This window comes from Muscardinus avellanarius, assembly GCF_963383645.1.
Source record: "Muscardinus avellanarius genome assembly, chromosome: 10".
Lineage (NCBI taxonomy): Eukaryota > Metazoa > Chordata > Mammalia > Rodentia > Gliridae > Muscardinus > Muscardinus avellanarius.
In genome coordinates this window covers 49,402,167-49,474,255 of record NC_137796.1, presented here as the reverse complement: position 1 = coordinate 49,474,255, position 72,089 = coordinate 49,402,167, and the positions used below count along the sequence as shown (strand labels likewise).

Here is a 72,089-nt window from a genome sequence, read left to right as displayed (position 1 = left end):
TCCCGAATGCTGGGATTACAAACGTGTTCCAGCACACCTGGCTTTGTTTTCTTTTTTCTTTCTTTCTTTCTTTCTTTCTTTCTTTCTTTCTTTCTTTCTTTCCTTCCTTCCTTCTTCTGTCCTTCCTTCCTTCCTTTCTTCCTTTCTTATTTATTCATTCATTCATTTATTTATTTATTTATTTATTTATTTATTTAATTTGTACTGGGATTAAACCCAGGGGTATTCTACCTGGGAGCTATACCCCCAGCCCTATTTTTTTTTTTTTAACAGTACTGGGAATGGAACCCAGGGCATTCTACCTCTGAGCAACACTCCCAGTGCTATTTGTTTTATTTTAAAACAGGTTGTCATTGAGTTGCAGAGGACATAAGTAGCAGAGGCTTAGGTGAACCGAGATCACGTGTGCACCACCATGCTCGGCTTTGCATTCTTTATTTTATTTGTTTTTTTTTTTTGGTGGTACTGGGTGGGATTCCTGGAAGCCCTTCTACCTCCGGGCTACACTCCCAGACCTATTTTATATTTCTGAAACAGGGTCTCTTACGCCAGCGCGGCTGGCATCGAACCTGCGCGATCCTCCTGTCTCCGCCTCCCAAGTGCGGGGATTACAAGCGTGCGCCACCACGCCTGGCTGCATTCTTTATTTTTAACAGTGTGGGTCTCACTAAGTTGCAGGGGCCTCACTAAGTAGCTGAGGTGACTTCAAACCTGCCATCCTCCTGTCTCCGTCTCCCAAGTACTCGGATTACAAATGTGCGCCACCACTCTCTGCTTCCTCTGCACATTTTGGCTATTAGAGCTGTGTACAAAAGAAATGTCAATGCTCACCTTTTGTATTTAAATATTAAAAATGATCCCAACTGCAGTAAGATTGAGTTTTTATTAACAACCTAAAATGTTTTTAATTATGGAGAAATAATTTAGAAAGTGGTGTTGTGAAATGTGACTGATCTTTATAAACATGCCTATAGTACATTTTGCACTAAGAATATCCCATTGCTGGCCGGGCGTGGTGGCGCACGCTTGTAATCCCCGCACTTGGGAGGCAGAGACAGGAGGATCGCGAAGGTTTGAAGCCAGCCGCGCTGGCTTAAGAGACCCTGTTTCCAAATAAAAATGTAAAAATAGGTCTGGGAGTGGAGCCCGGAGGTAGAAGGGCTTCCAGGAACCCCATTACCACCAAAAATAAAATAAAATAAAATAAAATAAAATAAAATAAAATAAAATGCACAGGCCAAGCACATGCCTGTAATCCCAGTACTTAGAAGGCTCAAACAGAAGGATTGCAGGTTCAACGATAGCCTCAGCAAGTAGTAAGACTCTTGTCAATATAGCAAGATTGGAAAACAATAGGGTTAAAGATGTAGCTCAGAAATATATTGCCTCTGGGGCTCAGTCCCCAATATATAAAAAAATGCACAGGCCAGAAAACGCAGCAGGGCAAGTTGGCTGTGTAGTCACTTGGCATGGTTAAGTTTCAGCCTGGACGTGCACCTGGTAGTTAAGTGTGCAAGGCCTGGACTCACACAGCCTGACTTTGAATCTTGGCACCACCAGTGACCTCACATGTGTTACTTGACCTCACCACACTTCATTGTGCCTGCTTGCAAAATGTGATGCCAAGACCAGAACCTGTTTCATGGGACTCTTGAGAAGTTTTGTTTGTTTGTTTGGTACTGAAGATGGAATCCAGCAGCATGGTACGTCCAAGCTACACCCTCAGCCCTGTTTTTTTTTTTTTTTTTGGTGGTACTGGGGTTCCTGGAAGCCCTTCTGCCTCCGGGCTACACTCCCAGACCTATTTTATATTTTGGAAACAGGGTCTCTTAAGCCAGCATGGCTGGCTTCGAACCTGCGCGATCCTCCTGTCTCCGCCTCCCAAGCGCAGGGATTACAAGCGTGCACCACCACGCCCGGCTCTCAGCCCTGTTTTTTAAGTCTCTTTTTTGAAACAGGGTCTCACTGAGTTGCAAAAGGTCTCCCTAAGTGGCTGAGGCTGTCTGTGAACTGTGATCCCCTGGCCTCCTCCTTGGGATTACAAGCATGCGCCACTACACCTGGATCTTGAGAAGTATTGTGTAATAACATACACATGTGACATACAGGAGGGTTAAACAGATATCAGGGATTACTGTCTTATGGTTATAACAAGGGAACAAGACACATACATTCCTCTCCTGCACCACAGAACTTTTAAGACTTATATAAAACAGCCATTTCATAATGTTTAACTTGAAAATTTCATCATTATGGGGTGGGTCACACCGAGATGTTCACTGAGTTGCTGAGGCTGGCCTTGAACCTGCGATCCTCCTGTTTCAGTCTCTTCAGTGCTGGGATTAAAGTGTGCACCAGTGTTGTTTTTCTGATTATATTTCATCATCTTCAGTGTAAACACTTAGCTGGATGGCCCTGCAGAAAGAAGTGGCGGATTCAATTTGGTCCCCAGGCTGTGGCACACACACCCTGTCTGGGGGCTGTTCTCTGCTTCTGTGGACTCCAATATCCCCAGGGAATTCCTGTCTGGAGTTTCAGAACCAGGGATGATTCCATCTGGAGATGTCACCAAAGGAGCCTTCTAGGACATGAGTGTCGTCTGAGCAAGTGTCAGAAATCTGCTTCCATTCCCATTCTGAAGGTCACCATACGGCTGTCAGTGAATCGCTTCCCTTCTCTGAGCTCTGCTTTCTCCTCAGCAAAAAAGTGTACTTAGGAACTGAGGGCAGTGCTACATGACTGCAATCCCAGTATTTGGAAGGCTGAGACAGGTGGACCACAGGTTTGAGAACAGCCTTACCAATTTTGGGAGACCCTGTTTCAAAACCAAAATAAAACAAGGGCTGGAGATGTTTCTCAGAGGTATCTCCCTGAGGTTCTATATCCAGTACCAAAAACAAAATACAGAGGCACTTGAGGGAGTGGACATCCGGGAGCCTTTCAGCTCTGACCTGTTGTCTTAGCACACTTTCTACAGCACTAAGCCTGGCCTTCAGCACCATGGACAGCGACCATGCCATTCCCAGGATCTGCTGACCTGGGGAAGCCCAAGGTCATACAATTAGTCTTGATTCTTCCCCCTGTATGGTTGCCAAGAGGTTACCCAGGGCAGAGGCTCTGAGTTTTCTGTGTATGTGAGAACCCCTGGACTCTATATTCCTCTGGGGTTGACAAACGCTGCTCCCCTTCCTCCTCTCCCTCTCCTGAACTTTTACTGGAGTCCTCCTTCTGCATCCAGATGAAATGTTCAGTGGCACACTTTGATGTGTTGGTAGTAGAGTGGAGAACCCTCTGAACATGCCCAGTGGGGAGGACTTATCTCTCTATATACAAATACCCCTCTCTCTATATAGGCGTGTGTGTGTGTGTGTGTGTGTGTGTGTGTGTGTGTGTGTGTACCTCTTAAAAGTGTTTTATTTTTTATTTATTTATTTATTTATTTTTGGTGGTACTGGGGTTCCTGGAAGCCCTTCTACCTCTGGGCTACACTTCCAGACCTATTTTTATATTTTTATTTAGAAACAGGGTCTCCTAAACCAGCGCGCGCGGCTGGCTTCGAACCTGCGCGATCCTCCTGTCTCCGCCTCCCAAGCGCGGGGATTACAAGCGTGCGCCACCGCGCCCGGTTTAAAAGTGTTTTAAAAAGAGATGAAAAAGGTATACTATCCGGGCGTGGTGGCGCACGCTTGTAATCCCCGCGCTTGGGAGGCGGAGACAGGAGGATCGCGCAGGTTCAAAGCCAGCCGCGCGCTGGTTTAGGAGACCCTGTTTCCAAATAAAAATGTAAAAATAGGTCTGGGAGTGTAGCCCAGAGGTAGAAGGGCTTCCAGGAACCCTAGTACCACCAAAATAAATAAATAAATAAATAAAAAGCCGGGCATAGTGGCGCACGCTTGTAATCCCAGCATTCGGGAGGCTGAGACCGGAGGATCACGGTTCGAGGACAGCCTCAGCTACTTAGTGAGGTCCTCTGCAACTCAGTGAGACCCTGTTTCAAAATAAGAGAATAAAAAATAGGGCAGGGGGTGTAGCTCGGAGGTCAAATGCCCCTGGGTTCCATCCCCAGACCCGCCAAAAATAAAAAATAAAAATAAATAAATACTATTTCTAAAAAAAAAAAAAAAGAAAAAAAGAAAAAAGTATACTAATTGTAAACTATGGTGGAGTGTGGTGGCGCATGCTTGTAATTCTAGCATTCAGGAGGCGGAGACAGGAGGATCATGGATAACAGATAGCCCCAGCTATTTAGTGAGGCCCTTTGCAACTCAGTGAGACACTGTTTCAAAATAAAGACTAAAATATAGGGCTGGGAGTATAGCTTGGAGGTAGAATGCCCTTGGGTTCTATCCCCAGGGTGGGGGACAGGGGGAGGAATCTTCTAGAATCATGGTAACTTTCTAAATTCTTGACCAGGTAGGCAATTATACTGTGCTGTGGTATGGATATCATTTGTCTGCAAGGAATTCATGTGTTTGGAAACTGTTCACTAACCATGGTATTAAAACATGGTGAAACCTTTGTGAGTTGGGGCCTAGTGTAAAGTACATAGGTCAAGGGATGAGGGTATAGCTCACTGGCAGAGCATTTGCCTGGCATGTCCCAAGCCCTGGATTCAATTCCCAGTACTGTTAAAAAAACAAGTAATTAAGTCACTGGGGCAATCAACCTTGGAAAAAAGTTAATGCTAGTCAGGCATGGTGGTGCTTGCTTGTAATCCCAGTACTTTAGAGGCTGAGACAGGAGGATCATAGACTCACGGCCAGCCTTAGCAACTTGTAAGGCCCTCTGCAACTTAGTGAGACATGTTTCAAAATAAAGAATAAAATAGGGCTGGGAATATAGCTCGAAGGTAGAATGCCCCTGGGTTTCATTCCCAGTACCATACACGCAAAAAAAAAAAAAAAAAAAAAAAAAAAAAAAAAAAAATTAATCCTCATTGAATGAGTTTTCTTAAAAGCAAGCTGTTACAAAAACCCGAATCTCTCTGGTTTCCTGTCTTGCTGTGTGATCTCTCCCTCTCACACATCTTTTGCCAAGATGTCATTCACCATGTTGTGATACAGCAGAAGGACCGTCAGCAGAGCTAAGAAGATGCTGGCACCATGCTGCTTACAACACTCACATTTATATTGAAGGTATTTAGCTCACAATACTGTGAGCTAAATACCTTCAATATAATGAGCTACATAAACCTGTGTGTGTGTGTGTGTGTGTGTGTGTGTGTGTGTGTGTGTGTTATTCAGGGGCATTCTACCTCCCAGTAGCCCCCTTTTTATTTTATTATTTATTTATTTTTGTGTGTGGTACTAGAGATTGAACCCAGGGGCATTCTACTTCCAGGCCACATCCCTAGCCCTATTTTTATTCTTTTATTTTTGAAGCAGGGTCTCACCGAGTTGCAAAGATCCTCACGAACCTCCATCCTCCTGTCTCAGCCTCCGAAATTCTGGGATTACAAGTGGTGTGCCACCATGCCCAGCTCCCAGCCCTATCTTTTATTCTTTATTTTGAAATAAGGTTTCATGAAGTTGCAGAGGGCCTCACTAAGTAGCTGAAACTGGCCTCAAACCTCAGATCCCCTGTCTCAATGTCTCAAATACTGGAATTATAAGCATAAGCCACCACACTCAGCTAATAAATCTCTTTTCCCTTTGGCGCCCCCTGCCCCTGCCCCTGCCCCCAGTCCCCGTTATCGCCACCGAGTCCTCCAACCCCGGGCGCCCCTGACCCTGCCCACCATCGCCATCGCTGTCCCCGTTATCTGTCCCCACCCCGGGCGCCCCCTGACCCTGCCCACCTTCCCTGTCGCTGTCCCCGGTTTCCGCCCCCACCCAGGCGCCCCTGACCCTGCCCGCCGACCCCGCTGACCCCGGTGTCCGTCCCCACCCCCGGCGCCCCCTGACCATGCCTGCTGTTCCCGTTGCTGCCACTCGGGCCCAGCCCCACCCCGGGCGCCCCCTGACCCTGCCCACCGTCCCCGTAGCTGCCCCAGGTGTCCGCCCCCCGTACCCCCCTCCCCCAGCCCTTGCCCGCCACATCCCTGGGAAGCTTGTGCGGCGCTGCTGGGTGAAGCGCCCCCATTCCCAAGCGCGGCTGAGCTGGAGCTGGGGGCGCTGCGGTGTGGCGGGCTCGGGGAGGGTCCAAGCGGCCACCGGGGGCGGGATTCGGGCGGCTGCGCCCCCTTGCCCCGGGCCTGGCCGCTGACCCCCTGTCCGCCGGGTTGTTTAGGTCCCGGGGCGCCCGGACCCCGCCAGCTCCGCAGCCGCCCGCTCCGTCGCGCGGGGCTCGACTCTGCGGGGCCCCGTTGGGAACTTGGCTTCTCGGGGCTGCAGCTTTCCCGGAGCCCGGCCCCCCCCTGCGCCTCCTCCCCCGCACCGCCCTCACTCGGGACTCAGCGCCCATGGGTGACGGCCGCCCGCCCCGCCCTGCCCCGGGACAGTGTCCTCCAAGAAGAGAGGAGAGAGAAAGAAAAAGGAGAATGGAGGGAGGAAGAAAGAAAAAGGAGAGAGAGAGAGAGAGAGAGAGACAGGAGAGAGAGAGAGAGAGAGAGAGAGAGAGAGAGAGAGAGAGAGAGAGAGAGAGAAAGAAGAAGAAGAAGAAGAAGAAGAAGAAGAAGAAGAAGAAGAAGAAGAAGAAGAAGAAGAAGAAGTAGAGAAGGGAGAGAGAAGAGAGAGGAGAGAGAAGGGAGGAGCAGCGGCAGAGCTGCTTGGAGGCGGCGGCAGAGGCCCGAGAGGCCTGAGGCCTCAGCCATGGAGCCCCAGGGCTGCTGCAGCTGCTTTGTCTCCTCCTGCCGCTTCAGCCTCCTGGACTTATTATGCCCAAAGAGGCACAAGTACCCGGTGGGCTCCGGATTCGGAGACAGGCTGTGCAAGGCTGCCTCCCAAGGCAGAGCGGACGTGGTGCGGCGCCTCCTGGACGGCCAGCAGAACCCTGGATGACACAGAGGATTGGAGAAGGTGCCGGCCGAGGGTGGCGGCCGGACACAGCTGCCTGCCAGGCCAGGGGAGGCAGGGAGGCCGCCCCTGCGGGGACTCTGCTCCGTGGAGTCTGGCCCTGGGCCCTGGTGTGGGCTCCCTTTGGGTCAGAGTTCCCAGGAGCTTCTAACTTTGCTTTTTTCTCATCTGTAACTTCTACTCTAAACATGTAGGAAGGTTCCAGTCAAGTTTGATCGTTACTAACCCTTGTCAAGAGCTGATCTATTGATCTTGCACATATAAAATGTTCTCTGGCCTTCAAGCTTTTGTGTGTGCGCATGTGCAAGCACGCCCAGGTCACTTCTACCAACATTTAGCCTCCTCTGAAGGAAAGAGAACCTTTTTTTTATCTGTGCACAAGGGTTTTATAGTGCATATATTTGACTAAACATGCATACTTTTGTTGCAGGAGACTCAGTCTCCCCTTCTTCCATTTCCTCTGATTCCAGAGACTGGATTTCCAGAGACCAAAATCAGAGACAGGTTTCTTTCTTTATTTATGGGGAAATGGCTCAGTTGACAAATTCAGGGAACTGAGCCTCAAGCCAAGGGCTCACATGAATTTTTTTTTTTTTTTTGAGGGTCTGGGATAGAACCCAGGGGCATTCGACCTCTGAGCTACACCCCCTGCCTTATTTTTTATTCTTTATTTTAAAATAGGGTCTCTCTGAGTTGAAGAGGGCCTCACTAAGTAGCTGAGGCTGCCCTCGAACCGATATCCTAGGTCTCAGCCTCCCGAATGCTGGGATTACAAGTGTGGGCCACCACACCTGGCTCACAGGATTCTTATACCGTTGGTCTCTCACTTTGGAGAAGGGAGGAGTAAGTTTGAAATTTATTAGACCTAGCAAAGCTCTTCAGTTACATATCATCTCCCAGCTCTCTCAGGTCTTTTAACTGGCTCTCTCTTGTTTGCATTAGGGAGAGCTCCTGGCACCTGACTCTGGGTTGCCTAAGGAACAGTCCCTTATCTTTAGGATAAGTGTTCACTTGATGTGGGGAAACTAGGGAGAGCGTTATGGGAACTCTTATTCTTTCCCATCTTAGGTTTCAACTCCTGACGGTATGTCTAAGACTCTGACTGGGTGTCCTGTATCACTTTTACCATACGTAAATTTGCTACATATGAGCCAGCAGTGGTGGGCAGGCTTGTAATACCCTCCCTTGGGAGGCAGAGACAGGAGGATCATGCAGGTTCAAAGCCAGCCTTGCTGGCTTAAGAGACCCTGTTTCCAAATTTAAAAAGTATAAAAATAGGTCTGGGAATGTATCCCAGAGTTAGAAGGGTTTCCAGGAACCCAGTACCACCAAAACAAAATTGCTACATATGTACATAACTATACCTTAAGCATTTATTGTAGTTGTACCTTATGAAAAGAACAGGTTAAATATAAATTACTTTGTAAAAGTATTGCTTTACTTTATAAAATTTTCCTTAAAAATATCAAACTCCTCAACTGTAGCTATCTACTATTTTAGCCCATTTATTTGCCAAATGTGACCTGAATATTTATTATGTAGCAGACATAGTGGAATATCTCTCAGGACCTATTCATTCAGAGACTCATGTTACCCTGTCTAGTCTAGCAAGTTAACAGGTTTGAAACGGTGCCGCCTTTTCCTTGGCATTTGCGTGTGTAATTTCCACGCAAAATTGGTTGATCGCTTAAAGAAAGCAGTGCCCCGAGGGAGAGTGTTGTCTCTGGCTAAAGTACTCCCCCACTCTTAGATATTCTTTCATAACTATTAATGATTCTTTTAACTTTCCACACAAATTGCTCCGGTGATGTAAGATCAGGACTGTGAGAAAACTGAGTCCGTGGAAAATAAATTTTCTAGTAATTTTTCTAAGCCTCTAAATGCCCTTGGCTTTGTTCAAGATGTAATTCTAGTCAGAATTCAGATACTGTGGAAGCATTCCTGCTACAGCAACTACAAATGCAGAATTCCTCCCTATCTTTGACCTTCATTCTAATCATTACAATAAAGACGAGGGCTAGGAGGAATCTTGACCTTTGCACCTACTGATAGCACTGCCTGGAGACAGGGCGACACCACCTGGTTAAAATAGTTATGACAGAACAAAAGACATATAAAAACTTCATGTTGTTTTTTGGGCCCTGTCTACTAAAATATATTTTAAGTGTTTAATAGGGTGAAGCGTTCAGACAGCAGATAGTATTGCAGACAAAATCCAGCAGACATTCATTGAAATCCTCTAAATCATCATAAATGTACACGGATTTCCCTACGCCAACTACATGTATGAAAGCTGGAATCTCGGACTTCGTTCCCATTCAACTCAAAGGAGGTTGCTAGATAGAGAAGGACATTGGACTAAGCCCTAGGAGTAAAAGGTTCCTAAAGTGTTAAAGAAAACTCTTAAAAACTGAATTCTTCAAGTGATTTTGGGTGTGACTTTTGTTCCTCTGGAATTTGCCCACTAAAAGCCTCTGTAGCTGCAAGGCAAGGCCAAAGGGGCTGACTTAAAGCACAAGACCCACCTGCAGGGTCATGGGACTGATTAAAATCACAAAGACCTGTGATGTCACAGGCCTTACTTTTGTCTTGTTCAGGGTTGGTGATTTACATGTATCTCTCACTATTTTTGGGATGTTTACACTTTACTACTAGGGAATCACGGGGAAATAGGGAAGTACAAAAAATCTTGTGTCTAGAATAAAGTGGTCAATTGCACAAGAGGCATTTGTCCATGTCAATCAATTCAGATTTTTTTTTTTCCCGGAGAGGAATCTCCACTTTTAGCACCGTGAACAGGAACTTAAAGGAGTTTATTTCATAAAATGGAAAAAATTGCTGCGGATAAGTGGCTGCAGAACTACAACTGAAACCTTTGCCCACCTTTCTGAGAAGCCAGTCCCAAAGGGTCCTGACACCCTGGCAGAGTCCCTAGTGCCAAGCTGAGCTGGTCAGTAGCAAAACGGAAGTAGTAGTACTCAATTTCAATGGAAGCTTTTCCTCTCCCCATTTCAACAAAAGCATTTCTGAAGTTAGGAAATGATCACTTTTAACTGCCCTTATGAAGGTTTAGAGCAGCACTGGGTGTTGAAATGAAGTATGGGAAATTTCTCCTTTCTAGAAATCATAATATTGAAATTGTTCCAAAATGCTTGATTCTAGAAATTGAAATGTTGAATGAAATGAGCCATGCTTCTTCATTTGAATCTTGAGTTTTCTTTGGCTTAAAGGTTCCAGAAAATCAAGCAAAGGTTTTTTTGTTTTTAATTTTTATTATCCAAAGTAAATGTAAGAACTGAAATTTATTTAAATGCTAATCATATGCCGAGAACTGGCATACACTCTGTTGTGAATCTCAGTTTAACTTCATACAAGGTATCATGAAATGTGTGATGACCTTTTGTGTCATGTTGTGTTCTTTATATTGAAACAGGGTCTCACTAAGTTGTGGAGGATGTCACAAAGTAGCTGAGGTTGGCCGCAAACCTGTGATCCTCTTGTCTTGCTTCCCAAGTACTGGGATTACAGGCATGTACCACCATGTTTGTCTGACAGAGAGTACTTTTTGCAGAAAAAAATAAAATATTTGCTTTGAAGGCAGAGAATGTATGTGTCACTTGATAATGATGTTTATAATGATGTTCTTGAGATAGCATTCTCCAATTTCCTGAAAAGTGCTTTCACTTTCATAGGACTGATCTGCATCTCGCCAGTTCCCGTGGGCACAGGGAAGCGATGACCCTCCTCCTGGAGAGAAGATGTGATATTGATGTCCTGGACTTTGACTACCGCACTGCTCTTATTCTGGTAGATAGTAGCCAACAATTTCAGCGGAACGTGGACTGGACTTGCATGCTTAGAAGAAGAATGCACTCATCCCATGTAACTAGAAGTATGGGTAAAAGCTTTGGAATGTTTCTCTTGAATTCCTTGAGTTGACAATCTGTTTCTCGTACAATATTGTAGGCAGCACAAAGCCAGCAAATACAGTGTGTTGGTTTTCTTCTGGATCATGGCGCGGATCCGAATATTGCAGACTACAGGAAGTACACAGCTCTCCATCATGCCGTGCTTAACAATGATGTCGCGCGATGGCAGCAAAACAATGCTCGCATAGAGGCAAGAAACCAGGTAGAGACACACCATCTTAATTACAAAAGTACTTGACATACGTTGTTTCAACAGTGATGTGTGTAGGGGGGAACATTCCATTTACAGAGAACCTCTAGCATTCTCTGCAAGGCCTTGCAAAGAAATTCAGTAGATTCAAAGTAAAGACTAGAGCAGCATTTAGTTTGTATCCATAAATTGGGTCAACAGTTCCAATTCAGCCAACTCATGTAGAAGTCTGGATTTCCCTGGGTGGGGTGGCTCACACCTATAATCTCAGTACCTGGGAGGCTGTGACAGGAAGAGAAGAGGTTTGCCACCAGCCCCAGCAATTTAATGAGACCCTGTTTCAAAATTAAAAATATATAGTCAGGCGTGGTGGCGCACGCTTGTAATCCCTGTACTTGGGAGGTGGAGACAGGAGGATTGTTCAGGTTGGAAGCAAACCGTGCTGGCTTAAGAGACCCTGTTTCAAAAAAAAAAAAAAGTATAATGCCGGGCGTGGTGGCGCATGCTTGTAATCCCTGCGCTTGGGAGGCAGAGGCAGGAGGGTCGAGGCCAGCCGTGCTGGTTTAAGAGACCCTGTTTCAAAAATACAGAAAATAGGTCTGGGAGTGTAGCCCAGAGGTAGAAGGGCTTCCAGGAACCCCAGTACCACCAAAAAAAAAAAAGTATAAAATAAGTCTGGGAGTGTAGCCTGGAGGTAGAAGGCTTTCCAGGAACCCCAGTACCACAAAAAAAAATTAAAAATATAATAGGGTCTGTGGGTATAACTCAGAGGTAGAATTCCCACCTCCCTGGGTTCAATTCCCAGTTTAAAAAAAATCTGGATTTCAAGCAACTCTGAAGGAATCAAAAGTGGTCTTCTTTGCGCCCATACTGCTGTGAAGTGGGCTGTACATTCGGTTCCCAGAATCATCACTATGTGAGATAATGAAAAAAAAATTTTTTTTTTGTGGTACTGGGGTTCCTGGAAACCCTTCTACCTCCGGGCTACACTCCCAGACCCATTTTTATATTTTTATTTGGAAACAGGGTCTCTTAAGCCAGCTAGGCTGGCTTCGAACCAGTGCGATCCTCCTGTCTCCACCTCCCAAGCCCGGGGATTACAAGCGTGCGCCACCACGCCCTGCTAATGAAATGTTACGGAGCTTTGTAGCAGCTAAGATGAAACCCTTCCATCAGGTCACAGGAGGAAACGCATAGGTCCTTAGTTAGCCATCAGAGTGCACTTGAAGCCTCTGTCCTTACAGTCAGAGCTACTTTCTTAGTGTGCCCGTTTGGAGCTGAAGTGCCCTGAAATCACTATCTAGATTCTGCCGCCACAAATAAAAGAGAATCAAGTTAGTTCCTTTCTTCCCTGAAGAAAGCTCGATTTAATTGGAAGACTCTCAGAACTGTACCCTTGAAACTCTAATTCCTGAAATGTTATTATTTGCCACAAAAAAGTGTATTCAATAGGGATTAAGCAAAGTCAAAGAGATTTTGCAGGATGGGACATATAACTTCCAGTTTTGTCTCTTTCTGAAATAGATGGTCATGGGGTCTTTCATGTCTGGGAAAGTAAATATTCTTTGGAATAGACACTAAAAATTTCTTGCTTTAGAGAAAATGATCTGTTTCATTCATTCAATATAAAATACTTAAAGCTGCTCCTACTGTGTCTTGGGCTTGGGGCGATGGACATACCAGATTTAGCACCTGCCCTCAAGCAGGTCTTGGTTTAGAGGATGGGGATCCATCTCTTAACTCCAAACCACCATAATCAATGTGATAGAGGCCAAAGTCCTTGGAAGCAGTGTGAGTGTGAAGTCAGTTTTGGAGGAGACTGGAGTTCCTGTGGGGCTCTAGGCAGGGCTGGGCATCGCAAAGGGAAGGAGCAGCAGGTGAAGGCAGCAGGGAGAAGGAAGGGGCTGCTGTGTTCACCAGGTGTTCACCTACACAGGGTCTTGGATAACAATTTCACTTCTGTTGGGACACATGTATTTTGCAATTACTGTCTTCTGTTTTCTCACAGCTGGGATTGACGCCACTTTTGCTGGCTCTTGAAAACAGGAAACACTGCATGGTACAATTTCTGCTCAGCCAAAGAGCTAACGTGCATGCAGTGGATAAGATTGGAAGGTATAGTTCTCTCTCTCTCTCTCTCTCTCTCTCTCTCTCTCTCTCTCTCTCTCCCTCCCTCTCTCTCTCCTGCCCTCCCTCCCTCCCTCCTTAATCTTGGTAGTCTAGGGTGGTAGTCTAGTCCCTTAAATCAGAAATGGCATATTAGCAATGATGAAGCCTGAGCAACAGAAATAACAGCAAAGAGTAGTATTTCTTTAATTCATGTTTGTTACTTACAATTTGTTTTTGGTGGTCATGTGCTTGTATATTAGCTAAAGGGATTTCACTGTCAGTTTTATTTAGTACAGACTTTTAGTTTACTTTTTGATTCAGTATTAAAATTCCTACTCTTTTATAGTGTTTTAAAGCTCTGTTTCTTTTATACTTTTCCTTGAAAATGTACATTAAAGACAAATAGAAGTTGAAACTCGTTTTGTCTTTTGGATGACTCTTTGCTGTTAATGGCTTTCCGTGAAGAATACTGATGTTAGGTCATCCCTGAGTGAATATTGATTCCTGTTAGTAGAGGCTGTTGAGGTTTGTTCCCCCATATCCATTTCTAATGCACCCTGATACGCTTATTTTTAACTGGCATGGGCAGAGGAAAGAAAAGTAGCTATAAGATGATAAACTTTTGCTTTCATCAACATAAGTCCTGGTGGTGAAAAAGAGAGAAGGATCAGCTTTAGATTCACACAAAACTGGCTTTATGTGACCTCGGGAACATTACCTCTCACCAAATATGCAAAGGAAGATACTATACAGTTGGTGGTGGTAAGATTTGACCTGTAGAGCGTTTAATTGTTGTCTAGCATCACCACATGGAACTCCGATGACTAGTGTTATTATCATCCTTCCTCATGTTACTGTTTTAACTCTGACAGTAGTTCCTTATTTAACATATAGTTGACTATGAATTACAACATATGACATCACACTAGGGAAGAAATAGAGAATTGTTGCTGTAAATCTTTACTTATTTCAGAGCAATGACATCAGCATAGTTACTGTCCATCCGAGAGCTGGTCAATTTGGCTGTGTTCAACCCCAGCAGGACAGGAGGCTTCTGGCTTGTTTTTCCCTTTCAGTCTTGAAGACAGTTTTCAATGATGAGCCTTCAAGCTCACAAGATGTTTATGTCTGCTAGTTTTCATGTATGTTCAGTTCTGCAGGGAGAGGCATATATGAAATTGGTAGTTTGGATCAAATTAGTTGTTTAAATAACTATCAAATCACCTAATTAAATTACCTTATGAAATAACCTTATAAGTTATCTCTCTGTTGTTTCAGAACTTCCCTCATGCTGGCAGTCAGATTCCACTCGACACACCACATCAGATCCTTGCTTCTGCAAGGTGTCGATGTTTTGGCCGAAGATTCGGATGGCTGGACTGCATTAAGTATGGCTATAGAGACTGGCTGTGCTTCTAAGTGTTTACATGAAGTGCTAGTTGCCGTTATATGCAGGCTCACAGTAATGACAACTGTTGCATCTTACACATCTGGTCAGAGTTCAGTTTAGTTCCTGTAGTTTCTGGCTGATGAAGCAATATCCTAGGACTTTAAGGTTTTTATCCTGAGTATTTCCAGCATGGTCCATTGCATTGCAAGTCCAACTCCTAGGCACGGGAGTCAAATACAGTCACCTTTGATTTTTTTTTTCCTAATTAGCTCTTTGGATCTGGAAAAGCCCAGTATTGCAGAAAATCTTGTTACTTTCCCCTGGGAGCTGCCCTCTACACCCTCCTCCTTGAATGTACCTTGAGCCTGGGGCTTCCTTAAGCACATGGAACACAGTCCTCTTCCACAAGGAAGGTAGAGGGGAAGAAAAAGACATTTGAATCCGTCTTTTGCTGTGCTGCTGCAATGTTGCTCTTAAAACTGGTCCGATGGTCCAGTTAAGATGAATTAAGCTTTACTACCAGGTTGTCCTTACTGATCCAGATCCCTGAGTCTTCATGGTCACACACACTTAGCCTGAAAAGCTCCATCTCTTTTACTTCACACCTGTAAATAAATGCTTTTATGCCCGGCCACTGTTCCCAAAGCAGCAGCACTGTGCTTTGGCGGCTGGGCCTTCTAGATGTAGCCACACCCTAGTGAGCAACCTACCCTTCCCTCCTCCTGTCAGCCTTAGGCGGAGCCCACAGGTAGCCCACACCTCATGGTGAGTTCTCCTTTGATCCCTTCGTCTTTTCTGCTGGCCAATATAGTTGGGATCCTCCTCAACTCTTGGACAGGTTCAAATGATGTTGCAGGAAGAGATGAAACTTTTTTTTCATCTTTGCCACTGGAACTGAACCCTAAGGCCCCTTTATATATCTGTCAAACCTTTTCTTAAGTTGTGGGAGGTCCCATATCATCTGTCCCTGGGGCAGATGCCAACTTTTAATTGGCCCCTCAAGTGATCAGAGTTTCAGAGAAATGGAACTCTCCCCAGTTATTTGCATATCTGCTTCAAGTTGTCTGAATATTTTCAAACTGGCCTCCCAAGGAAGCCCTGAATTCTCTGAATTTAAAGCAGATCCAGACAAGGGAGGAAAAACTTTAGTGGAGTGAAGGAAGGTACCTAAATGAGGGATACCTGATGAGGGAGAGATATAAAGGAAAACACTAAAACAGACGTGATGTACATACACATACTTATGAAAGCCAGTCACTGTGTTGATCACGGGAAGGAAAAGAGGGAGAAGGAGCAGGGCAAGAACTAGGAGATGGCTGAACAAGTCCTGTGTGCACGTATGCCTCCATTACGCTATACTTCATCAAGATGTGTGATTACAATGCACCAATAAAAAAAAGTAAATTCATTGACTTTAAGAGCGTTACGTTAGTGAACCCAATCATGACTCATCACTCTGTGGGTGTTGCCTTCTCCATTGGAGGTAAACATGGCAGTTAAGCATCTTCTTTCTTCTCTGTCTGAGAGTGTTTGCTTTGCAGGTAGCTCAAACAATACAATGCTCTCTTTGTAAGTCTAGACATTTACTTTAGTATTAGACCCCCGATCATTTTCTTTTTTTTTAAAAATTAAATAATTTATTTTTTAAACTGGTGCATTGTAGTCATATATCAATCACATTGGAGTACAAGACTTGAGAGGATATACAAGCACACATCATCCAATTAGCCCTCATCCAATCCCCATCCCATTCCCTCCCCCTCCCTCCATCCCACGCTTCTTTGGTGATTAACTTTGATACATTTGTTTATGTACCTCCTGCGTTTTAAAGAGGCTCCGTCCTCCACTATTACATACCCTCTGATTGGTCACATTAGTTGCTGCACTATAGGGCCCTTTCTATAGCTCAACCTCTTCCTGTTGCCCCTTTCCTCCTAGTTATTGCTGATTAGGAGAAGCGTCTGATTTATATTTTCTGCGATATTTCTCTGTGCATGCTGCATTGCAAGTACCGATCCCACTCTTGACGGCCCCAGTAGTGGCCTGGCTACTCAGTGGACTGATCCAGACCTCGCTGGCTCAAGCAGCGGCCTTGCCTCATGGGAGGCCCCGGTTCTGGTCTCGCTGGCCCCCACACCAGCATAACCCCTCAGCTGGTTTTGATCCCGGCCTTGGAGACCACAGGAGTGGCCTTGCCTCACGGCAGGCTCCTATGCTGGCCATTGGCCCCTGCTCCGGCCTAAACCCTCGGCAGGATTCCTATCCTGGCCTCAGAGGCCCCAGCACCGGCCTAGCCTCACGGCAGGCTGCGATGCCGGCCTTGTTGGACCCAGCACCGGCCTAACCCCTCGGCAGGCTCCGATCCCGGCCTTGGAGGCCCCAGCACCGGCCATACCTCATGGCAGGCTCCGATGCTGGCCTCGCCTCACGGCAGGCTCCGATGCCGGCCTCGCTGGCCCCAGCACTGGCCTAACCCCTTGGCAGGCTCTTATCCTGGACTCGGAGGCCCCAGTACCGGCTTTGCTTCATGGCAGGCTCCGATGCCGGCCTCGCTGGCCCCAGCACTGGCCTAACCCCTCGGCAGGCTCTTATCAGGCCTTGGAGGCCCCAGTACCGGCCTTGCCTCAAGGAAGGCTCCGATGCCGGCCTCGCTGGTCCCAGCACTGGCCTAACCCATTGGCAGGCTCCGATTCCGGCTTTGGAGGCCCCAGCACCGGCCATGCCTCACGGCAGGCTCCGATGCCGGCCTCGCTGGCCCCAGCACTGGCCTAAACCCTCGGCAGGCTCTTATCCTGGCCTCGGAGGCCCCAGTAACGGCCTTGCCTCAAGGCAGGCTCCGATGCCGGCCTCACTGGCCCCAGCACCGGCCTAACCCCTCGGCAGGCTCTTATCCTGGCCTCGGAGGCCCCAGTACCGGCCATGCCTCATGGCAGGCTCCGATGCCGGCCTCGTTGGCCCCAGTACCAGCCTAACCCCTCGGCAGTGTCTTATCCCGGCCTTGGAGGTCCCAGTACCGGCCTTGCTTCAGGGCAGGCTCCAGTGCTGGCCTCGCTGCCCCAGCACCGGCCTAACCCCTCGGCAGGCTCCGATCCCGGCCTCGGAGACCCCAGCACCGTCCATACCTCCCAGCAGGCTCCGATGCCGGCCTCGCTGGCCCCAGCACCGGCCTAACCCCTCGGCAGGCTCTTATCCTGGCCTCGGAGGCCCCAGTACCGGCCTTGCCTCAAGGCAGGCTCCGATCCTGGCCTCGGAGGCCTCAGCACTGGCCTTGCCTCACAGCAGGCTCCGATACTGGCCTCACTGGCCCCATCTCTGGCCTAACACCTCGGCAGGCTCCAATCCCGGCCGCGGAGGCCCCAGTACTGGCCTTGCCTCATGGCAGGCTCCGATGCCAGCCTCGCTGGCCCCAGCACCGGCCTAACCCCTCGGCAGCCTCTTATCCTGGCCTCGGAGGCCCCAGTACTGACCTTGCATCACAGCAGGCTCCGATGCCAGCCTCGCTGGCCCCAGCACCAGCCTAACCCCTCGGCAGGCTCCAATCCCGGCCTTGGATGCCCCAGCACCGGCCTTGCCTCCCAGCAGGCTCTGATGCCGGCCTCGATGGCCCCAGCACCGGCCTAACCCCTCGGCAGGCTCTTATCCTGGCCTCGGAGGCCCCAGTACCGGCCTTGCCTCACAGCAGGCTCCGATGCCGGCCTCGCTGGCCACAGCCGGCCTAACCCCTCGGCAGTGTCTTATCCTGGCCTTGGAGGCCCCAGCACTGGCCATACTTCATGGCAGGCTCCGATGCCGGCCTCTCTGGCCCCAGCACCGGCCTAAACCCTCGGCAGGCTCTTATCCTGGCCTTGGAGGCCCCAGTACAGGCCTTGCCTCATGGCAGGCTCTGATGCTGGCCTCGCTGGCCCCAGCACCAGCCTAACCCCTTGGTAGGCTCTTATCCTGGCCTCAGAGGCCCGAGTACCAGCCTTGTCTCATGGTAGGCTCCGATGCCAGCCTCGCTGGCCCCAGCACTGGCCTAACCCCTCGGCAGGCTCTGATCCCAGCCTCGGAGGCCCCAGCACCGGCCTTGCCTCACGGCAGGCTCCTATGCCAGCCATGCTGGCCCCAGCATCGGTCTAACCCCTCGGCAGGCTCCAATCCCGGCCATTGAGGCCTCAGTAGTGGCCTTGCCTCACGGCAAGCTCTGATGTTGGCCACTGGCCCTGGCACCCGCCTAACCCCTCAGCAGGCTCCAATCACTGTCTCTGGGGTTATTATTTCAAAGGTTCCAGGTGTAATGTATCAGATCTCTGCCTCCCCTGAGTACTGGCCACTGCCATTGCTGCTGCCTCCACCATTTCAAATCCTTCCCAGGCTCTTTTTCCACTCTGAATGTTGTCCAGTGTTCCTAAGCATGCGTGACAGTAGCATTCGACATTTGGTGTAATTTATCCAAAAATATAAGGTTGGTAGGATCCGGTTTCTGCTTCTCCTGAATACAAGTCTCCACCGCCATTGCGGAGACCTCTTTCAACACCGCCTTTCTCCTTGGTCTCCGCTAAACTCTCTCCTTACAGGTGATGTCCAAGATTCTTAACAATATAGAGAAACAGCAGTCCTCCTTCACGGGGAATTTTTCCATAAGTTCCAGTGCATTTAGATAAATTTTGTCTGCATCTCCAGTGTCCTGGCATCCATAACGGCTTTCTTAACTCTGATATTTTTCTTTTTCTTTTTCTTTTTCTTTTTCTTTTCCTTTTTTTTTTTTTTTAATAAGAAAAGACAGTATATGTGGTTTGAGGAGGTAGTGGGATCAGGCACTCACTCAGTAGCACTATAATCCGGTCAGTTTCCCCATGGGTCCAGAGTGCTCTGCACTACTCCGCCTGGGGCCCAGGGTCCCACGATCCAGCCCCGGCTGGCGTTCTCCATGCGACGCCCGCCCGGAACCCAGGGTACTGAGCCCGGTTTCTCCAGGGGTCTGTCGTGTTACGCGCAGTTCGGCCTGGGGCCCAGAGTCCTGCGACCCGGGCCCTGGCTGGCGTGCCCCACCTGACCCCCACCCGGGTCCCAGGGTATTGGGCCCAGTTTCTCCAGGGGTCTGGCGTGCTATGTGCAGTTCGGCCCGGGGCCTAGAGTCCCGCGACCCGGGCCCCAGCTGGCGTGCCCCGTGAGACCCCCGCCCGGCACCCCCGATCATTTTCAATCTAAACAAAATCATAGCTCATCAAAATATTGCTGTTCTTGAACTATATAAAATGACATCTGTTTATTTTTAAGGCAAGGTTTTGCAGCAAGTTATGTACGACTTGTCTTTTTTATAATCAGCCTAATAAAAATTGATTAGGTTATTTCAGTTCTTAAATTTTTATCGTTTCATCTTAATGGGGTACAAGATGGTAGAGGCATACACATACGCATCACTATTTAGCCTTTCCTCAATTCCCACCTCATTTTCTGCCCCTCCCTCCTTTTTGTGTTTGGCTTACTGATTGACTTTGATATGTTTATTAATAGGTCTTTGGCAATTGTTAAAATTTCATCTAAGTTAAATATTGCATTTCTAAACACAATAAAAATTCAACCCAAATATCTTCTTTCTTCTCTGTCTGACAGTGTTTGCTTTGCAGGTAGTAAGCTCAAGCCTTTTAAGAAGCCTTGTAGTTTAGTATAGTGTTTTGATTTTTTTATTTTTTTGCATGGGTGGTACTGGAGATGGAACCTAGGGGCATTCTACCTCCACACTACACCCTCAGCCCTATTTTTTATTCTTTATTTTGAAACAAGGTCTCACTGAGTTGCAAAAAGCCAAAGTAGCTGAGTCTAGCCACAAACCCATGATTCTCCTGTCTCAGCCTCCCAATTGCTGGGATTGTAATCATGAGCTCCCATGTCTGGCTAAGCATAGTGCTTATTTTTTATTTGACATTTGACTTTAGATTCTAGGAAAGTGACATCATGTATATCATGATTGTGTTTGCACTGAGTTATAAGCAGAAGAGCTTTGTACTGTGTTTTTTGCTTAGTGAGCTCCTCTTTTACACATTCTCTTTATTGTAAAACATCCTTGTGCTCAGATTTCCCTTGTCATATAGGAAGTCCAACAACTTGTATCATATTGTGTCTTGGTTGTATATTTACTTGTCTGTTGAAGGAGGGAAAATCCATTTTCTAATACTTGGTTGGCTCTCTTATTTTATTTTATTTTATTTTATTTTATTTTTTTGTGGTACTGGGTATGGAACCTTTCTCCAGGCTAGTCTCTGAGACATATTTTTATATTTTTATTGGGAAACAGGGTCTTTGAATCCAGAGAGTCTGGCTTCGCACCTGCGTGATCCTTCTGTCTCTGCCACCCAAGCGTGGAGATTACAAGCGTGCACCACCACGCCTGACTTGGCTGGCACTTTAAAAGTGGTTTTATGAATTAATTAAGATGTGGAAGAGTTGAGATTTTAGAAGAATTTGTTCTTACGTTTTCAGTAGAATTTATTTTACAAAAAATCCCTTTGTATTTTTTTTAATTGGTGCACTGTATTCATACATCATAATGAGATAAAAAATACTTTTGTAGACATACATACACACATCACCCAGCTAGCCCCTACCTGATCCCCACCCCATTCCCTCCCCATCCCTCCTTCCCATGCTTGGCTTAGTGGTTGACATCTAGTATTATAGCAATTTATCCAAAATTAACAATGATAGTCTCACATAACAGTTTCATTTGTCTGGTACCAAGCTTTTGATGACTTAAAGATAACATTTCAATATTTCTTTTTGATTTCTTTCTTACCAGAGAATATATTTTTTCTTTTTTTCTTTTTTTAAGGTGAAATATCATACATTTATTTTTTTTTCAGAAAAAATCAATCCTAATATGGAATATGGACTCTAGATACCCAAAATGATCTTGAAAAAGAACAAAGCTAGAAGATGTATATTTTCTGATTTCAAACCATATAAAACTACAATAATTGAAGCAGTGTAGTACTGTTATAAAGGCAGATATATAAACCATTGGAGTTAAATAAAAGCCTAGAGATAAATTCTTCCATATATTGTCAAGTTATTTTTGACAAGGTGTCGGGGCCCACTCGGCTGGGCCGAGATGGCACCCAGGCTTGTTGCCAGCGTGGACTCAAGATGGCGCCTAGGCTTGCAGCCAAGTCATGAGACTCACAAGATGGACGTCTCCTTGAGCATGCGCAGTGTGCCATGCTACGTGCCTGCAGAATGATCAGTGACGCAGCACCTCATGCTACCACCAGCCTGCCTATGAGAAAGTCAGAAATGTGCATGCCCTAGCCGTGGGAAGCTTGGGGTTGGTAGGGAATAGAGGGAAGGATTATGATGCTGATATATATTGTGCTTGCTGTACGCATTGTCAGAGAGACATATTGAGACATATTAAGAGAAGAATTAAGGATCCATTAAAGAAGAATTCATGTTTCAGCTGAAGAGGTGTCTGTGTCGTTCTCTAAGCCCCTGTGGGTCGGAGTCTTAGGGGACGATAACAAGGTTTCCACGAACATTTGGTGGAGGAAACAATAATCTTTTAACTAAATATTGTTGAAAAATAATAATTACATGAAAAAGAATAAAATTGGACCCTTACCTAACATATTTACAAATATTAACTCAAAATAGATAAAAGACCTAAGTATAAATCTTAATTCTATAAACTTTTAGAAGAAAATCTGGGTCATAAAAGCTCACAACATTGAAATTGGCAGTGATTTTTTGGATATGATTTCAATGGCACAGGCAACAAAACGGTAAACAAACTCCCTAAAAAAAAAAATATTGTATATCCAAAGACAATGTAAACAGAGTTAAAAGTTACTGATAGAACAAGATAAGATATTTCCAATTGCTGTATCTGAAGGTATATTAATATTCCAACTAGAATCCTAAAAATTAACAACAATAAAGGCAAACAATACAATTTAGAGATAGGTAAAAGACTAACATAAATAATGAATCTCCTCAGATAACCAATCTTAGTTGTCTGTTGGATGGAAAATCTTGTTTCTCTGGTTCTGGTGTGTGTTATCTATTTCTTCTTTGTAGTTAATCTCTTTGGGTATTTTCTCTAGTGCTGGTTTTAGAGACATAAATTCCTTCAGTTTCTGTTTGTCATGGAAGCTTCTTATTTCCCAATCTAATTTGACAGAAAGTTTTGCTGGGTAGGAAATTTTTGGCTGGAAGTTGTTTTCTTTCAGAGTTTGGAATATGTTACTCCAAGCCCTTCTGGCTCTCATGACTTGGTTTGGGAAGTCTGGAGTGATTCTAATTGGTTTGCCTCTGAATGTCACTTGGCCCTTTGTTTTTGTTGCCTTTAAGATTCTCTGCTTGGCTTCCACATTGGTCATTTTGACAATTATGTGGCGTGGGGATCCTCTTCTCTGATCCTCTCTAACGGGAGTTCTATAAGTTTCCTGGACCTGTGTATCAACCTCTTGCTCTATGTCTGGAAAATTTTCTGCTATTATTTCCTTGAAGAGATTGTTAATCCCTTTGGTTTCACCTTCTTTTCTCTCCTCTATTCCAATTATTCTTAGGTTAGCTCTCTTAAAATGGGCCCATATTTCTTCAATGTCAGATTCCTGCTGTCGGATTTTTTTTTTCTAAATTAGAAACTATGCATTCATTTTTGGAGTGATCATCTTCTAGGAGCGAGATTCTATTCTCCATGTGGTCTAATCGGTTGTTTGTACTTTGAATTGAGGCCTTTACTTCATTAATTGCATCCTTTATCTCTTTTTGGATCTCTCTGAATTCTTTTCGAAACACCTCTATTATTTCTACAGTTATTTTCCTGATTTGATCTTCTAGAAATCTCTGATTTTCTGTTTTATCGGGTTCTGGTGTTGTGGGGTTGTGGTCATTCATTGCTCCATTGTTATTTCTCTTTCCCATGATTTTGGAAGTTTGTGCCTTCTCTGGGTTCTTCCCTTGGGTCACTACGACTTCAGTTAAGGTGCTCTGGATCTCGAGTCTGTGGCATCTCAGTCCCCACTACTCCTTTACTGGGTTGTATCACAGAGTCTCAGACCCAGGGAGTCAATCGAGGCTGCTTTAGACCATGGGGGGTGCCAGGTTGGGCATTCTCCTATGGCGTGATATCTCTGCCACCACCACTCCCCCACTGGGTCAAGTCCCTGAGAATGCAGTACTGGGATTTCTCCTCTAGGGGCCGCAATTTGACTCACTGTTGTTGAGTGCGCTGATGGAGCTGTCGTGGACTTGGTGAATTCCCTGCTGCTGCCGCCAGTGGCAATATGGCGCCGTTGCCACACCCTTGTCCGTGAGGCTGGCGTATTTCTTCTCTGTTTTTGAGCTCCGCTCTGAGTCCCTGCAAGGTGTGCTGAGCCCAGCCCCTGGGAGCTTTAGATACTCCATGCGCCGAAAAATCTGCCGAACTCTGCCCGGCTGTTCTGCAGCGGCTCACCTTGGCTCGCTATCCGCTGCTCCTCTCTGGAGCCTGGTGGGTTGTTGTGTGCATTGGTCTGGAGCCGTCCGGTGAACTCACCACTGCCGCCAGCAGTAAGGCGCTGCTGCCGCGTCCTCGGGCGTGAAGCCGGCGTATCTTCTCTGTGGCTCTGAGCTCCGTTCTGAGTTCCCCCTGTATTTTGTTTTTGAAAGTAATGGTACTGCCTCAAGTACTGAAGAAGAAAAAGCATGTAAAAATGAGGATAAGTCAATAACAGAATCTGTGAAACCAGTTATGTTAGAGGATTCTGATACATTCTCTGAAGTTCAGCTACAAGATTTTGATGTCTGCTCATCACAAGGAAAAGATCTGGTAGAACAAAGGTAACATCATCAATTACTTACTTCTCGGTGTATAAATGTCAGCATGTCAGCAGTCATAGCTTTTTTTTTTTTGAAAACAGAGTAGAACAGTATAGTTTGATGAAAGTGATAGATACTCAAGTGCTTCAGTGGTGCTGAAAGGCCGATGGGGATGGGGACAAGGGACTGTGACAAGGAGCAGTTTACTAACTGGTTCCAGAGAAGCCTGGCAGGATTCTAATCATTCCTGTATGTTTACCATGCCAGCATGGGTATATATGATTTTTATGGTACTCTATTATATCAGGCTATCAAATTAATATTTATTTAGATGGTTGTGACAAGGGGAGTGTTTTCATGGAGAAGCAAAGTACTTACAAACTTCGGAAGACCAGTATGGCAAAAGAACGTAAAGGCAGTAAAAACTGTTTTCCTTGCATATATACTGAAACAGTGACATTCTGGATATCCTGGTTAAAGTGTGCGTGTGTGTGTGTGTGTGTGTGTGTGTGTGTGTGTGTGTAGTTTATATATTTTTTTCTTTTTTTGCATTAGTGGGGATGGGATGGTACCCAGGGGCATTCTACCTCTGAGCTATAGCCCAAGCCCTATTTTTTATTCTTTGTTTTGAAAGAGGTTCTCACTGAGTTCAAAGGACCTCACTCGAGAGCTGAGGCTGTCTGCAAACCACGATCCTCTTGCCTCAGCCTCTCAAATGCCTGGATTACAAGCATACACCTCAACGGTATATATTATTGAAATAAATTTCACCTGTTCTTCCTTTAAAATAAAATGAAACAAGGCTGTTTTGTGAATTTCCACTGCTGGTAGAGAAATCAGTATTTTAAAATGACTAATATTTGCTAGTTGATAATAAAATGACAGCAGTATTAGCTGTAAGTGTCAGTGTGTCTATGGCCATTATTTTAAAAAGGGACAAAATGATGATCAGGTACTATGTGGCTAGGATATCATATGTAGCTTGTGATGTCATCTGCCTGCTGCATGTGTTTATTCCATTAAAATAATTATAATGCTCTCTTGAGAAGTCTAGATTGTTAATATTAGATTTCAGATCATTTCCATTCCAAATAATATCATAACTTATCAAAAACTGTTGTTTGAGCTATATATAATGAGATATGAGTATTTTATTTTTATTTTTTATTTTTTATATTTTTGGTGGTACTGGGGTTCCTGGGAACCCTTCTACTTCCGGGCTACACTCCCAGACCTATTTTTGTATGTTTTTATTTGGAAACAGGGTCTCTTAAGCCAGCGCAGCTGGCTTCGAACCTGCGCGATCCTCCTGTCTCCACCTCCCAAGCGCGGGGATTACAAGTGTGTGCCACTATGCCCGGCTGAGATATGAGTATTTTAAAAGTAAGGTTTTGCAGCGAGATATTTTTCCATTTACATCTTTAGATGCTGTGTTTCCTGCACTTTTTAAAACTTCTTCTACATTAAATATTATCCTATATCTAAACACAGCTACAAACTCAGCCCAAATCTAATTCTTTATCACTGTCTAAGAGTCATTTCTTTGCAGGCAGTGAGCTGGAGTCCTTTAGGGAAATATTCTAATTTAGTGTAGTGTTTATCTCTTCTTCAATATATGTTCAACTTGACTTTATACCTTAGGAAACAGATGCCATCTACCTTATCATTGTGCTCTTAAGCCAAAGAGCTTTCTGCAATGTTCTTTGCTTACTTTTTACATATTCTCTCTTTTATAAAACCATCCTTGTGCTCATATTAACCTTTTCATACAATGAGTGATCTCTTTGACATTGTCTCATAACTGTATGTGCATTTGTGCATTGAAACAGGGAATATATATTTCCTTATATTATCTGGCACTTTTTGTGATAAATTTTACTTTTTAAATTTTTTTATATTTTTATGTGGAACATATTAAAATGGCATATGTTCAGACTGTGCTTGGTGCCCTCCCCCCCACAACAGTAAGTGTCCAAGTAAACCATGCTATAGTCATACTTTTACACATATTTGGATATAGCTCCTACATTAATCAACCTCAGCTTTCTTACTCTTCCATTTTTCCATTCTAGGTCTGCTGAGGTTTCCCTTCATTATCTGAGTTCCTCTCATATTCCTAATACTCCCTGGTTTGGACTTATTATAGAAAACATATGTCCCTTCTCTTTCTGTGCCTGGCTTATCTCATTGACATAATATTCTCCAGGTCTTTCCATCTTCTTGTGAATGACGACTTTCTTCTATTTTGTAACTGGGTAGAATTCCATTTTGTGTATTTCCCATAATTTTGAAATCCATTTATCTGTTAATGGAGACCTAGGTTGGTTCCATATTTTGGCTATTACAAATTGCGCTGCGATGAACACTGGTATATATATGTTACTCTAGTTCTCTGATTTCAACTCCTTTGAACAAATACCCAGGAGTGGTATAGCCGGAACATATGGTAGGTCTATTCCCATTTTTCTAAGGAATCTCCACACTAATCTCCATAGAGACGGCACTAGTTTGCATTCCCATTGACGGTATAAAAGAGTTTCTCTTTCTCTGCATTCTCGCCAGCATTTGTTGTTATTTGATTTCTTTATGCTTGCCACTCTGATTGGAGTTAGATGGAATCTCAGTGTAGCTTTGATTTCCATCTCCCCGATGGCTAAGGATGTTGAACATGTTTTCATGTATCTATTGGCCATTTGTATCTCTTCTTTTGTGAAGCATCTATTCAGTTCAGTTGCCCATTTCTTGACTGGGTTATTTGTTTTGCTAGTACAGAGCCTTTTGAGCTCTTTGTATATTCTGGATATTATCCCTCTATCTGAATGGTGGCTGGTAAAGATCTTCTTCCATTCTGTAGGCTTTCTCTTTAGGCTCCTGATGGTTTCCTTTGATGAGAAGAAACTTTTTAGTTTAATGCCATCCCATTTGTTAATTCTTGCTTTAATTTCCTGTGTTTTGGAGGTCTTGTTGAGAAAGGTACTGCCCGTGCCTATATGTCATAGTGTTGAGCCTATGCCCTCCTCTAATAACTTCACAGTCTCTTGTCTAATTTCTAAGTCTTTGATCCATTTCGAGTTGATTCCTGTGCACGGTGAGAGGTAAAGATTTAGTTCCATCTTTCTACAAATGGATAGCCAGTTCTCCTAGCACCATTTCTTGAAAAGACTGTTCTACAGCATATGAGTTTGGCCACTTTGTCAAATATGTTTTTGGAGGAGCAAATGTCTAACATCGGTTGGTGAATGGAGGGCCATGGTCACTGAATGAATTTAATTTTTTCTGTGTGTTTGACCATGCCAACAGGAGTATCTATGATCGTGTATGGTACTCTTAGGTATCAGACCATCAATGTAATGTCTATTTAGATTGTAGTGAAATGAGGAGGATTTCTTGGAGAAGCAAGTGGTTAACACTGGTTGGTGAGTGGAGGGCCCTGGTCATTGAATGATTAAATAAGTTTAAGAACTGGCTTGGGTGCCGACTAATGAGTAATGACCATAACTACAAGTCCAGCAAAATTGCCCACACTCGAGGCTGTTTTAACCAGATGTTTCTGGGTTAAAAGTTGATTTCCAGCAACTGTCACAAACAGTTATTTAATATTCCAGAACTGTATATTTCTTTTCAATTGGCTAAAGAGGAATTTTTTTGGTAGTTTCACTCAGGAATATTTCCTTTTTAAGTTGATTAGTCTTAACAAGAACAATATTGACATAAGTTGGTTTTGTGTGAATACTTGGTCCTCTTGATTTTGTTTTTGGTCGTTTTAGAGGTGCATGCATAATTTCTGACTTAATAATCTCCAGTGGTTATTTTCAGTCCCTTTTGAAATTGCTGTAGGTACATGATAGTAATATCATTTGTGTTCTATGTGCTTATTTTATGAAAAGTGATTGCAATGCTCTCCTAGTAAATCTCAACTATTACATTATATTAAAATAGATCATTTTTCCAAACAAAATCATAATCAAAATCTGACTATTTTTTGAGGTATATACAATAAGATATTGGTATTTTAGCAAAAGTTTCTGCACCAGAGATTTTCCCATTTTCATGTTTACATGACATAGCTTACAAAATTTTAACAACTTCATCTAAAGTAAACAATTCTAAGCAGTCCTGAAAACTCAGCACAAATTCAACTCTTGCTCTCCTAAGAGTCATAGTTTTGCAGGCAGTGAGCTTGAGCCTTTTAGTGAAGCATTCCATTTTAGTGGAGTGTTTATGTATTTTTTCAACATATTTTAGTCTTGCCTTAGATCTTAGGATACAGATGCCATGTACCTTATCATTGTCCTTGCATTGTACTCTTAAGCCAAAGCACTTTCTGCTCTGTTTTCTACCTAGTAAGTTCCTCTTTTTCACGTTATCTCTTCTGTGAAACCATCCTTTTGCTCTTACCCACCTTTTATATAGCAAGTCATGTGTATCACATTGTCTCCTAATTGTCTATTCACTTTGAGTTAAGCAGGGAATATCCATTTCCTTATAGCTATCTGGCACTTTAAAACATTTTATGAATTAATCAATAGATTAAAATGGGGAAGAGATGGAATTTTACCTTTATCGACTTTTACAGTGTTAGTAGAGCTTTTTTTTTCTTTTTTCATGGATTTTTAAAAGTACTGGTCTTGCTGTTACTATGAAGAAAGGAAAGAAAAGCAAAATTAAGAAAATGCTCTTTATTTTTTTTTAAATTGGTGCACTGTATTCATACATCATAATGGTATAAAGATAATACTTTTGTAGACATACATGCACACATCGCCCAGTCAGCCCCTACCCGATCCCCACCCCGTTCCCTCCCCATCCCTCCTTCCCATGCTTGGCTTAGTGGTTGACATCTAGTATTATAGCAATTTATCCAATATTAACGATGATAATCTCACATAACAGTTTCATTTGTCTGATACCAAGCTTTTGATGACTTAACGATAACATTTCAATATTTCTTTTTGCTTTCTTTCTTACCAGAGAATATTTTTTCTTTTTTTTTTTAGGTGAAACTATCATACATTTATTTATTTATTTTTCAGAAAAAATCTATCCTGATATGGAATATGGACTCTAGATGCCCAAAACAATCTCGAAGAAGGACAAAGCTAGAAGATATATATTTTCTGATTTCAAACCATATAAAGCTACAATAATTGAAACAGTGTACTGTTATAAAGGCAGATATATAAACCATTGGAGTTATATACAAGCCTAGAGATAAATTCTTCCATACATTGTCAAGTTATTTTTGACAAGGTTTCCACGAACATTTGGTGGAGGAAATACTAATCTTTTAACTAAATATTGTTGAAAAATAATAATTACATGAAAAAGAATAAAATTGGACCCTTGCCTAACACATATACAAATATTAACTCAAAATAGATAAAAAGACCTAAATATAAATTTTAAGACTATAAACTTTTAGAAAAAAATCTGGGTCATAAAACCTCACAACATTGAAATTGACAGTGATTTCTTGGATATGATTTCAATGGCACAGGCAACAAAAGGGTAAACAAACTCCCTAAAAAATAAAAATATTGTATATCCAAAGACAATGAAAACAGAGTTAAAAGTTACTGATAGAATGGGATAAAATATTTCCAAATGCTATATCTGAAGGTATTTTAATATTTCAACTAGAAATCCTAAAAATTAGCAACAATAAAAGCAAACAATACAATTTAGAGATAGGTAAAAGACTAACATAAATAATGAATCTCCACAGATAACTAATCTTAGTTGTCTGTTGGATGGAAAATCTTGTTTCTCTGGTTCTGGTGTGTGTTACCTATTTCTTCTTTATAGTTAATCTCTTTGAGTATTTTCTCTAGCGCTGTTTTTTTTTAAATTTATTTTTATTGGTGCATTGTAATCATACATCACATTGGAATATAAGACTTGAGAGGATATACAAGCACACATCATCCAATTAGCCCTCATCCAGTCCCCATCCCATTCCCTCCCCCTCCCTTGATCCCATGCTTGTTTGGTGATTAACTTTGATACATGTGTTTATGTACCTCCTGCTTTTTAAAGAGGCTCCATCCTCCCCTAATCCATACCCTCTGATTGGTCACCTTAATTGCTTCACTATAGGGCCTTTTCTATAGCTTGACCACTTCCTGTTGCCTTTTTCCTCCTAGTTATTGCTGATTAGGGGAAGCATCTGGTTTTAATTTTCTGCGATATTTCTCTGTGCATGCCACGTTGCAAATACCGATCCCACTCTTGACGGCCCCAGTTGTGGCCTGGCTACCCGGTGGACTGATCCAGACCTCACTGGCTCAAGCAGCGGCCTTGGTATCAGACAAATGAAACTGTTATGTGAGATTATCATTTTTAATTTTGGATAAATTGCTATAATACTAGATGTCAACCACTAAGCCAAGCATGGGAAGGAGGGATGGGGAGGGAATAGAGTGGGGATCGGGTGGGGGCTGACTGGGCGATGTGTGCATGTATGTCTACAAAAGTTTTTTTTTTGTATCCCACTATGATGTATGAATACAGTGCACCAATAAAAAATTAAAAAAAAACTACACTGAGATTTTATCTAACCCCAGTCAGATTGACAATCATCAAGGATACAAAAAAGAATAAATGCTAGTGAGGACGTGGGGAAATAGGAATACTTATATACTTTTGGTGAGACTCTTAGTACAACCACTATGAAAATCAGTATGGAGGATCCTCAAAAACTAGAAATGGAACCATCATATGACTCAGCTATTACCACTCCTCGGTATTTTCCCAAAAGTATTAAAATTAGAATACTCTATTGACACATGCCTACCCATGTTTAAGCAGCACAATTCACAATAGCCAAATTAGGGAACCAAGCTAGGTGTCCATCAATACATGAATGGTAATGAAGATGTGTTATATATACCCAGTAGAAGGGGCCAGTGTTACTTCCATGGCATACTAGCGCTGCTCCTTGTTACAGAGTTTGCACTGCTCATTTCAAAAAAGTACCCTGTGCTTTTCTTTTTCTTTTTTAATTTATTTTTATTTTTATGTGGAACATATTTTATTTTATTTTTTTGGTGGTACTGGGATTCCTGGAAGCCCTTCTATCTCTGGGCTACACTCCCAGACCTATTTTTATATTTTTATTTAGAAACAGGGTCTCCTAAGCCAGCACACGCGGCTGGCTTCGAACCTGTGCGATCCTCCTGTCTCCGCCTCCCAAGCGCGGGGATTACAAGCGTGCGCCACCACGCCCGGCGTGGAACATATTTTAAATGGCATATAGAGCCGGGTGTGGTGGCACATGCTTGTAATCCCAGCGCTTGGGAGGCTGAAACAGGAGGATCCCACAGGTTCGAAGCCAGCCTCAGCTACTTAGTGAGGCTCTCAGCAACTTAGTGAGACCCTGTTTCCAAATAAAGTATAAAATAGGTCTGGGAGTATAGTCCAGAGGTAGAAAGCCTCTGGGTTCCATCCCCAGTACCACCAAAAACAAAAACAAAAAAAATTAAAAAAATTTAAATGGCATACATTCAGACTGTCCTTGGTTCCCTCTTTCCCCCTCTCACTTTTTCTCCCCCACAACGAGTGTCCAGATTAACCGTGCTACATTCATATTTTTACACATATTCGGATGTAGCTCCTCCATAATCAACCTCAGCCTTCTTCCTATCCTATCCTTCCATTCTAGCTTTGCTGAGGTTTCCCCTCCATTATCTGGAGTCCCTCTGGTATTCCTAATACTCCCTAGTTTGGGCATATTAGAGAGAACGTATGTCCCTTCTCTTTCTATGCCTGGCTGATCTCACTTAACATAATGTTTTCCAGGTCTTTTCATCTTCTTGCAATGACAAAATTTTGTTCTTCTTTATAGCTGAGTAGAATTCCACTGTGTGTATTTTCCATAATTTTTCTATCCATTCATCTGCTGATGGAGACCTAGGTTGTTTCCGTATTTTGGCTATTATGAATTGTGCTGCTATGAACATAGGTATGCATATGTTACTGTAGTTCTCTGATTTCAACCCCTTTGGACAAATACCCAGGAGTGGTAGAGCCGGATCATATGGTGGATCCATTCCCAGTTTTCTAAGGAATCTCCACACTGATCTCCATAGCAGCTGAACTAGTTTGCACTCCCACCAACCGTGTAAAAGAGTTCCTCTTTCCCCACATCCTCAGCAGCACTTGTTGTTGTTTGATTTCCTTATGCTTGCCACTCTGATTGGGGTTAGATGGAAACTCAGCAGTTTTGATTTGCATCTCCCTGATGGCTAATGATGTTGAACATCTTTTCATGTATCTATTGGCTCTTTGTATCTCTTTATTTGTGAAGCATCTATTCAGTTTAGTTGCCCATTTCTTGATTGGACCATTTGTTTTGCTAGTGTAGCTTCTTTTGAGCTCTTTGTATATTCTGGATATCAGCCCTCTAACAGAGTGGTGGCTGGTAAAGATCTTCTCCCATTCTGTAGGCTTTCTCTTTAGGTTCTTGATGGTTTCCTTTGATTGCCAATGATGTTGAGCATTTTCTCATGCATTTTTGGCCATTTGAATTTCTTCTTTCGTGAAGTGTCTATTTAGTTTGCTTGTCCATTTTTTTATTGGATTATGTTTTTTTTTAGTTTTGAGTTTCTAGTGTTCTCTGTATATTCTAGATATTAGTCCTCTATTGGAGATGTAGGTGGCAAAAATATTTTCCCATTCTGTTGGCTCTCAGTTGATGCTCTTGACAGTCTCCTTTGCTGAAGAGAAGCTCTTCAGTTTCATGCAATCCCATGTGTTAATTCGCCTTTTAATTTGTTGTGCCTTTGGGGTCTTGTTGAGAAAGTGTTTATCTGTGCCTATGTGTTGCCGCGTTGGACCTATGCCCTCTTCAAGGAGCCTCAAGGTCTCTGAGGGTTTAATTTCCAAGTCTTTGGTCCATCTTAAATTGACTCCTGTGCAGGGTGAGAAAGTGGGATTAATTTCCAATTTTATGCATATGGTTAACCAGTTTTGCCAACACCATTTGTTGAACAGGCTCTTTTTTCTAGTGCATGTTTTTGGCCCCTTTGTCAAAAATCAATTGGCTGAAAGTGTATGAACTTATTTCTGGGTCTTCTATTCTGTTCTATTGATCTATGTATCTGTCTTTGTGCCAGTACCATGATGTTTTTATTACAATGGCTTTGTAGTATAAATTCAGGTATTGTGATTCCTCCTGCATGGTTTTTGTTGCTGAGAACTACTTTGGCTATTCTGAGCTTTTTGTTATTCCAAATAAATTTAAGAACTGATTTTTCTATGTGAGGAATGATCTTGGTAGTTTAATGGACATTGCGATGAATCTGTAGATCAGTTTTGGAAGGATGGCCATTTTAATGATATTTATTCTGCCAATCCATGAGCACGGAAGAGCTTTCCATATTCTAAGATCTTCTTCAATTTCTTTTTTCAATGTTTTATAATTTTCTTTATAGGGATCTTTTACCTCCTTGGTTAAGTTTATTCCTAAGTATTTTATTTTTTGTGGGAGATCCTGAGTGGAAGTGTTTTCTGAATTTTTCAGTGGATTTATGGTTGGTGTACAGAAAATCTTCTGATTTTTTAAGATTGATTTTGTATCCAGACACTTTGCTGAATTTGTTGATCAGTTCCATGAGCCTTTGGTTGAGTGTGTTGGGTTTTCTTTCTTTCTTTTTTTTTTTTTTGGTGGTACTGGGGTTCCTGGAAGCCCTTCTACCTCTGGGCTACACTCCCAGACCTATTTTTATATTTTTATTTAGAAACAGGGTCTCCTAAGCCAGCGCGCGTGGCTGGCTTCGAACCTGCGCGATCCTCCTGTCTCTGCCTCCCAAGCGCGGGGATTACAAGCGTGCGCCACCATGCCCGGCGAGTGTGTTGGGTTTTCTAAATATGGTATCATGTCATCTGCAAATAATGAAAGTTTGAGTTCTTCTTTTCCTATTTGTACTCCTTTGATTTCCTTTTCTTGCCTTATTGCTCTGGCTAGAGTCTCTACTATTATATTGAATGAGCTACACCCCCTGCCCTAATTTTTTTTACTTACTTAATTAATTTTTAAAATTGGTGCATTGTAGTCATATATCAATCACATTGGAGTACAAGACTTGAGAGGATATACAAGCACACATCATCCAATTAGCCCTCCTCCAGCCCCCATCCCATTCCCTCCCCCTCCCTCCATCCCACGCTTCTTTGGTGATTAACTTTGATACATTTGTTTATGTACCTCCTGCGTTTTAAAGAGGCTCCGTCCTCCACTATTACATACCCTCTGATTGGTCACATTAGTTGCTGCACTATAGGGCCCTTTCTATAGCTCAACCTCTTCCTGTTGCCCCTTTCCTCCTAGTTATTGCTGATTAGGAGAAGCGTCTGATTTATATTTTCTGCGATATTTCTCTGTGCATGCTGCATTGCAAGTACCGATCCCACTCTTGACGGCCCCAGTAGTGGCCTGGCTACTCAGTGGACTGATCCAGACCTCCCTGACTCAAGCAGCGGCCTTGCTTCATGGGAGGCCCTGGTTCTGGTCTCGCTGGCCCCTACACCGGCCTAACCCATCAGCTGGCTTCGGTCCCGGCCTTGGAGGCCGCAGGAGTGGCCTTGCCTCACGGCAGGCTCCTATGCTGGCCATTGGCCCCTGCACCAGCCTAACCCCTTGGCAGGATTCCAATCCTGGCCTCGGAGGCCCCAGCACCAGCCTAGCCTCACGGCAGGCTCCAATGCCGGCCTCGTTGGCCCCAGCACCGGCCTAACCCCTCGGCAGGTTCTGCTCCCGGCCTAGGAGGCCCCAGCACTGGCCATGCCTCACGGCAGGCTCCGATGCTGGCCTCGCTTCACGGCAGATTCCGATGCTGGCCTCACTGGCCCCAGCACCGGTCTAACCCTTCGGCAGGCTGTTATCCTGGCCTTGGAGGCCCCAGTACCGGCCTTGCCTCACAGCAGGCTCCGATGCCAGCCTCGCTGGCCCCAGCACCGGCCTAACCCCTCGGCAGGCTCTTATCCTGGCCTTGGAGTCCCCAGTACTGGCCTTGCCTCAAGGTAGGCTCCAATCCTGGCCTCAGAGGCCTCAGCACCGGCCTTGCCTCACAGCAGCCTCCGATGCCGGCCTCACTGGCCCCAGCTCTGGCCTAACCCCTCGGCAGGCTCCAATCCCGGCCTCGGAGGCCCCAGTACCGGCCTTGCCTCATGGCAGGCTCCAGTGCCAGCCTCGCTGGCCCCAGCACCAGCCTAACCCCTCCCTGCCCTAATTTTTATTCTTTTATTTTGAAACCAGGTCTCACTGAGTTGCAGAGGACCTCACTAAGTAGCTGAGGCTGTCTGTGAACCGCGATCCTCTGGTCTCAACCTCCCGAATGCTGGGATTACAAGCATGTCCCACCACGCCAGGCAGATGGTAAAACTCTTTCTTGCTATTTCAATCTCTTTGATTGTTATTGGTTGGTTTAAGTGTTCTAGATCTTCTTGACTCAGTTTAGGAAGGTTGTATATATCTAAGAAGTTGTCAATTTCCTCCAGATTTTCCATTTTGTTGGAGCATACTTTTTCAAAGTAGTTCTGATAATCCTCTGGATTTTTACACTGTTAATAGTAATGTTTCCTTTTTCGTCTCTTATCTTCATAATTTGGGTTGATTCTCTTTGTTTTTTAGTTAGGTTGGCTACTGGTTTATCTATCTTGTTAATTAGCCTCCTGCTCCTCCCCTGCCTGTGCCCAGGGCTTTGAGGTATACAGAGAGAGTGAGCAATTTATTTATTCATTTACTTATGTACTTATTTAGTGTGTGTGTGTGTGTGTTGCTAAGGATTGAACCCAGGGGTATTCTACCTCCAAGCTACACCCCCACCCCGATTTTTTATTCTTTTGTTTTGAAACAGGGTCTCACTAAGTTGTAGAGGGCCTCACTAAATATAAATAGCTGAGGCTGACCAGAAACCCAGATCCTCCTGCCTCGGCCTCCCAAGTACTGGGATTACAAGCTTGTGCCACCACACCCAGCTGAGAGTGAGTTTTTTTTTTTTTTTTTTTTTTTTTTTTTGCAGGTCTAGGGATGAAACCCAGGGGCATTTGACCTCTGAGCTATACCCCCTGCCCTGTTTTTTATTCTTTGTTTTGAAACAGGGTCTCATTAAGTTACTGAGGGCCTCACTGAGGCTGTCCACAAACCGCGATCCTCCGGTCTCAGCCTCTGAATGCTGGGATTACAAGCGTGCAAAGCCATGCCCGGATCAAGCTTTTTAAATTGAGATTGATATGAATATTATTTTCTATTTTAAAAATTTGTTTTTGAGCCGGGCATGGTGGTGCACGCTTGAAATCACAGCGTTTGGAAGGCTGAGACAGGAGGATCGCAGTTCACTGACAGCCTCAGGTACTTAGTGATGCCCTTTGCAACTCAGTGAGACCCTGGTTCAAAATAAAGGATAAAAATAGGGCTGTAGATCGGAGGTAGAATGTTCCTGAGTTCCATCCCCAGTACGGCAAAATAAAAAATAAAAATAAAATTTTTAAATTTGTTTTTGAAACAATTTTATATCATCCAGACTGGGGTCTCCTAAAACAGGATTCAGATAAGCGCCACTCTCCACTACTCTGTGGCAGCCCAGAGGACACGCTGGGGTCCCGAGTGTGGCCCTCAATGAAGGGTCTGAGCTGCAGCAACCTTTATTTGAAGGTCCAGCCATCCGGGACTCTGCCAGGTGCACCTCGGCAAAGATGACACAGGGACCCAGAAGCATGCTTCCCCCTCTGAGAGGAGGGTCACATGCTGTGGACTGTCCACTCTGGCCACTTCTCTTATCTGTTCCTGAATCGAGAACCACTGGTTTCCAGAATCCCACAATCCTGATACATTCGGAGTTGATCCCAAGGAACCCTTTGGAGGTGAGTACTTCTCTCTGTGTGTGAATCCCAACAACACCCTCCCAACACACATATGACAAGGACTGCTGGATCCCCCGGGGAGACCAACCATAGGTCTGGAGGGTCCTGGGTGGTTTGGGACCAGCTATATCCCAGGCTGGGGAGGAGCAGGTGCAAGGGACTGAGCTGGGGGGGGGGGCTGGCCAGGACCCGCACGTGTCCTCAGCCTTGGCTCTGGTGGTCAGGGAGGAGCTCAGAAGAGTCTCTGACCTCGCCTTCCCTCCTCACTCGCTGTCCTTAGCGCTCCTCAAGCTCCACCAGCACTCAAGCCTTTTCCAGGCCAGTCGACTCCTCCACATCCTCAGGGATTGCAGCCCCGCCCACCAGGGCCCACCACTTGAATGCGCAGGCGCAGCAGGGCCAGTGAAGCCCCGCCCTGCCGCAGGTCGCTCCGCCCACCCCATAATGGGGTCCAGAAGAAGAAAGGAGCTCGCAGCGGATACTGGAGTTTTATTCAGAGGAACAGAGAATGACGTTGAAATGGCGCGTTTAGGGGGAAAGTGGACAGGCCCTGCTGCCTCAGGAAGACAGAGAGAAGGGTCCATGTCACTGTTTATGACCCGTCCCAACCGCCCAGGCTCCCCAGCAATAGCTCACAAGAGGGCACAATAATGCCCAAGAGTACATGGGAGTAGCTAAATTGTGCCACAGCTATCAAGTACTTTAACTTTCCTCCAGGAAAGAAAAGGAGCATCCAGGTGTCGTCTCCAGCCTGAGGTTCCGTCAGCTGACACTGAACGGGGAGACAGAGGCAGACAGTGAGCAGGAGAGGAGGCAGGGACCAGGGGAGCACTGGAGAGGGTGGGAAAGGACAAAGATGTTAAGATGAGACTGTGAGAGAGAAACAAACCGAGGAAGGACGCTCAGGGAGGGAAGGGGACAGACGGGTGGAGGGACAGAGGCAGGCTGACAGATATTGGCTGACACAGAGATGGAGCGGGGGCTTCCTCATGGACAGAAGAGGCGGCCGGCCCTCTGCCTCCCCCTCATCCCGAATCCCATGATGGGGCCGGGCCCTCACCTGCGACACAGCTTGTCCCCCCGAGCCGGGGGCGAGAAGCAGTTGTCCACTCTCAGCTTCACCACGAGGGGCTCCTGCAGGCCAAGTGGCCACCGAGGGCAGCACTGCTCGAAGCACACTCTGTAGCTGCAGTTCCCACACTGCCGGGCCTCGCCCAGGGCCACCAGGGCGCCGTCATGGCAACAGTGCCGCAGGGGGTCATAGAACTGCTCCCCGCACCTCGTGTGTGGCTGGCACAGCATCAGGCTGGCACCTTGAGGTGGGGGACGGAGCTGCTGTGTCACAGGCAGCAGGGACAGGTGGGTCCTGGGATGGGGACCCCTGGGAGCCACACCCCTTCCCCTTGAGATATTCCTGTCCCTCCAGAACTCACCTGAGGCTCTCTGTGAGCAGAGGATCATGACAAGGCTAAGAGCGGCTGAGACAGCTGTGGGGAGAAGGGGATGAGGTGGGGCAGCCCCTGGACACCCCTCTGAGAGCCTGGCTGGAAACCAGGAAGTATCTGATGGGATGTCTGTCCTGAATGAGGCTGGGGGCAGGGAGCAGGTCCCAGGTAGGATGCAGCTGTCCTGGATTTCAAGTCTTGTGCAGGGGAGGGGGTAGGCAAGATTCTTGGTGAAAATGGTTTGGGGCTGGATGGAGAGAGGATGGAGCGGGTGGCACAGGTGAGGTGAGGCTGTGGGGGCTGGCCTGAAACTTGGGGGGCTGGTTCTGTTGTGGGTGTTGGAACTGGGTGAGGGGAAAGGGTAGTATGGGAAGCTGGAGTGTTCTGGTGTGGGAAGCTGGGGTCTCTTCTGGGGATGTGGATGGACTGAATTGGGGCAGGGGACCCAGGGGAGTCCTGTGGGGAGCAGGGAGGGCCCGGGGACAGTGAGGAGGTTAGGGTGAGATAGGGACAGGGCCCGGGTATTGTCTGAGATTGGAGATGGGCTCAGGAGGGAATGGAGCTCTGTCCTACCTGGGACACAGCCTCCGGGAGTCATGGCTCACAGTGGTCGTGGTGGAGGATATGGGTGATCAGTTCATCTCCACAGGTCCTTTTATCCAGAAGATAAAGCGGTGATATCATTTGTTCTCCTGTAACCTGTAGGGACATGTGAGACCTGGCAAGAAGCCAGAAAACACAACTGTTATAGTAAATGGGATGTCAAAGCCATTGAGTACTCAGACAAAGCTTAGGCTTCCTTCCCCTCATCCCCTCCCCCAAGTGTCCTTATAGGATGAGCACCTGTAATCCCAGTACTTGGGAGGCTGAGACAGGACCACAGGTTTGAAGTCAACCTCAGCAACTTAACAAGCCCCTCAGCAGATTGAGACAAACGGAAATTACAAAGGGGCTAGGGGTATAGCTTGGGGGTAGAACACCCCTGAGTTCAATCCACAGTACAGAGAAGGAAAGGAAAGAAGGAGGAAGGAAGGAAAAGGGAAAGAAGGAATTCCAAGTAGGAAAAGGTGGAATCAGGTCCAAGGAGGCATAGGAGAGGGAATAGCCTGGAGGCCCCTGCATATCCACGGCATTCCCTGTCTCTTCATTAATGGTCCTTTGTCAGGAATAAATGTGCACTGAGCACCAAGATGGCCCAGGCACCAGTGTCCAGCCAGAGCAGAAGCAGAGGCTTCAGGAAAACATCCCTGGTCGGTTCTAGGAGTGTCCTCAGAGTGAGCTCTGGGGTGTCCCAAGTGGAGGCAGAGGAGTCGCCCCAGCCCGGCTCTGGGGTGGCAGTGCAGGCTGGCACTGCTGCCCACATGCGGAGCCTCCCTCTCCAGAGACTCCCTGAGCACCAGCTGCCCTTGAGTACGCCCCCCTGTGCCCCCTGCAGGTCGAGGTGCCTGCATTTGCACCATGCGCAGGCGCTGTCTGGACCCTTTGGCCTCTGCTGCACCTCACCAGGCTTTCCGCACCACAGGTGATCACCTTGGAGAGAAATCAGCAGATGCGCCAGCCTCCCAGCTCTGCGCTACTTTCTGGGGTTGGCAGAGCCCAGTTTAGGACCCAGACGGGTGAGCAAGGCCAGGCCCCACCAGGCAATTTTTGGGTGACCGTGGGGAGGTGACTTTGCCTCCCTGCACCTCAGCTTTCTTGATAAGGGAAATAAGACTGCCTGGGAGAACAATCATGTGTAGAACAAGAGACATCACTCATTTCAAAGTCCTGGCAGAGCCAGGCGCGGTGGCCCACACCTGTGATACCAGAACATGGGCATCTGAGACAGGAGAATTGCAGGTTCCAGGCTAGCCACGGCGACTATTGAGGCCCTCAGCGACTTAGTGAGGACCTGTTTCAAAATAATAATAATAATAATAATAATAATAATAATAATAATGCTGGGAATATAGCTTGGAGGTAGAGCACCCCTAGGTTCAATACCCAATACAAAAAAAAAAAAAAGATAATGGCTATCTTGGGCAGGCAGAAGCTCTCTCTCTACCTCTGGTTTTATCTGTGTCTGTGTGTGACAAAAATGTTTCCATCTTAGCATCATCAACGTTCACGTTTCTCCTTTAAGATGTTTCTGCAAAACCATCGCTGATCAATTAATTTTTAGGTAGGCTTTCAGTGCCTCTTGGTACTGTGATGAACCTGTCCCAGTTGGTTGGTCAAGTTTCAGGTGGGGGTGAGAGAGAAGTTGACAGCTAGAAGTCAGCATCAAGATCCTTTTAGCCAGCTGGGCATGGTGGCACACACCTATAATCCTAGTATTTGGGAGGCTGAGATAGAAGGATCAGATTCAAGGCCAGCCTCAGCAACTTAGTGAGTTGTGTTTTATTTCAAAATAAAAACTAAGGATGGACAAGTGTGAAAACTGTGAGAACATGGTGTTAGTTAACCTCCCAAACCTCCCTTTCTGCTAAATGCCACTGTTAAATGAAAAGTAACTAAGCTTATGCTTGGAGGTCCATGTTGCCCTCACCCTGGACCCTGCACAATGCCACCTGTGCTAACTCTGGGCCTCGGCACACTGCCATCTTTGCTGTGCTTTGGTATGTCAACTGGACTGAGACAGCCCAGTGCACCTGAACATGCAGACACGTGGCTATAAGGATATGAAGACAAGTGGATGTCCTATGTGGGAGTCTCCATGCAGAGCTCCCACACTCCCAGTCAGCGGGCACTGGGTACAGGAAGCCTAGGCCTCCTGTTTCAGCCTACTGAAGCTGGAACCTTCTCATTCCTCCCACTGCTTTTGTGATGGACCAGAGCCAACCCACAACTCCTTAGCCTCCGTCAGCTGCACAACACGTGGTACAGTCATCGGCAAGATCTGGCGCTCTCTGGTGTGAAGCCTTTGGCCCTGGAGGGAGGGAGCAGGGCAGGCCAGCGTGGAGGGAGGTGCACTCAGTAGCCAACCTCTTGGGATCGTGGGCACCCCCATGGGCCGGGCCTGAAGGTATGGGAGTCCCATCCAGGTTGAAAAGGCTCCCCGGCAGCTGGGAAACACCTTAGATAAGCGCTACATCGGTGGAGTAGATGAGGTCGTGGGATGGGCTTTTCTCACAGCCCTTCGTTGAAGATGGACCGTGCACCCATGCAGCAAACCTCCAAGAGGAGTGGGAAGCAGAGAAGCAGCTACAGAGGTGTGGAAAGAGATGCGACACTTGCTGGAAGAGGAGATGTGCACAGAGCCCCAGAAGCAGCTGGGAAGAGAGACGCAGTTGTGTCAGAGGCAGGTGCTGGAGGACACCAAGCCTTCCTGGAAGAAGAGGAGGGTGCTGCCCCGCCCAGATTGTCAGGCCGGTGGTCACGCAAAAGGTGAAATCCCAGCAGCCCCAGGCTCTGGGGGGAACCCATGAGGCCTCCCCAAGTGGTGAAGCACCTGACATTCCGCCCTCAACCCAGATGGAGCTCGTGGAATCGGGAAGGCAATTTTGTCACAAGCTCAACAGATCATTAGCCGCTTGGCTTCTAAGATCATGGGACCTGAGGGTGGATGACACTGTGTTCAGTAAATGAGAAATGGAAAAAAAAGCTCGCCTCTGCAGCGATGCAGCCCTCAGTGCTACAGAGGCTGCGGAACAGCCATTAGCATGGACAGGGAGACCATCCCCTACTTGACTGGCTGGTGGCAGCTGTTCACACAGTGTGTACAAACACAGGAGACCTTCCTGGATCCATAAGTAGCAGGGTTATGCTGAGCTCACCAGGTGCTGAGAGAACTGGGCATGAGAAATGCTGTTTACAACTTAGACGCTAGAGAGCCAGATGAGGAACTGTTCACTGCGAGGATGGGGCTTGGTGTTACAGAGTGCTGCCCGCCCTGTTCGGGTCACTGACTTCCCTCCGGGCGCCCTGTGAGGGCCGTGCCTTGAATGAGTTAACTTGCCATGCTTACTCACTTAGGGGAAGCTGAGGCCTGCCACCCGCAGAAGGGAGTGCAAAGGCAAAGGCAAAGGGCCCAAGAAGCATCCGGGAAGCCTTTTAAAGTCTCCCAGGCTCAGAGATGAGCAGATCTCCTGGCCTCAGGAGCAAACCCCAGTAGGACAGACCAGAAGCCTCATGTCCGCCTTTGTGTCTCCTACAACAGCTAAAGCCAGAGCAGAGATTCCAGCCCCCACGGAAGGCAGATAAGGAGCCAACGGGAGATCGCAGGAGGGAGCAGCCTCCAGCCCCTATCTCAGTCCACACAGGGGGAATGAGGGACTCACCTGCAGGGGAGATGAAAAAGCCCACGGGCTACTGTTTTGTTTCTGGCCATTTCTCTTTTCCTTCTTTGTGTCTCATAGTTGATCTCTTTCTTTCTCCTCTCCCCTCTTCTTCTTCTCCTCCTCTGCCTCCTCCTCCTTCCTCTCTCTCTCTCTCTCTCTCTCTGAAAGAAAACATCACAGATGGGATCCCTGTGAAACTCTGACACTTGCTATACCCCAGACTGAGCCCAAGTGATGTCAGCAGCCGCCTAGGACCCCCGCCCCAGCCTTTACCTGCTGTGACTGACTTCCCTCCCCTGTTAAAACATGAGGATTGCCGGGCGTGGTGGCGCATGCTTGTAATCCCCGCGCTTGGGAGGCGGAGACAGGAGGATCGCACAGGTTCGAAGTGCTGGCTTAAGAGACCCTATTTCCAAATAAAAAAAGTATAAAATAGGTCTGGGAGTGTAGCCCAGAGGTAGAAGGGCTTCCAGGAACCCCAGTACCACACACACAAAAAAGAGGATAATTTCCCTATCAAGAGTAAGTTCAGTGGCCCATGGGGAGGATGCTCAGAATATGACCACTGCAGTTAACCATGGGGAGAAAACTCTTGGAAATTTTCAAAGCATGGAAAAGTTTTCAGGCCCCACAGATATATATTGTGAAATGAATACCAATAAGTTAAAAGTAATATTACAACATCAATAAACCCAAGACTTGCGTAGCTTATTTCTAACCATCTTTTTTTTTTTTTTTTTAATGGGGATGTACTGAGGGTTGAACCCAGGAGCATTTTACCTCCGAGCTAAATCCCAGCCCTTTGTATTTTTTATTTTGAAAAATGGTCTCACTAAGTTGCCGAGGGCCTCACTAAATTGCTCAGGCTGGCCTTCAATCTGCAATTCAACTGTCTCAGCCTCCCAAGTACTGCGATTACAGGCATGTGCCACCACACTTGGCTTCTTTATGGATTTAATTGCCTCCTTCCTGCCCTGTTTCTATGGGAAGCACACTGCCCTAAGGTTGTTGGGTGACCGAACACACCCAGCATTGGATAACTGAAACATGCAGCAAATTATTAGTCACCTAAACTCACAACCTGGGGATGACACCTCAGGCCACATGGCACCATGCAAAGGGGGCACCTGGGACCCTGTGAACAAGCAGGGCAGGGGAGGGCAGCCTTGGAACCCAAGAGGGCAGGTGGCCCCTGGCTCCGGCCCTGCTTGAGGGATTCCAGGATCCCACAGGAAACTGAAACTCGCTATTCAGAAATAGCAGGAACTGTAACTGACCCCTCTGATATGGAGGGTTGTGGACCTTATCCACAGGAACAGAATGAGAATCCAGTTTGTGACGCTGCCACCCCAGGCCACCCCACATCCCAAGCCCCAAGGTGGTGCATACCATGTGGCCTCCGACCCCACTGAGGGGCACAGACGTTCAAACTCGCATGTGCCGCCTGGGTGACAGAGCGCTTACCTAGGACAGAAAGACAACAGATGCACACAAAAACCAACACAATTCTCCCGTACGCTCTAAATTTATAAATTTCTAGGCTAGAAAATTTTAAATTAGCCAGGCGTGGTGGCACATGCCTATATTTCCAGTACTTGGGAGGTTGAGGCAGGAGGATTACAGGTTCAAGGCCAGCTTCAACAACTTAAGGATAACCTCAGCAACTTAGACCCTGTTTCAAAATAAATGAAAAAACCCGAGCTGGGCATGGTGGCACATGCTTGTAATCCCCGCGCTTGGGAGGCTGAGACAGGAGGATCGCACAAGTTTGAAGCCAGCCTCAGCTACTTAGTGAGGCTCTCAGCAACTTAGTGAGACCCTGTTTCCAAATAAAATATAAAATGGGTCTGTTAGTATAGTCTGGAGGTAGAAAGCCTCTGGGTTCCACCCCCAGTACCACCAAAAAAAAAAAAAAAAGACCCAGTGGTGTAGTTCAAAGGTAAAATGCTCTCCTGGGTTCAATCCCAAACATACACAAAAAGTTAAAAGAATGAGAGTCCATCATTATTGCTGAATTATTCCTTTACAAAGTGGTGGGTACCGCTTGATCATAATAAACTATTCTTCTAATATTGTCCGAATTTCATGCATTTTCTACTTTCTCTTGCTGTTGGAAGTTCACTTGTTTGTTTTATCTTGGTACTGGGTGTTGCACCCAGGGGTGTTCTACTTCTTAGCTATATCCCTAGCTCTATATTATTTTATTATTTTATTGTTTTATTTTATTTACTGGTATCAGGGATTAGGTTTGGGGGCATTCTATCTCTGAGTTGTATTCCCAGCTCTTTTTATTTTTTACTTTGAAATAGGGTCTCACTAAGTTACTGAAACTGGCCTCAAACCTGCCATCCTCCTGTCTCAGCATTCCAAGTACTGGAATTACAGGTGTGCACCACCATGTCCCACTTTATTTTTATTTGAAACTCAATAAATTACTGAGGCTAGCTGTGAATGTGCAATCCTGGTTCAGCCTCCCAAGTACTGGGATTACAGGTCTGCACCACCATACCCAGCAAGACCTTGTTTCAAAATAAAAAATAAAAAGGGCTGTGAATGTAGATCGGAGATAGAATGCCACTGGGTTCAATCCCCAAAGTATCCCCTCAAAGTCCCCCCCCCCAAAAAAAAACACAGGACTCTACTTAACTGCAACCTGAATTAACCTTCATTCTTTAGAACACTGGAACCTTTAAGCATAGGTCAATTAGAGCTCAAATTAAAAATAAAGAAATAAAAAGTACCTCATGTAAGAGGCAAAAATAAAGCTCAAGATGCAAAAGCTGAAGTTTAGAATCCTTGCCTCCTGCTGTTTCAATCAATTCAGTTGCGGATTTGCCATGGCTCAGTTGAGTCCAGGCCAAAGCAGTATAAAAGTACACTAGTTATAATAATGGCTTTATTTATTTATTTATTTATTTATTTATTTATTTATTTTTGCAGGTCTGGGGATGGAACCCAGGGGCATTCGACCTCCGAGCTACACCCCCTGCCCTATTTTTTATTCTTTATTTGGAAACAGGGTCTCAGTAAGTTGCAGACGGCCTCACTAAGTAGCTGAGGCTGCACTTGAACCGTGATCCTCCTGTCTCAGCCTCCCGAATGCTGGGATCACAAGCGTGCGCCCCACGCCCGGCTTCTCTGCTCTTGTTGTGGTCTTTGCTTCTGCATCTCAGTAATGAGACCTAAGGCCTATAAATTGAAGCAAGGCCTGTCTTTCATGTGTGACGAGTCATCACCAGCTTTCTTAAGAAGCACATCATGAACAAACTAAGACCTGATAACAGGTTGGCTCATGAGACAGATACAACTTCTACCTCAGTAGAAACAGGGGCACCCAGACAGAAGCACTTCCCTTGTAGAAATAACCGACATGTTGATGGTTTATGGTTTCACAATAGTGTACTAATTTCAATGAAACTTGTAAACCAAGAACTATGCAAAACTGAAGGCATCCTAAGTAACAGAGGAGCTATATCCTTTCATGAATATTCTCCCTGTATTGGTCAGGCCTCACATGCAATAGCTATGGCATACATCTGAGGTAAATCAACTAAGAAACAGGAGAACCACAGCTCGTGACCTCAGAAGTTTCAGTCCAGGGTCAGTTGGCCTATCTGTCTTGGATCTGTGGTGAACAGTACATCACAGCACAGGACATACGTTAGAGCCAAGATGCTCACCTCACAGCAAGCCAGGAAGTGAAGGAGAGACACGAAGGGGCCAGCGTTCCAACATCTCCATCAAGGGTAAGGCCCCAATGACCAGATGCTGAGCAACCAACCAAGGCTGGGAAGTTGAGGGTTCCAACTGGCTAGCCAGAAAGAAGAAGTGAGGTGCAGAGGAGAGAAGATACACGCCTCCTATTCCACCGTGACATGCTGAAATAGAAGACCTGTGTCTCCAGTACTCAGTGGTGGCTGGCTGAGTACAAGAGAGCTCTGCAAGAGTCGTCAGCAAGGAAGGGGCTTCCATGCAATGGAAAGTCCCTATGTAGTTTATACGTCAAAGCAGAATAAAGGTGGCAACATGCCCGGGCACAGGGTTAACAAAAGCGGCAATGTGCCAGGGCAATCTGGCATCTCCAAGGACATGCTTAGTTTCTTTTCATGTAACAGTGGTATTTAACAGAGGAAGGCAAAAAAAACACCATGTTCTGACAGTTCCCACATTGGACTTCCTTCTGCTAGGCCCCACTTCCTAGTGATTCCACAACTGCCCCTTCAAAACATGAACTGAGGACCAAGACCTCAAATATGGGCCTATGGGGGGGCCACTTAAGATCCAAACTGTAACACTGCATTAGTCGCCACTAGAACGTGCTGCTTAAATATGTACATACGTATATTTCCTTGGTAGACTCCTTCTGTAGGTATCTGCACCTTAAAAGACCCTAGAGAAGCTATAAATTATACAAAATCTGTCTTTGTGCCCAAGAGGAGTAGTCAATCAAAAAAAATTAATAGTATCTTCCTTCAAAATAACTACTGACAGCATTGTGCTACCTAATCTTTGGAATAACAAGCAATTGACTGAAAACAGATATACCTACAACGAGAGAGATTCATGGATACCATCTTTCAGTCAATAGATGTAAAAACTACAAAAAGATTGTGTGGGATATGAAGACTGCAAGTTTGAAGTCAGCCTCAGCAATATAGTGAGGCTTTGAGCAACTTAGCAAGACTCTGTTTCCAAATAAAAACATAAAATAAGGCTAGAGGGTGTGGCTCAGAGGTAGAATGTCGCTAGGTTCATCTGTAGCACTACAAAATAAATAAAAATAAGCTAAGCTTTTTTTTTTTTTTTGGTGGTACTGGGGTTCCTGGAAGCCCTTCTACCTCCGGGCTACACTCCCAGACCTATTTTTTATACTTTTTTATTTGGAAACAGGGTCTCCTAAGCCAGCGCGCGCGGCTGGCTTCGAACCTGCGCGATCCTCCTGTCTCTGCCTCCCAAGCGCGGGGATTACAAGCGTGCGCCACCACGCCCGGCCTAAGCTTTTTTCACAAGATCAATAGATATGTATGGATGTGCATGTAATTATAAGTTTCTAACCTACTGTGGGTTAGTACATTGTTTCCAATGATGAAATGATGAGAAAATACTTCTCATATACTAAATTATGGGAGCTGGGCATGGTGCTACATGCTTATAATCCCAATACTTGGGAGGCTGAGATAGGAGGATCACAGGTTCAGCTACTTAGTGAGGCCCTCTACAACTTAGTGAGACTCTGTTTCAAAACAAATAATAAAAAATAGGGCTGGGGTAGCTTGGAGGTAGAATGTCCCTGGGTTCAATCTCCAGCACCACAGAAAAAGAAATGTATGGAAGGAATGTGGGAAGCGCAGGGGTGGGAAGAGGTAGGACGCAGCTCCTGGCAGCAAGAACTTAATCATGTTGGATCCATTTTTTAAGTTCCTAACAGAAGCCCAGGATGAGATTACTTCTTGCTGAATTTTACCAGTCATTTGAGGACAGATTCACACTGGTCCTTCTGAAACTCTTCCAAAATATAGAAGAGGGAAAACATTCTAATTTATTTTATCAAGACAGCATTCCACTGATATCAAATGCAGACAAAAATGTCAAAAAAAAAAAAGACAACTACAACTGCGCTGTGGCCTGAACATGCCATCCTCCCGTCTCAGCCTTTCAAAACCTGGATGACAAGTGCATACCACCATGCCTGCCTGATAGTTTATCTATATAAGATTTAGAAATATAGATGTGAAAATACTAGCATGTAAAAAATTCAGAACTCTTTCATGATAAAAAATCTCAACAAGCTATAAACAGAAGATAATTATTTCAAAATGATAAAGGGTGTCTATGAAAAGCCCAAGGATAATATTATACTCAGTGTTAAAAGATTTCAATCTTTTTCTCTGAGATTAAGAAAAAAAGAAGGATATCTGCTTCTACCATTACTATTTAATATTGTACTTGAAGTTCTAGCTAAGCAACTAGAAGTGAAAAGGGAATAAAAAGGCAATCAAATTAAAAATAAAGAAGTAAGCCGGGCGTGGTGGTGCACACTTGTAATCCCAGCATTTGGGAGGCTGAGACAGGAGGATCGCGGTTCGTGGACAGTCTCAGCTACTTAGTGAGGCCCTCCGCAACTCAGTGAGACCCTGTTTCACAATAAAGAATAAAATATAAGACTGGTGGTGTAGCTCAAAGATAGAATGCCCCTGGGTTCCATCTCCAGACCAAAAATACACAAAGAAGTAAAGTTATCTCTATTTGCTGATTACATAATCTTATATAGATAAACTATCAGGCAGGCATGGTGGTACGCACTTGTCATCCAGGTTTTGAAAGGCTGAGACGGGAGGATGGCATGTTCAGGCCACAGTGCAGAAATGCAGTGAGAACCTACTTCAAAATAAAAAATAAAAAAGGTCTGGAGATATGTAGCTTGGAAGTAGAATGACCCTGGGTTCAATCCCCAGTACCACTAAAGGAAAAAAAATCTCAACAAAACCACAAAATAACTACCCAATCAATGAATTCTGCAAAGTTCTATACATCACCAAACAGACTGAGAAGGAACTTAGTAAGATAATTTCATCTATAATAGCATCTAAAAGAATAAAATACCAAAAAAATAGGTTTAAACAAGGAAGTAAAAGATTTGCACACTGAAAACATTTATGAAAAATAAAAGTAGACCTAAATATCCAATATTCATGAAAAACATAATATTGTAAAGAAGGCAATATTCCCAAAATCAAACTACAGATTTACTGTAAGCCCTATTTAAAAAAAAAATCCCTATAACCCTTTCTGAACAAATGGAAGCTGATCCTAAAGCCCAATGGAAAGCTGGCTAGGTGGTGCATACCTGTAAACCCAGTACTTGGGAGGTTGAGAGAGAAGAATTGTACATTTGAGGACAACCTCAGTAAGTAGCAAGATTCTCGGCCAACTAGTAAGACCCTGTTTCAAAAAACAAAAACTAAAAAGGCATGAGGGTGTGGTTCTGAGGTAGAATGCCCCTGGGTTCAATTCCAAGTACCATAAATTAATTAATTAATTTGGTGAAATTGCAAGAAATCATAAAGAGCTTAAACAGTCACAAAAATAAGAGCAAAGTCAGACAAGGTGGCATACATCTATAATCTCAATACTTAGAAGGAAAGTTGTAGGTTTCAGGTCAGCCTCAGCAACTTAGTGAGGCCCTGACCCAAAATATAAAATAAGAGCCAGGGGTGTAGCTCAGAGGTAGAATATACCTGGGTTCAACCCTGAGGAGGAAAAATAAGGAGGAAGAAAAGGAGGAGGAGGAGGAGGAGGAGGAGGAGGAGTTGTTTGGAAAACTCACACCCTCTATTGTGTGTGTGTGTGTGTGTGTGTGTGTGTGTGTGTGTGTGTGTGGTACTGGGGATGAAATCCAGGGGCCTTCTACCTCTGAGCAACACTCCAAGACCAATTTTATATTTCATTTGGAAACAGGGTCTGAATAAGTTGCCGAGAGCCTCACTAAGTAGCCGAAGCTGACTCTGAACCGGCACGATCCTCCTGTCTCAGCCTCCCAAGCTCTGGGATTACAAGCGTGCGCCACCACGCCCGGCTCACACCTCCTAAATTTAAGCAATATAAAAAGTTATAGTAATCAGTGGTATTTGGCATAAGAAAAAACATATAGACCAATGGAATAAGCTGAGAGACTACTAGTAAACCTATACATCTGTGGTCAATTGATTTTTGACAAAGTTATCAATACCATTTAATGAGGAAAGAACAGTCTCTTTATTAAATGGTGCTGTGACTAGATATCCACATGCAAAAGAATTGAGGTAGCCAGGCGTGGTGGCGCACGCTTGTAATCCCCAGGCTTGAGAGGAGGAGACAGGAGGATCGTGCAGGCTCGAAGCCAGCCGCACTGGCTTAAGAGACCCTGTTTCTAAATAAAAAGTATAAAATAGGTCTGGGAGTGTATCCCGGATGTAGAAGGGCTTCCAGGAAACCTAGTACCACCAAAAAAAAAAAAAAAAAAAAAATTAAGGTATACCCTACCTCACACCATGTACAAAAATTATTTGAAAATTAATTTTAAAGTGTTAACAGTTGGAGGGGATTAAAGATGTCAGAATAAAGGGCAATAATAGTGCATTTCAATTGTTCTGGGACTCAGAATGCAACCAACAGGAAGAATTCTTCTTGGCAAGCAGACAAAATTGAATAGAAGATAAAACATAGTTGAATCGAAAGCAGAATAAAGAGCAGAGAACTGAAAATAACTCCACACATCTCATTTGGGGACTAGAGAGCTGAGGTAGGAGCCATTTTGGTGGAACCACGCTGAAGCTGGCAGCTGCCAAAATCTGGCAGTTCTCCAAATGAACTCCAGTAAGGAAGAAGCTAAATTCCATCAAGCTATTGACTGCAGAAAGCCAACACAAAAAAAGCAATCATATTTTTCTCTCCATGCTTAAAAACCTTACATCCTCAAACCTCCAGACTCCCAAGCCAAATTGCTCAGCAAACTCCTGGGGCTACAGCTGAACACATCAGAATGAAGAAACTACAAACAGTTCCTGCAGGAACCCAAGTGGTTACAACCAGATTTGTCTAGATGATGAGTTTACATACAGTCCCAATAGGAGACTGTCTGTCTGCAGGGACTCTCACAGCAATGATCCAACTCATGGGGTTTGTGCGTTTGCAAACCATCACTGTGGAAGTGGAGACAGGGGCTTCAGTTGGACACAGCAGAAATATGAATTATCAGACAGTCCTAGGGACACTCAGACAGGACCTAGAGACAGCAATCCACCTGCCCCAGCAGGGTCTTTAGTGATCACCACACAATCATCAACACTGGTGTCTTTGAGGTAAAAAAAAATTCAGCCAACCATGCTGCAGGCTTGAAAGGCTATGAACTTACACTCAGCAGAGTTGGGCACCATGAGTACCATGGCTGGCAAGATCTCGTGGGACTGCAACTGTCAGAGCAGCAGTGTTGTCCCTGAGACTGAATAACTCAGCTACCCACATCCCAGGCTCTAAATGGTACGATCTCTCCTCTGGAAAACTTTGCACCTATGCAAGCAGGTCAGGGGCCATCAGGGTTGCATGTGATCATAGTTGGCACAGCAGAAGTGTCTCTGGGGCAATGTGACACAGACAACCACACCTCAGTCTGGGAACACTACAATCTCTTGGCAAGCAGGGTTTGTACTTGATGATCACAGAAGCCGGCAACAAAACAGCAGAAGGGGAAACTGAGACATCAAAGCTCAACCAAGGAAGTCCTCAGGCTTGGAACATCATAATATCTGGCTCAGCTGCCAGTGGTCCACATCATTTCAAATGATCACAACTGGCAGAGCAGCAGTGGTATCCCAGCTGGCCAGGACATGGGCTCAGAACATTATAGTAACTAGCCTTTCTGAGTCTGGGCCCAGAGAGCATGGAGGCCTGCAGCCAATCTGAGATTTCTGCTTATCTGTGCTGTTAAGGAGGTTATGGGGAACTATCTCAAAATTCTGAAAATATTAAACAAATTAGTCAAGGCAAAGATATGCACCCAGCACAATAAATAGACCTAGGACTCCCACACAAAGAGTAAGAGGATGCCAACATGACAGAGGTACAAACCTAAGAATCATGAAAACATGAGAATGAAGACCAATAAGGAGGCAATAAATTCCAACAACTCCACAACAAGGGTGATCACCAATACAGAGTTACAAGAAATACAAGAGAATTCTGAATTTTTATTTTTAATATGATCAAAAGGCTTAGAAATGAAATCAGAGAAGTGTAAAGATATGAAAGTACATATCAATAAAGACACTGATGCCCTAAGTAATAATCAAAAAGAGGCCCTGAGACAGGTGTGGTGATGCACGCTTGTAATCCCCATGCTTGGGAGGTGGAGACAGGAGGATCGTGTAGATTCAAAGCCAGCCTTGTTGGCTTTAGAGACCCTGTTTCCATATATATATGTATATATATATATATATATATATATATTTATTTATTAGGAGGTCTGGGAGTGTAGCCCAGAGGTAGAGGGTTTCCAGGAACCCCAGTACCACCAAGAAAAAAAAAGAAGCTCTCAGTGAAATGAAGAAGACAAGGAACAAAATAAAGTCCTCAATAGAAACTATTACTGGCAGACCACATGGAAAATAGAGTCTCCACTCTTAGAAGACTGACCATTGCCGGGCGTGGTGGCACACGCTTGTAATCCCCGCGCTTGGGAGGCAGAAACAGGAGGATCGCGCAGGTTCGAAGCCAGCCGCGTGCGCTGGCTTAGGAGACCCTGTTTCCAAATAAAAATGTAAAAATAGGTCTGGGAGTATAGCCCGGAGGTAGAAGGGCTTCCAGGAACCCCAGTACCACCAAAAAAAAAAAAAAAAAAAAAAAAAAAAGAAGACTGACCATAAAGGCAACGATATAGAGAAGAAAATATAAGATTATAACCAGTATATTTAAGGAATCTGAAATGATATTAAAAGACCCAACTTACAGATAATAGACATTGAAAAAAAAACTGACCACACAGATAATAATATACAGAAGGCAAAACAAGATTATGACTATTATATTTAAGGAATCTGAAATGATATTAAAAGACCTAACTTACAGATAATAGGCATTTTAAAAGGTGCAGATGCACAAACTAAGGGAATTAGAAACATTTTCAAATTGGGTATGGTAGTGCACGTTTGTAATCTCAGTACTTGGGAGGCTGAGACAGGAGGATCACATGTTCATGGCCAGCCTCAGCTACTTAGTGAGGCCCTCCACAATTTAGAAATAAAGAATAAGCTGGGTGTGGTGGCGCACGCTTGTGATTCCAGCATTTGGGAGGCTGAGATCAGATGATTGTGGTTTGCAGACAGCCTCAGCTACTTAGTGAGGCCTTCTATAGCTTAGTGAGACCTTGTTTCAAAATAAAGAATGAAAAATAGGGCAGGGGGTATAGCTCAGAGGTTGAATGCCCCTAGGTTCCATCTCCAGACCTGCAAAAAAAATAAAATAAAGAATAAAAAATAGGGCTTAGGGTATAGCTCAGAGGTATAATGCTCCTGGGTTACATCCCCAGTACTGCAAAAAAAAAAAAAAAAAAAAAAAAAAGAAAGAAAGAAAAAATTTTCACAGAAATAGCATAGAATTTCCCTAAGTATGAAAAACAAGATGGGCACCCATGTGCAGAAGACATTCAGGACTTGAATAAGATCAGATCAAAGAAGAATTTCTCCATGGCATATAATAATCATAATGACTAACATAGAAGTCAAAGAGAGAATCTTAAATTCGACAGTAAAAAAAGGACAGGTGACACTCAGAGTCAGAATGATAAGAATCACTCCAGCCGGGCGTGGTGGTGCATGCTTGTAATCCCAGTGCTTGGGAGGCTGAGACAGGAGGATTGCACAGGTTCAAAGCCAGCCTCAGGTACTGAGTGAGGCTCTCAGCGACATAGTGAGACCCTGTTTCCAAATAAAGTATAAAACAGGTCTAGGAGTATAGGCCAGAGATAGAAAGCCTCTGGGTTCCACCCCCAGTACCACCCAAAAAATCACTTCAGACTTCTCAACCAAAATTATAAAAGCCAGAAGGGCTTGGTATGCTGTATTTCAGTTCTGAAATAAAACAATTTCCAACCAAGACTACTTTCTCCAGCAAAGATATCTTTCCAAATCAACAGAGAAATAAAAACCTTCCAAGACAAAGAGTTGAAACTACAAGAATTCATGACTACCAGCTGGCACTAGAGAAAATACTCAAAGAAATAAAACACAAAAAAGAAACAAGAAATAAACACCAGAGCTGGGCATGGTGGTACACGCTTGTAATCCTAGCATTTGGAAGGCTGAGACAGGAGGATCACAGTTTGCAGATAGCCTCAGCTACTTAGTGAGGCCCTTTGCAACTCAGTGAGGCCCTGTTTCAAAAAAAAAAAGAATTAAAAAATAGGGCTAGGGGGTATGGCTCAAAGGTAGCATGCCCGTGAGTTCCATCCCCAGTGTTGCAAAAAAAAAAAAAAAAAAAAAAAAAAGGGCTGAGGGTGTAGCTCAGAGGTAGAATGCCCCTGGGTTTGATCCCCAGTACTGCAAAAAAGAACAAGAAGATATAATGATAGTAAACTTTTGTCCAAAATAGGTTTTATAAAACCACTTTTATAAAACCAACTCTTCAGGACATTAAGACTCATATATTCCAACAAAATAATATTGGCAGATTTAAACACTCCTCTGACACCATTAGATTTATCTTCCAGACCAAAAAAAATCAATAAAGACTCTTCAGACCCAAGGAATACTATAAACCAAATGGACTTTATAGATATATACAGAATATTCCATCCTACAACAGCTGAACACACATTCTTCTCAGTTTCTCATGGAAGCTTTTCCAAAACAGATCGTATTCTTGACTACAGAGCATGTACCAGAAAATTTAAAAAATGTAAGATAATTTCTTGCATCTTTTTAGATCATGAAGGAAAAAAGTATAAACCAACAACAGAATAACTCAGGGAGTTACATAAATACATGGAGACGGGATGATACACTTTTAAATGAGGACTGGATCACAGAAGAAATAAGGGGAGATGTTTTTAAAATTTTATAATTAAACAAAAATAGAGACACAACATACCGATATCCATAGGACACTTTGAAGGCAGTTTTAAGAGGAAATTTTATAGCACCGAATGCCTATATAAGAAAAACAAAAAGTCACCAAATAAACAAGTTGATGGTATACCCCAAAGCCCCCCAAATATAGGAAAAGACTAATCCCAAAGCCAAGAGATTTCAGGGGATAATTAAAATCAGAACAGAAATTAGTGAAATAATGAATAACAAAAAATACAAAAGATCAACAAAACCAAAAGCTTGTTCTTATGAAAGATAAACACAGTTGATAAACCCTTAGCCAATCTAAGCAAAAGAGAGGATCAACTCAAATTACTAAAATAAGAAATGAAAAAGAAGAGATCACCACAAACAATGGGTAAATCCAGAGGATCTTTAAATTCTATTTTGACAAGTTATAATCCAATAAACTGGAAAACATACATGAAATTGACAGATTTCTATACACACACAACCTACCTAAATTGAACCAAGAGAATATAAAAAACCTGAACTGACCAATAACGAGAGAGAGAGAGAGAGAGAGAGAGAGAGAGAGAGAGAGAGAGAGAGAAATAAAAAGGTTTATGTCAATAAAAAGTCCAGGTTCAGATGAATTCCCAGTTGCATTTTATAAAACTTTAAGAGAAGAGCTAAGTGCAATATTGCTAACACCATTCCATGAAATAAAAAGGGAGTCTCCCAAACTCATTCTATGAAACCAGTATTACCTTCATATCAAAACTAAATAAAGAAAGCCCAAGAAAAGAAAATCACAGCCATGGTGATTACACTTGTAATCCCAGCATTTGGGAGGCCGAGACAGGAGGATCATGGTTCACAGACAGCCTCAGCTACTTAGCAAGGCCCTTTACAACTCAGTGATACCCTGTTTCACAATAAAGAATAAAAAAATAGGGCTGGGGTTGTAGCTAGGAGTAAAATGCCCCTGGGTTCCATCCACAGTACTGCAAAAAAAAAAAAAAAAAAAAAAAAAAAAAAAAAAAAAAAAGAAAAAGGAAAATCACACACCAATTTCATTGATGAACTTAGACACAAAACTTCTAAACAAAATACTTGCAACATGCATTCAAAACCACACTAAGAGCCCAGCATGGTGGCACGCAGGCTTGTAATCCCAGCATCTGGAAAGCTGAGACAGGAGGATCACAGTTTGAGGACAGGCCCAGCTACTTAGTGATGCCCTCTGCAACTCAGTGAGACTTTGTTTCAAATTCTCTAATGTTCATGATGCACATTAACAAACATATCAAAGTTAATCACTAAGCCAAACATGAGAAGGAGGAAGAGGGAGGGAATGGGGCAGGAATTGGGTAAGAGCTAATTGGGTGATATGTACATGTATCCCTCCACCATCTTGTACTCCATTAAGATGTATGAATACAATGCACCAATAAAAAGTTAGAAAAAAATCAAACCACATTAATTCCAGAGCAGCAAGGCTCATCAAGATGTGCAAATCAGTACATATAATTTACCACATAAATAAACCTAAGGACAAAAATCACATGATCATCTAAATACATACTGCAAAAGCATTTTAAAAATCCAATACCCATTCATATTTTTTTAAAAAACTGCAAAAATTCAGAATAACAGGAACTTACCTTAATATCATAAAGGAAATATAAAATAAACCCAAATATAACATCATATTGAGTGGGGAAAAACTATAAGAATTCCCTTTAAAATTGGGAACAAGACAAGGATACCCACTATCACCATTCTTTTTCAATATAGCGCTCAAAATTCCAGCCAGAGTTATAAGACTAGAGAAGGAAATCAAAGGAATACAAAAAGGGAAAAAAAGAACTGAAATTATCTATTTGCATATGACGTGGTCCTATACTTAAGACACCAAAAAAACTCAACCAAAATACTTCTAGAGCTGATTAACAAATTCAGCAAAGTATCTGGATACAAAAATCAATATAAAAAATCAGTAGCTTTTTTTTATATGTCAAACATAAATCCACTGAAAAATCCAGAAAACAATTCCATTCACAACAATATCAAAAACAATAATTAAGGAGGTAAAATACCTCCAATAATGAAGACTATGAAACACTTAAGAAAGAAATTGACGATCTCAGAAGATTGAAGAAACTCCTATTTCTTAGATAGGCAGAATAAACATCAAAATGGCCATGATGCCAAAAGTGATCTACAGATTCGATGCAATTCCTATTAAAATACTAGTAATGTACCCCAGTAAGAAGTTTGTTATGAAGTTGAAAGTTTTAGATGTGAAATCCCAGTGTTGCCGGGCGTGGTGGCACATGCTTGTAATCCACGCGCTTGGGAGGCTGAGACAGGAGGATCGCGAAGGTTCGAAGCCAGCCTCAGTTACTTAGTGAGGCTCTCAGCAACTTAGTGAGACCCTGTTTCAAAATAAAATAGAAAATGGGTCTGGGAGTATAGCCCAGAGATAGAAAGCCTCTGGGTTCCACCCCCAGTACCACCAAAAAAAAAAAAAAAAAAAAAAAAAAAAAAAGAAATCCCTGTGTCACTTGTCCCCCATCTCCAGGAATGGAGTCAGAAAAAAGATCCTAACTAGCTCATGGCTCACAGAAAAAGGGATGAGGATGCAGAGGACCTGGACAGAAGTCCTGTCCGGTTTTCTTTTCTTTTTTTTTTTTTGGTGGTACTGGGATGGATTCTTGGAAGCCCTTCTACCTCCAGGCTACACTCCCAGACCTATTTTTACATTTTCATTTTGGAAACAGGGTCTCCTAAGCCAGCACGCGTGGCTGGCTTCAAACCTGCGCGATCCTCCTGTCTCTGTCTCCCAAGCGCGGGGATTACAAGCGTGCGCCACCACGCCCGGCCTGTCCAGTTTTCTCTTTTGTTGTCTATCTATATCTATATCTCTATCTATCTCTATCTTTATCTCATCTCTCTGCAGCTGAAGAAAAATAACCTAGACAGGATCTCTGTAATAGTCAGTGTTTGTTGTGCCCCCGCTCTGAGCCCAAGTGACATCACCAGCTGCCCAGAGATCCCCTCCCCACTGCCTTCACCAGGTGCAAATGACTTTCCCTTTTGGAAGCCTTGTTAGCCATCAGCTTTGAGGTCACCTCAGTCCAACTTGGGAGGGACACGAACTGCCCACTCAAGTAGAGATTCCTGCACACAGACAAATCTCCAAGGACCAAATGAGACTGATAAGCAAAGACCCTGATAACTTTCTTATTTCCCAGAATTTTACCCTTTCGTTCTCTGATTCATCTGTGACTACCTTGATGTTTTTCCGACTCACCTCATGACTGCTTTGCTGTCTTCTGTGATTACAGTGTTTTAGTTAAAACTAAATAAAAGCTAGACACTGGTGGGAGGACACTTAGGAGAGAAATCTCTCTCCTCCCCAGCCTCCTAAGATGCCCTCTTTCTCTAATAATAATAATTTTCTCTAAAAATTATTGACTCCATTGTCATTCATTTGAGACTTCTAATCAATCATCATCAACACCATCTGCTACATTCCCTCACCTCTTAAAACATGGTGATGGGCAGGCATGGTGGTGCAGGCCTGTAATCCCAGTACTTGGCAGGCTAAGACAGGAGGATCACAGATTCAAGGACAACCTCAGCAAGAAGTGAGACTCTCATCAACCTAGGAAGACCCTGTTCCAAAATAAAAATAAAACTGGGCTGTGGGTGTAGCTCAGAAGTAGAATGCCCCTGGGTAGTTCAATCCCCAGTACTAAAAACAAACAAACAAAAAAAACACCATGATAGACCTATCACAGACAAGTCAAGAGACCCATGCAGAAGATGCTCAGGATGTGGGAAGAAAATTCTTGGGAATTTTCTAAGCATGGGAAAGTTTGCAGGCCTCACAGATATGCACTGTGAAATAAAGACCAATATATTAAAAGTAAATAATTAGAGATGTGCATTACAAAATAAACAACATAAACCCAAGGCTTATGTACTAAGCAATTTTGGGGGATTGGTTAGTAATAAACCAACCATAAATAAACCCCCAAGATTTATTTCTAAGCAAACTTTTTTTTTTTGCGGGTTTGGGGATGAAACCCAGGAGCATTTGACTTCTGAGCTACACCCCCTGCCCTATTTTTTATTCTTTATTTTTGAAACAGGAGCTCTCCTTTTTTTTTTTTTTTTTTGTGGTACTGGGGTTCCTGGAAGCCCTTCTACCTCCGGGCTACACTCCCAGACCTATTTTTTATATTTTTATTTGGAAACAGGGTCTCTTAAACCAACACAGCTGGCTTCTGCCTTCCAAGCGTGGGGATTACAAGCATGCACCACCACACCCAGCTGAAACAGGATCTCACTGAGTTGCAGAGGGCCTCACTAGAGGCTGTCCGAGAACTGTGATCCTCCGGTCTCAGCTTCCCTAATGCTGGGATTACAAGCGTGCTCAACCACACCTGGCTAAGCAAACTTTTTTGATGGAGGGAGTGTACAGGAATTGAGCCCTGGGGCATTTTAAACTTTGAGCTACACTATAGCCCTTTTTATTTTTTATTTTGAAAAAGGGTCTCACTTAGTTGCTGAGGGTCTGGATAAGTTGCTAAGGCTGGCCTGTCTCAGCCTCCCAAATACTGGGATTACAAGTGTGTGCCATCACCACCACACTTGACTCCTTTGTGTTCTGTTTGCCTCCTGCCCACCCTGTTATGTGAGAAGCACCCTGCCCTGGGGTTACTGGGTGACTGAACACACCATTGCTGAATCACTTAACCAAGCAGAAGATGTTAAGTCACATAAACTCACAGCCCAGGGAGGACACTGCAGGCCCCGCGGGCCACACAGAGGGTACATGGGGACCCTGTGAACAAGGGGGGCTGGGGAGGGCGGCCTTGGAACCTCAAGGGGCAGGTGGCTTCTGTCTCCTGTGTTGCTTGAAGAATTCCAGGTTCCCACAGGAAACTGAAACTTCTATTCAGGAATAGAAAGAACTGTAACTGGCCCCTCTGATATGGAGGGTTTGGGACCCCACAGGAAGCAAATGAGGAGGGAGCTTGTGACTCCACCACGCCAGGCCACGCTGGTCCCCGCCTCTGAGGTGATGCTAACGCGGGGCCTCAGAGCACACTGAGGGGTGCAGACGTCACATGCACACACACCAGCTCAGTGACGGAAAGACCACACAAAATGAAACCAAAGCCAACACAATCCTGCCATGCGCTTGGAATCTGTAAATCTCTAGACTAGAAACTACTTAAAAACTTAAAGCATACTTGAAAGTCCATTATTGCTGGAATGTTCCATTATGAAGTGATGTCACTGGCCATAGTATCCTGTGTTTTCTATATTCTCCAACGGTTTTTTTTTTTTTTTTTTCAGTACCGGGGATGGAACCCAGAGCATCCTACTTCTGAGCTACACCCCCAATCCTATTTTTTTATTCCTTATTTTGAAACAGAGTCTCACTAAGTTGCAAAGGGCCTAAGTAGCTGAGGCTGTCCACAAACCCCATCCTCTTATCCCTCTTATCTCAGTCTCCCAAATGCTGGGATTACAAGTATGAGTCCCCACGCCCAGTGAATGTTCTTTTTCTATTTTTTTTTTTTTTTTTTTTTGGTACTGGGTATTAAATCCAGGGGTTTTCTACCTCTGAGCTACACCTCTATCCCTAGCCTGATCTTATTTTATTTTTGATACTAGGAATTGGACCCTGGGCATTCTACCTCTGGGCTACATCTCCAGCCATTTTTATTTGTTTGTTCAGAAACAGAGTCTCACTAGTTTGGGGAGTCTCACTAAATTGTTGAGGCAGGCAAGTCCCTGTTTCAGAATAAAAACTAAGAGCTGAGCATGGTCACTTGTCACCGCAGCACATGGGACACTGAGACAGGAGGTCTGAAGGTTCAAAGCCAGCCTCAGCTACTTAGTGAGGCACTCTAAGTTAGTGAGACCCTATTTCATAATAAAGAATAAAAAAATAGGGCTGGGGGTATAGCTCAGAGGTAGAGTACCTTTGGGTTCAATCCCCAGTCCTGAAAAAAATAAATAAAAGCAAGAGGAGCCAGGTGTGGTGGTGCACGCTTGTAATCCCAGCATTCGGGAGGCTGAGACAGGAGGATCACAGTTCGCAGCCTCAGCTACTTAGTGAGGCCCTTTGCGACTCAATGAGACCCTGTTTCAAAATAAAGAATAAAAAGTAGGGCTTAGGATATAGCTCAGAGGTAGAATGCCCTGGGTTCCATCCCCAGTACCGCAAAAATAAATAATTAAATAATTAAAAAGGTATTGTGATGGTGTGAGATGGGTTCTTGTTCTTAGCTAATTTTAGAAATTAATAGCCAGAACTATTCTGCTGTAAGCTTAAGCAATTTTTATTATTACAAAGGTAGGAAGAAGGGAAAGAGAATAATAAAGCACTACAATCAGAGGAATGTAGTGAAGTGCCTTGAAAATAAGACACTGAAGTTTTTGAATATAGAACAGTTTTTTTTTTCTTTTTTTTGCAGGTCTGGAGATGGAACCCAGGAATATTTGACCTCCGAGCTACACCCCCTGCCCAATTTTTTTTTCTTTATTTTGAAACTGGGTCTCACTGAGTTGCAGAGGGCCTCACTAAATATCAGGCTGGCTGTGAACCGCGATCCTCCGGTCTCAGCATCCCAAATGCTGGGATTACAAGCGTGTGCCACCACGCCAGGCATTAGAACAGTTTTTATAAAGATTTCTTATCTCCCATCTTTGCTTAACCAATAGTCTTCCTGACCGACTAGGTGGGGCCCGCCCATTATCTCCTGTACAAGGCTTTTGATATGGTTACAGGATTTACTATCTCCCATCCTGTTTAGTCTTTCCATTTGCTCCTGCTCAAATGCAGGCGTGGGCCTGCCCTCCTCTCCAGTGCAAGCCCAAGCCTTTGTTATAACCAGGATGTGTTACTTCATTAACAAAGTCAGGGATCCCATGGTATTTGCCCTCTTTGAGGAAGACCTGTACTGTTCTCCCGTGGTCTTGGGGAGTTTTAGCCTATCTGCTAGAAGTTATTTATTATGTAAACGTATCTTTAATACGAAAGCTGGGCCGGGCATGGTGGCACATGCTTGTAGTCCCCGCACTTGGGAGGCTGAAACAGGAGGATCCCACTGTTTCGAAGCCAGCCTCAGCTACTTAGTGAAGCTCTCAGCAACTTAGTGAGACCCTGTTTCCAAATAAAATACAAAATAGCTCTGGGAGTATAGTCCGGAGGTAGAAAGCCTCTGGGTTCCACATCCAGTACCACCAAAAAATAAAAATAAAATACGAAAGCCCTCTGGGCATAGTGGCACACGCTTGTAATCCCAGCATTTGGGGGGCTGAGACAGGAGGATTGTGCAAGTTCAAAGCAAGCCTCAGCTATTCATGCCCTTTACAACTCAGTGAGACCCTGTTTCAAAATAAAGTATAAAAAAATAGGGCTGGGAGTGTCGCTCAGAGATAAAAAGCCCCTGGGTTCCATCCCCAGTACTGGGGGAAAAAAAAAAAATAGGAAGGCCCTGGGCTACAACTCTTTTGTGTATTTGCTAATCACTTTGGGTTGGAGGGGGGGCACTCTGCGAGTAACAGCTGCCTCCCCCTCCCTGCCTGAGTGTCTGCGCAGCACCCAAGCTCTGACTACTTTTTACATTTGAAATTAATATCACAGCTATTTTCCAATACATTTTGAAATTAGTACCAAAGCCATTTCCTAATACTGACCCACTCCCCATCATATATATATATATATTTTTTTTTTTGGTAGTGCTAGGAATTCAACCCAGGGCATGCATTATACCTCTGAGTTACACCTGCAGTCCTGTTTTTTGTTTTTCCTTTGGAAACAGGTCTCACTAGGTTGTGGAGAGCCTCTCTAAGTTGCCCAGGCTGTCATGAAACCTGCAGTCCTCTTGTCTCAGCCTCCCAAGTACTAGAACAACAGGCGTGCCCCCACTAGCCTGGCAAACAGTCCCACTTATAAAAATATAAATAAACACCCAGGGAGCGGCAGCCTGTCCCCAGCAAACCGCAGGCCGGCCAGCTGTGTGGGTCGCCTCCCACATCTGAGATGGGCGGTCCTGGGGAGATCAGCAGCTCTCCACAGAGCCACACCCTTCGGTTGGGAAAAGGGGAGGAAAATCCAGTTGCTTGGCTGCTGAGAGGCATAACTCTCCCGGTGGCTGTGTTCCTTCTGAAATCTTCTTTATCATCCAAACTTCCCCAGGCCCTGCAAGATCAGTTGAACTCCTACAGGGACTCAGGTTTAGCCTTCCCTCCATGTGGGCTACAAACACAGATGGGGTTACACAACATCAAGACTTGGCCTATTTCTGGCCCCAACTGAATTCATTTTCCTTTGCAGAAGTGTAAAACCAGTAACAAAACCTAGAGGTGATTGTGCACTGAAGGAACATTTATTCCTTTTGTTTTGTTTTGTAGTGCTAGCCAGAGAATTCGGAGATGCTAGGAAAATAACTTTCACCTGAACAAGGATGAAGGTCCTCTTAAGAGGAAGGGAACAAAGCCAGGCCTGGTGGCCCACACCTGTAATCCCAGAAGTTGGGAGACTGAGACAGGGGTGGAGAGAGACCACAGGTTTGAGGCCAGCCTCAGCAACTTAGTGAGACCCTCGGCAACTTAGATAAGACCCTGTTTCAAAAAAAAAAAAATAGGGCTAAGGTGGGAGAAATAAAAGTAACAGGTAGAAAGAAGACAAACAGAGAAGGAAAGGGAGGCTGTGATGTTATGTTTAAAAACTCTGTGATTGCTGGGCGTGGTGGCGCATGCTTGTAATCCCCGTGCTTGGGAGGCAGAGACAGGAGGATCATGCAGGTTTGAAGCCAGCCACGCTGGCTTAAGAGACCCTGTTTCCAAATAAAAATGTAAAAATAGGTCTGGGAGTGTAGCCCAGAGATAGAAGGGCTTCCAGGAACCCCAGTACCACCATAAATAAATAAATAAATAAATAAATAAATAAATATAAAAACTCCGTGATGGTCCTACCTTCACCCTGAAGGTGTATTTTCTCTTAGGCATACATTCCTAAAAGGTCCTCACATTTCATCCTAACGGTCTGTTTTCCTTTGAGCTGATAAACAACGGCTCCAAGAGATTTTAGAACACCAAATGTCCAGCTAACTACAAGCAGGTGTCTTGTTGACCTGCAGAATGTATTGGAGACTGATGAGGACTGTCTGGGGAGGATGTTGTTAAAAGGTCAATGGCACTTGGTCAAGGTGCCACCCATCAACCGGATGACAGAAGCTTGAAGATCCTAAGGAAAACCAGACCACCATCCCTGCTCTGCACCCCTACCATCCCTCACGGGGGTCTCCTATACAAGAAGAGCCCTGCATCCCAAAGCGCCTCTCTCACCCTGGCCCACATTCTCTATGACTGTGTTCTTCCTAATTCCTAAAGAGATTTCTGTCTACAACTCTGACTGGAGAGTGCTGCCCTGTAAGAAAGAAACAATCCTTTTGCTAACCAGTGTTCTCTTCAGACCAGAACCTACCTAGCCAGCCATGGAAACATCAGTCCTTAGCTGCTGTGCATACAGATGCAGAAAAGAACCAGGCAGAACCAGTTTCAGCCATAAAGTGTATTTATTTTATCTTTATTACTATTATTATTATTATTTTCTATCATATAAGTCAAGCACCCCACAGATCTGAGTTGAGGAGTTGACCCAGCTCCCTTGACAGGGCTAAGGTGTATAGCTTAATGGTACAGTGCCCTTGGGTTCAATCCCCAGAATAAAAAAAATAAAAATGTCAAGAGGACAAAGGAAAGGATTGTACTTAAGGAGTAGAAGGATTACTCACAACTTCCTGTGTGTGTGTGTGGGGCTGGTCCATACAGGAGGTGAGGGGCTTCTTTCTTTCTTTCTTTCTTTCTTTCTTTCTTTCTTTCTTTCTTTCTTTCCTTTCTTTCTTTCTTTCTTTCTTTTTGGTCCTGGGGTTCCTGGAAGCCCTTCTACCTCCGGGCTACACTTCCAGACCTATTTTTTAAAATATATTTTTATTTGGAAACAGGGTCTCCTAAGCCAGTGCACGTGGCTGGCTTCAACCCTGCGCGATCCTCCTGTCTCTGCCTCCCAAGTGCGGGGATTACAAGCGCGCGCCACCACGCCCGGCCATCTTTGTATCTTTATATAGATCCTTTCTGTCTGGGTCAGATGCAAAGCAGACCAAGATATCTCTGGCCAGTGAGGACTTTATTAGGATCATGAGAACTGTATATTACAAGGAGTTGGGGGTGCATGTGGGATAAAGAGCAGGTCCACAAAGTATCCTTTCTGGCTGAAACCAGTTCTGCCCAGTTCCATTCTGTGTCTGGATGCACAGCGAGAGCTGAGCACCAATGTCTTCATTGCTAACCAGGTGGGTTCTGGTCTGGGATCAAATGCTGGTTAGCAAAAAAGAATTGTCTCTTGGTGACAAAGCAGCCCATTGTCCCAGCACCTCAGGCTGGGTCACCTGGTTCCGCTCCACTGGGGGCTTCTGGGTTGGCATGTGCCTGGGTCTACACGGCCACCTCTTGGAGGACACCATGGCAGTGCCCTGACCTTGACCTGGAACTGCTACCTCCCTGGGTGTGTCCAGTGGCATTTTACCTTCCATGACTCCATGTCACTTTGTGCTTTCCATTTATGTTGCTTTTTGTTATTGTTCTTGTGTGTCTTTCCTGACATTGTAGGTTTTATTCAAAAAATTTAAAGCTATGTTTTCTTCCTCCCTGTAAGAAGCGCCTGTGTTTCTGTCTCACAAACCATGCTGGGCAGTGATGTCTTTGCCTGGACTCAAGGAGTTGGGCAAGGGCTGAGTGTGGGGATCAACACGAGGTGCAGCCTGCCCCTCTATTGCACAAGGGCCATGGAAACGTACAAGTGGATATAGTTGGCTATTTCACACAGAGAACATAACTGAATCAAAAATGAAAAAAGGGACAGTCACCAAATACTCTGAGACACCACTCCTCCATAGTAGTGTGAATCAGAACCTCTAGGGCCATGGATGAAAATTCAGATTCCTGGAGCTGCCCCCAGAGATTCTCAGTCCATAGAACTGCAGGGAGCCCAGAGAACTGTGTTTTCAAGCTGACAAATAAGTACTAGTACCCATAATATTCTGGCTACAGCAAAATAAGTGGAATATGGGCATGGTGGAGCACACCTTTGTCAGAACACAGGCTAATGGAAACATCCTAGAAAGGAACACATAAATGCTCCAAGAAGGACAAAAGTCTTTCGCTCAGTGGGCCTTGGGCCCAGATGTGGCCTTGGCTGTGTTCTCATACTTCCTGCCAAATCCGTATGCTTTAATCACACGCCCTAAAAAAAATGTATAGTCCTTGTAACCAGACACACTTTGTGGCAGAAGACTTTGACTTGGCTATTTCTTTTCTTCTCTGAGCTATACTCCCAGCCCTATGTTTTATTCTTTCTTTCTTTCTTTATTTTTATTTTTATTTATTTTTTTTTATTGGTGCACTGTATTCATACATCATAGTGGAATACAAACTTTTGTAGACATACATGCACACATTGCCCAGTCAGCCCCAACCCGATCCCCACCCCATTCTCTCCCCATCCCTCTCTCCCATGCTTGGCTTAGTGGTTGACATCTAGTATTATAGCAATTTATCCAAAATTAAAAATGATAATCTCACATAACATTTTCATTTGTCTGATACCAAGCTTTTGATGACTTAAAAATAACAGTTCAACATTTCTTTTTACTTTCTTTCTTACCAGAGAATATTTTTTTCTATTTTTTTTAGGTGAAACTATCATATATTTATATATTTATTTTTCAGAAAAAAACTCTATCCTAATATGGAATATGGACTCTAGATACCCAAAACGATCTTGAAAAAGAACAAAGCTAGAAGATATATATTTTCTGATTTCAAACCATATAAAGCTACAATAATTGAAACAGTGTAGTACTATTCTAAAGGCAGATATATAAACCATTGGAGTTAAATAAAAGCCTAGAGCTAAATTCTTCCCTATATTGTCAAGTTATTTTTGATAAGGTTTCCACGAACATTTGGTGGTAGAAATAGTAATATTTTAACTAAATATTGTTGAAACATAATAATTACATGGAAAAGAATAAAGTTGGACCCTTACCTAATCCCATATACAAATATTAACTCAAAATAGATAAAAGACCTAAATATAAATCTTAAGACTATAAACTTTTAGGAGAAAATCTGGGTCATAAAACCTCACAACACTGAAATTGGCAGTGATTTCTTGGATATGATTTCAATGGCACAGGCAACAGAAGAGTATACAAACTCCCTAAAAAATAAAAAAATATTGTATATCCAAAGACAATGTAAACAGAGTTAACAGTTACTAATAGAATGGGATAAAATATTTCCAAATGCTATATCTGAAGGTATATTAATATTACAACTAGAAATCCTAAAAATTAGCAACAATAAAGGCAAATAATACCATTTAAAGATAGGTAAAAGACTAACATAAGTAATGAATCTCCACAGATAACCAATCTTAGTTGACTGTTGGATGGAAACTCTTGTTTTTCTGGTTCTGGTGTGTGTTAGCTATTTCTTCTTTGTAGTTAATCTCTTTGAGTATTTTCTCTAGTGCTGGTTTTGAAGACAAAAATTCCTTCAGTTTCTGTTTGTCATGGAAGCTTCTTATTTCTCCATCTAATTTGATAGAAAGTTTTGCTGGGTAGGAAATTTTATTCTTTATTTTGAAACAGGGTCTCACTGAGTTGCAAAGGTCTCACTGAGTTGCAAAGGACCTCACTAAGTAGCTGAGGCTGTTCGCGAACCGCGATCCTGTCTCAGTCTCCCAAATGCTGGGATTACAAGCATGTGCCACCATGCCTTGCTAAGCCCTTAGTATTTGAAATAGTTGGGCATGTTATAGGAAAATTGCCTCTAGAATGACAAAAACATTGTTAGATAATGTTTGTATTCCTGAAGATTTTAACTGATGATAAAAATGTAAACTAAAATGAGGTACTAATATTGCAACAAAGGTATATACTTTTTTGAGAATTTTTTAAAAAAACATATTCATAAACAAAACAAAAAACAAAACACTCAGAAAATTAGAACTAAAAAGGGAATTTCTTAATTTTATGTTGTTCCCAGGCCAATGTTGCAGGAACAGAGAAAGCACCAACTGAACTTGGAAGATCAGTTTATTTAACTGGGGGTGGGGGGCAGACTAGCCAGGCTAGGGAAGCAATCTGGCACTCAGTCCAGAACTGCAGCCAAGAGCTGAATTTACAAGGGGGTTTTTAAAACCGCATAGGTGGCTGAGGGTAGGGGGAGGCCTATTGTTACTGTCTAACAAAACTGTAACTTTGTCTGGAGCTGGGGTGTTCTAGGATGTTGACCATAGAATAAGCAGGATGCTGGTCTATGCTTTCCTCATAGGCAGGATGTTAGTCTGTGCTTGCTACATTTACCATAGGGTAGGCAGGATGTTATGCTTGACCATAGGGTAAGCAGAATGTTACTTTAACCTCCTGAAAAACTCGGGAAGAACATTAACAAAAGATTCAAACTACTAAACAATTTTGGCTTCTTGGGCACAGTGGGGGAATTCCAGTGAGTGTGGGATCACAGCTGGCTGTTAGGGTCTTACACTTATAAAAGATATCTACATAAAAACCTACACACTAACATCATACTTAGTGGAAAAGACTAAATGTTTTTCTCCTAAGATCAAGAAGAAGGCAAGGAGTTCCATTTTTACCATTCCCATTTTTTTTTGCACTGAAAGTCCTAGTTAATGTAACAAGGCAAGTGGATACCCAGATCTGAAAATAAGAAATGAACTATTAATAGACACCATGATTGACTGTGTAGATAATACCAAGGAATCTGCGGAACTACCATATTTTTCAGCAATCCCACGACTGGTCATATTTCCAAAGGAAATGAAATCAGTATGTCAAAGAGACCTCTGCATTCCCATGTTAAGTAAAATCAGCCAGGCAGAGAAAGACAAATACTGCATGATCTCACTCATAAGTAGAGTCTAGGAAAGTTGATCTTACAGAAGCTGAGAGTAGAATAGTGGTTACCACTGGGAATCAGGCACTAGAGAGGGACAGGACGAGGGTGGTCAACTGGTACTTATAGTTAGATAGGAGAAATGAGTTCTGGCATTCTATACTGCACACTAGGTGACTATAGATAAGGATGGATGATATAGTATTCATTTCAAAAAGGGCTAGAAGAAGGGGAATTGAAATTTCACCACCTATGAATAATTAATGTTCTGGGATATTGATGTTTGCCCTGATTTGACTATTACATGATGTATACATGCAATAAAACATCACACAGTACTCTATTAATATGTATAAATCTGTGTCAATTAAAAATAAAATAAAAAGCCGGGTGTAGTGGCACACACTTGTAATCCCAGCATTTGGGAGGCTGAGACAGGAGGATCACGGTTTGTGGGCAGCCTCAGCTACCTAGTGAGGCCCTCTGCAACTTAGTGAGACCCTGTTTCAAAAATAAAGAATAAAGAATAGGGCAGGGGTGTAGCTCGGAGGTTGAATACCCTTGGGTTCCATCCCCAGACCTGCCAAAAATATAAAATAAAATAAAAATTCAAAAAGCAATAACAGAAACAGCCAGGTATGGTGGTGTACACTTGTAATCCCAGTACTTGGGAAGCTGAGACAGGAGGATTGCAGGTTCATGGCCAGCTTCAGCTACTTAGTGAGGCCCTCTGCAACTTAGGCCCTGTTTTGAAAGAAAGAATAAAAAGTAGGGCTAAGGGAGTAGCTCAGAGGTAGAATGCCCCTGGCCTCAATCCCCAGTACTGAAAAAAAAAAAAAAAAAGGAAATAACAGAGACAATGAGAAAGAACTGGTGTTAATGGAATCCTAGGCTGAGGCCTGACTTTGCGGGTCAGGTCTGGCCACTCGTTCTGAGAAACAAATAAAAAAAAGTAATGGTATAAATCAGGAAAAGAGATTTATTAAGGGAAGCTACACTGAGAAGAGAAGGTCCACACTCTTGGTCCTGCCTGCAAGGGGCTGACACAGACTCTGAGGTTTTTATAGCGAGGGAGATGAAGGCAAGGTTGGAGGGTTTGCAGAGCTACCAAAGCAGGTGATCTTGGGCAGGTGTGATCTGGTCCATCATTTGCTCAGGATTGGTCAGGAAGGGCATTGTTGGGGATAAGAAAGTTGCTGAGGTCTAGGGGAAGTTTTGACTCATCGCCATATACCACAGACTAGAAATATTGTTCCTGGGATCCATGATGACTTAGCAGAAAAAAGTGATGCCATGCAGAACTATACTGGGAAGACAAGGAGACCAGTGCCCTAGCCCTGTCTTTGCAGTACTGACATGACTCATAGGTTTAAACAGGGGAAGAACTGGGCCAGGTGGGGTGGCGAGAGGTATGCACAGCTAAACAGGCATGGTCAAACTGTGTCTGGTTGGTCGTTTTCTCAGTTCTGGTTCTGGGAGGTGGGTCTGGAGTAGTTCTTATTGCTTAGGGAGCAATCTCCATTTGTCACGCAGGATGTGTATCTATTACTCCTGTGATCTTGGGAGAGGCCAATTCAGTCCCCATGCTTCTGTTTAAGGTGGGAGGTCTTATCATGGAGTGATCTGCCTGCCAGGATCTGCTGTTCCTAGGAAGGTGTGCAGCAATGGCTAGAGGCTTCTAAGCACCACCCCAGGAGAACAGGTCTTTGTAAAAACTGTTAGTTGAATGTCCCTGCGAATCTTGAAAATGCCTTAGTTTTCCTTATCATGGTAGCCTCAGTTTTATAGAGGGATGAGATGAGTTAGTTAAATTTAAGGCTAATAAACCTTGTATTGCCAGTTTTTAGAAAAATACCCTGGAAAGGATTAACATGGCTACAAGCAGAGCTGAACAGAAATCTTAAGACAGATTCAAAGTGAAGGGAAGGCAAAGATGTCAAGATTTTGTCCAGCTTCTAGTTGCCCATTGGACATTTTCGGGTCCAAATGAAGAATTAAAATCCTCGTTACACTGGGACTAGAAGATGATGATGACAGGCGAGTTTATGGACCACAATGTCAACAATACAAAATAGTCAAATGTATTCCTCTCAAACTGGAAGTGTAAGAGTATTGAGAGGGCCATCCCACTCCCCTTATAAAATTAGGAATATAAGAGTATTGAGAGGGCCATCCCACTCCCCTTATAAATTAGGAATATAAGAGTATTGAGAGGGCCATCCCACTCCCCTTATAAATTAGGAATATAAGAGTATTGAGAGGGCCATCCTATTCCCCTTATAAAATTAAAATATTAGTATATAGAAGTAAGTTAAAGTGTCTGGAACTTGTTTAAAACTTGTTTTTCTGTGTCTGGAACTTGTTTTTCTGTTAAGAATGTTTCCAAAGTGTCTGGAACTTGTTTTTCTGTTAAGATGGCTGCACTTGTTTACTTTGTAAGCCTATTGGCTGTATCCCAATATGAATGCCACTTCTGGGACTATAAATGTAAGGTCTGTTTTGGGCTCGGGGTGGAGCTCCGACCACTTGCTTACTATCTAAGAGGCTGAACATTAGCCCGGCCAGAAGGAAGCATTCCTCTGGTAGCTGCTGGACAATTC

General features: G+C 44.1%; 1 protein-coding gene across 1 annotated transcript; it reads right to left on the bottom strand.

Moving 5' to 3' along the window:
* Positions 1 to 37,971: 37,971 nt before the first annotated feature.
* IGFL1 (IGF like family member 1) lies at positions 37,972 to 39,252 on the bottom strand (the record flags this gene model as incomplete). The annotated part of the gene is made up of 4 exons (XM_080703574.1): positions 37,972 to 37,981; positions 38,270 to 38,522; positions 38,643 to 38,696; positions 39,228 to 39,252. 4 exons carry the CDS (start codon positions 39,250 to 39,252, stop codon positions 37,972 to 37,974), a joined length of 342 nt encoding a protein of 113 aa, XP_080559700.1.
* Positions 39,253 to 72,089: the final 32,837 nt, after the last annotated feature.